Here is a 69,891-nt window from a genome sequence, read left to right as displayed (position 1 = left end):
CTAAGAAAACAATATTTAGGTTAATTTTTCCTGCTGCCCTGTCTGTCTTTGTAGTATTTGTCTTCCGTGACAGTGCTTTCAGTGTATTTGGTGTGTTTAGGGGGTGTTGGAATGTGTCTGGAGGTGTTTAGGGGGTGTGCGCACACACACACTCTCTCTCTCTCTCTCTCTCTCTCTCTCTCTCTCTCTCTCTCTCTCTCTCTCTCTCTCTCTCTCTCTCTCTCTCTCTCTCTCTCTCTATATATATATATATATATATATATATATATATATATATATATATATATATATATATATATATATATATATATATATATATATAACCTAAATTCTTTATTTGGAAAGTGGCAGTTTTGCATAATATTTGGAATAATTACATATGTACGACAATTTTACCAGAAGTACAATAATTTCAACCTGTGTAGTACGATAATATGGCTAAAACAATCTGGCAACGCTGCTCATGACGTCACGGAAAGGAACGGAGCAATGACACTTCACCCAACAAGACTCAGCCTTCTGAAATGGTAAGATACCGTCCTTACCCATTCTTACCCAACCCCATAACACACACCCATTAGCCCATTAACCTCTCCCGGGTGTAAAGTAGTGGTGAATGTCAACCCGTGGCGTCGGAGAAGTGATGAAATAGCGGAAGGTGTGAAAGGAAGGAGCCCCGGAGGTTTGTAATGGTTTTATCTGTGTGTGTTGTTTTGTACCTCGCTCGTCTCTCGTGAACCGGTGACCTTTTCTAGTCCTCAGTGGTGTGCTACCCTTAGTAGTGTGTGGATGTGTGAGTGTCGAGTGTGTGTTTCTCTTGTGTTGATACGGTTGAACGGGTATTATGCAAATATTGTGCTTTTTTTAGGGTAAGATTCTCTCTCTCTCTCTCTCTCTCTCTCTCTCTCTCTCTCTCTCTCTCTCTCTCTCTCTCTCTCTCTCTCAGTGGTGCTGTATTTTGGGATTGTGGAAATAACCTTAACTTAACAATTCTGAGACACTGTTTTATCTCTGGACAAGATGTGATGCTTTTTTCAAATTGTGGTCTAGTTGATGAAAAGATCACTGGTGAAATTAATGTGCTGAATTAATCAAAACCTAAATGAACCTAACCTGATCTAATCTAACCTAACTTAATCTAGTCCTCGGATGAAAACGCTATTTTTTTTCATTATTACCCCAGTGCTGTGCTTTCCAAAACTGATTTATTGGTTATCGAGACCTGAAATGCACTGTACTTCTCCTCAGGATTTGATGATGGGTGTTGGAGAGAGGAGTACCACCACCACCACCACCGCCACCACCACAACCATCATCACCACCACCGCCACCACTGCCTGTCCATCCTGCCCTCTGCCTTAGTGGGAATGCCTTCATGGACCTCTCACCAGACATCAGGCAAGTCCCGAGTGATTTCACTTAAGTAAGAGTGACTCGCCTCCTTCTTCTTCCTGGTATGTAGATAGATAGATATTATCATTTCATTTTCTTCTTTCTTCTTGTCCTTGTTCTTGTTGTTCTTATTGTTATTACTTGTTGCAGCCCAGGCAGTCAGCATGTCACCAGAAGTGGGAGTCATGCTCGCAGCAGGTCTGTGTCAGACCTGTCCCGGGTCTCCCCGATGCCTGAGACGGTGAATGAGGCAATTGTCAATGGCACCTACGACAAGAACCTCAACAAGGAGACTGCCATCAACAGGAACAATGCCAGGTGAAACTCTCCCTGGGGTCTTGAATTGTGGGATGATAACAGACTGTTAATTTGATGATTGATGTAGCTTTGATGTGCACTTCATTGTTATTTTGATGATTGATGTCGCTTTGATGGGCGCTTCATTGTTCAGATGTGCAGAATAAGGCAGTGAGGCAGTCCTTGTATTTTGTGACAGTCTGTATGATGTACACAGATTTGTATTGAAGTGAGGATGAGTTGATGGCAGTGTTGTTCACCCCACAGTGCACCGGTCTGCTGGAGTGAGCAGCCCCGCAAGTCTTACAGTCTGCCGCATCGCTACAAGGCTCAGATCATTGGGGCGTGCCGGGCGCTGCCGCAGGACTACTCGGCACTCACCACCCCCATTGTGAAGCCCTCGGAGTTCAAGCAGCAGTTCATGTCAATGAGGCAGTGGTTCAACAGGTTCAGCGATGAGCAGAAGAACATGGTGCTGGCAGAGCTCCTGGTTAGTAAAGGATTTGTCTTTTTATTATGGAATTTTCTTTTGTTTCAGATGTAGTACAGTCATAAGAGCATTGAAGCTTTGTGCTAAGATTAGTTACTGGAAAGGTGTCATTGGTTATAGAGGACTACAGAGTAATGTATGCATGACTAGTGTAGGAAGCATAGTTCTTCATGTTGTTATACTGATGGCTCCTCAGTATTGTCCTGACTGGATGCTGTGCAGTCTGGTGAACCACCTCTAGGCAGACACAATCAAGCATGTACAGTTTGTAGCATTTAAGAAAGATAAGTTATTTATGTGGGCACAGAAACCTAACTTCATGTCTTGGTACTAAATTGTTCTGTGTTGCTCACTTTGTATCACTGCATCTTCAGGAGCACATTGGTCCCATCCAGCTGCACCTGCTGTCTGTGGCCATCGGTGGCCGGCTGCATCATGGCTGCCCTCCAAACTGTGAGGACACCATTGGCTGGTTTCCCCCTGCCCTGGGGCTCACCATATTTTCCTACCTCGACCCTGTCTCCCTGGCCCGGGCCTCTCAGGTGTGCAGGTAAGCCTGGATGCAGCCATGACTGTAAGAGGTTGACAGGAGTCATCCAAGGGACAGAAACAACTAGTGGAGACTCAGACTTGGCACCATTCCCTCACTCTAGAGAAATGGCAGAAGGAGATCCAGTTTTGACAATACAAGCAGATGGTTTCCTCTTGCAGAATCTGATGATAAGAAATAGACTGGTTATGTTGAGAGAATGATATGAGATTTTACTCATCAGTCTTACCATGTTGAGAGAATGATGTAAAAACAAAGCTGAGGTAGGTGTGATGTTTACTGTACACACTACTCATACCCTTGACTAAAATCCTGCTTCTCCCCAGGAAGTGGCACAGTCTGGCATCCCACAACTGCTTGTGGCGGCACTTGTCCCAGCAGAGGAAGTGGCAGCTCTCCCCCTCGTCCAACCAGAAGCAGCTGAGCCAGTGCACGCGTCAGGACGGCTCTGTGGACTGGAAGCAGGTGAGTGGTACCGGAATGCATGGCTGTTTTATATTCCCACTGTACATGTTAGTTATTAAGACAACAGAGTGTGGACTGGTTATGCCGCACATCACCCCAGGGGCCGAGGGAGGCTGAAGGTGGATATGCTGGGATATATTTAAATTATGATGTAAAGGGTAGATTAGCCACCAGTGAATAGTAATCCAGAACAAAATAACATTGGAGGCAAGAGAGTGTGGACTGTTATCCTGAGGGAGACTAAAGGTGGATGTGCTGGAATATATTTGATTTGAATTTTGACATAGAAGATAAAATTGCTACCAATGTGCAGTATCCAAAACAAAACATGAGCCTGGAGTGATGACTGGTTAAGGTAGGTTAGGTGCCTCACATCATTAGAGACCAAGAGAAGCTAAAGGTGTACATGCTGGAACATATCTCATGATGTAAAGGATGAAATAGCCACAAACGTTCACTAATCCAGAGCAAAACACTAGTGCCAGGAGTGTTAACTGGTTAGGTTAGGTGCATCACATCACTAGAGACCAAGGGAAGCTAAAGGTGATATTCTTGCAGGTGTTTGTGGAGCGCTACCGTCTGCACCGCAACTGGCTGGGCGCCCACTGCCATGTGAGGACCTTTGAGGGGCACACAGAGGGCGTCTCCTGCGTACAGTTTGATGACCACCGCATTGTGTCTGGCTCCCATGACAACACTATCAAGGTGGGACTTGCTTGCTGGAGTGTTTGTTGTGTGTTGTCTTATTCTTGCTGTTGTTAGCATAGATAGTTTTTTTTTGCCATTGTTAGTATATATGTAGTGTCCTGTCTTATTCTTGCCTTTATTAGCATATGTAGAGGATATATTTGGCATTATTAACATATAAATGACACACTTTTGACATCTGTGGAGGACATCTAAACCTGTGGAGGACATCTAAACTTTCCTAATCATTTTCTGAGTTACAACACTATATATTACCACTCCACTTTCTCCTGCAGGTGTGGAACATGAGGACCAACTCGAAGTGGTCGGTGCAAACGCTTGTGGGCCACTCCAACATGGTACGCTGCCTCCACCTCTCTGGGAACAGGCTGGTCAGTGGCTCAGCGGACGCTACTATTAAGGTGCGTTGGGGGTCTTCGTGCTGGCTGTGGTGGTGTTGGTGGTGGTCTTTTTTAAGTGCTGGTGTAATTGAGGGTTAGAGTAATATGTTCTTGGTTGCTTTTGGTTCTTGATTTTTATTGACATGGATTGCGAAGTTTAGATCATGCTTAATGCGGTTTTAAATGACAGTAATCGATTTTCCAGGTCAAAGGTGGCTGTTTTATGACCATCTATTTGAATGTTTGTGTTTCTCTCCTCTTCTCTCCTCTTCTAAATGCAGTTGATGTCCTTTTTATAAGCCAAAATGTGTGGTGTCTTTTCTTATGTTTCTCTCTCTCTCTCTCTCTCTCTCTCTCTCTCTCTCTCTCTCTCTCTCTCTCTCTCTCTCTCTCTCTCTCTCTCTCTCTCTCTCTCTCTCTCTCTCTCTCTCTCTCTCTCTCTCTCTCAATTGTCAAGCTTTATCAGATCATCAGCAGATCAGACTTTAAACACAAAACCTATTATAGGAGTGGATACAATAAGGTACTTCACTTCCTGACAGTATGATGTAAAGAAGCAATCCTGAGTGGACCAGGAGTGGTGGATGAGTGGATGACTGACTCTTGCCCTTATTGCAGGTGTGGGATGTGGAGGAGACGAGCCAGTGGTCATCCATCAACTGTAAGGTCACTATGATTGGTCATTCATCCACTGTACGGTGCCTCCAGGTGAGTCGTTTGTTCAATTCTTTCCTTCCCTTTTGTCTTGCCTGTCTTATAAATACTGGGTCGTGTATCTGAAGGTTGTGTCTTTAATAAATGCTGGGTTGTGTATCTGAAGGTTGTGGATTCCAGGAGGTCTTCAGAGGTTTATCTTAAGGTTTCTCTTGTCATGTCTGTGTTTGAAGCATCAAGGAAATGCTCTTGCATGTGAAGAAAAGATAAGACAAGTTTATGAGCATAGATGATAAGTTTAAATAGGTACTTTTCATATGAGAAATGCCACTTGTAGACCTGATGACTTTTTGCAGCTTCTCTTATTTTCCCGTTTCTATGTTCTGCAGGTGGTAGGGGAGCGAGTGGTAAGCGGCAGCTATGACCACCTGGTGAAAGTCTGGGCGCTGTCCTCAGGGGAGTGTCTGCGCACGCTGGCCGGCCACCAGGAGCCTGTGTTGACAGTGGCCTTTGACAATGACAAGATTATCTCTGGGGCGGCTGATAAGACCATCAAGGTGAGGAGGTTGTGGGCTTCAGAATGCATGGATGTGGTGGTAGTGGAAAGGTAAGGAAAGTTTGGGGCGCTGATACACTTACCGTATGAGGTGTACTGAGGTTACACACCTTGACTTTCTTCCTTTGCTTGTATTTTCATTATTTACCTTCACTTTCTTTCTTGTGCACATGCAGCATCTCACTTTCCTCTCCTTTACTCTTGTTTTCATTATTTTTCGTTTCTTGTATAATGCAACACCTCTCTTTCCTCTTCATTCCTCATTTTTTCATCATTTACCTTGTTTCTCATGCATTCACTACACATACATCCAACAGTACTTACTGAGAGCTGTAATTCCCCAGGTGTGGCAACTAGAGTCAGGTCGATGCCAGAAGACGCTGGTGGGACACGAGGACGGGGTGACCACCCTCACCTTTGACCAGACCACCATAATCTCGGGCTCTCTCGACTGCACCATACGACTGTGGAGCCTTGTGACGGGCCAGTGTGTGGGTGTGCTGGATTGGATGTCCAGTGAGGGCCACACAGGTGAGGCACTGACACCAGGAAGAAGACTTTAGGCATTAACACTATGAAGATCACTTTTATTAATGAGATCAATAATAATAATAATAATAATGATAATAATAATGAGAATTTTTCTTGTGCTAGTCTAATAAGAGAAAATATCAGCTTAAAAGATTAAAGCATTATCAGTCCTGCATATCTGTAAAACTTAACATAAAAGAGAAGATTTATTCATATCCAACTTTACACACACGTAATCACATGCTACCTACATCATATATTGCTGATTACTTGTGTATTGCCTTACCATTTAATATATGTACATCCTTCTGTGTCATATGCCGGTCCACAAGACTCTCTCATTCTACTGGTGGCTGACAGGGCTGAATGGTGTGTGTGTGTGTGTGTGGTGCCTTGTTTTGGTTATCATGGTGATTGCCAGCCTGGTGTACAGATAGACATTGCTTTGTTTTACCTTTACCATGGAAATCTTTGTTAATTGCTTAGCTGAATGTGGTAAGTCATTTTTGCTGTTTTATGAGATGACGAGCTTGCTTTTATTACTACGTGTCACCTTCGCTTCAGGTGTGATACGGTGCCTGGCTGCGGACTCCAGGCGCATTGTGAGTGCTTCTGATGACAAGACCATAAAGGTGAGAAGTGTGTGAGTGTTGGTTCACAGTGATGATGTCCTCGAAATGAAACAGATTTCTTACCTTACATAATATGCATAGTCTAATACCTTTACATTTATATCTATCTTCTCAATTCACTCAGCATAACAGAAGCCAGTAACCAACAAGTTTATAATCTTTCAAAGCTCCTTATCATCCCAGCACTAACAATCTGATTACTGTGTCTATTAAGAGCATGAGAAAACAAGGGAAGCCTACACATGGCAGTTCCTCTGTAAAATATGCGTACCCATCTATTGTCCCTATTCATAAATTTTTCTTATCTAAAAGCTTCCTATCAACTTGGCAACAGTTTCATCACTGAGTCTAATAAGAACACTAAGAAAGTAAAGGAAGCTGCAAGAAGTCTTCAGACCTACAGGTGACTGTCACTCTTCTGATCACCTACCACTGTTTGACACGTGACCCAATGTTGCAGGTATGGGACAGAGACACCTGCCGCCGCCTAGTGACCCTGAGGAACCACACCGATGGGGTCACCTGCCTCGCCTTCAACGACCATGTCATAGTGAGTGGCTCCTATGACAAGACTGTTAAGCTGTGGGACTTCAGTGTCTGCTAACCCTCCATCCTCCCTTCCGTTACCTTCTAAGGGTGTTCCCCCCTCCCTGGCCTGCCTGAGGGAAGGTTATCAGGGCCTGCAAAGAAATAGGTACACTCAGCCTTTTCCAGGTGTTAGTGTGGAAGGTTTCCAGAGTTCAGTGTTCCTCCTGTGGTAGGGGAGAAATGCATATCCAGTTCCCAGATGCACTTGCTCTCTTTTGTTTCTGCAGCAAAGGGCATTTTTGTTCCCAGAGACATGTTTTGTTTGAATATTGTCTTGTTTAAAGTTGTGAGTGTGTTCGGTGTTCATTGTAACCTGAGGATGTCTCCCTGGGTGCATCCGGTGGACTGTTTGCTGAAGGAGCACCTTGACCAACACCCACAGTGCATCTTTGTGTTCCCTCGGTGGCTCAAAGTAGCGTGAAAGTACTGATTTTATACTTACAGTGTGCTTGAAAATATTTGTTAAAAGTAAGGGGAATCAATATAGTGAGAAAGTGTTTATAGTGTTCATTGTATTCTCCAAAATTTTTTCATATATAGGATCTCACTGTCTTCCTCTGAGAATATTGACATTTCCAGTTATAGGAATAGAAGTGAAGAGGGTGTTTTGTACCAAGAGTTTCCGGGTTTCCTGAATCTTTTGACAATAATTACTTGGTTTCTTGCTGTAGAGGTAATAGAAGTGTAGCATTTCTCCATTAGTGCAAAAGACAGAAGTTCAGTATATTAAGCACTCCCATTGTAGAGGTGTAGTGAATTCATAGTACTGTAAATAGCACCACTGGAACTATTACTATTTTATGTTGACTTAATCACAGTGGTACAAAGACTTATTTTCATTCACAATGAAATACTTATGGGCATTGATCAGTGAGATCTCTGAGACATAGACTAGTGTTAATGACACGGCAGACCTTTATAAGTCTGTTTACCCTCCACTGAGTACTGACTGTGTTATGGGAACCTGGATATGCACCACAGATTACTCCAATTTATACTGAATCCACAACCTTATAGGCTCGGCAAGACTTACAAACCTTATACTCTTTATCACAATATTTTCACAAGCACAGGACCTGGTTGTACATAACATAAACAGTGGACAATAAGGAGTAGAAATTATGTTTATTTTGTGCAGAATAAGTTGGGGTAATGACTCACTTTTGTGATATCGCCGTCGGCACACCCTGCAGCCTGATTCGTTAATTCTGAGGATGTTTATTGGTGTTTCGGCAAGTGTACTTTGCATGGTTGCTGTCACCTGAGTATTGTCTTTTATGTGGGGAGTACGTCCGTGTGTCTGTTGCACCTTGTTTTGATCACTTGTCATGGCTCTCGGAAATGTATCCCAGGTATTTGTTTGGTGTTAGAGATGCTGCTTGATCCTGCTGTGATTCTGCAGCTGTTGGGGGGAGTATGTGGCACCAGCAACTTTGATGTGGAAGCTGTGCGTGTGTGCTTGTAGAAGAGAGAGAGAGAGAGAGAGAGAGAGAGAGAGAGAGAGAGAGAGAGAGAGAGAGAGAGAGAGAGAGAGAGAGAGAGAGAGAATTTCTTTGATGAGTATTATATTTGATGCCATTCAAAGTAGATGCTAAGACATAAATATTTACTTCCTTTTTGTCATCTGAATATGTGAGTTATTAGTGAAGTTGGGTTTGAAATTGGGCATTCATCTCCATTATTTTGATGCATATTGCTGGTGTGGAGCATTGGAGGTGATGAGAGAAAGTCACCATGACTAGTGTTTCATCCCACAACTTGGTGAATGAGTGTGCTGTTTGCCATGAAAAAGTGTCTGCAGTGAATTGGAAAACAAAATTGGAGAGAAACATGAGAATTTTCGATGTTTTTTTTTTTTATATATGAAGGTGTTGTGCAGCTGATGTAAATACTGGATGGTGTTATGTGTCTAAACACTACTGGTGGAGGGTGAGGTGGAGCCACTGCAAGGCGACACAAGCTCGGACATAAGTGATAAGCAGTTTGGTACACACATTCTTGATTGGCGAATGTGGTAATGTTGACATGGACTAAATCAGGCTCAGTATTGCAGGAGTTTTGCCGTTACTGGTTCATGTCGTATCATATGTACTTGAGAGTTGCTTTGTGTTTGTAGCAACTAAGGATGTTTAGGAAGTGTTACATATATATATTTTTTTAATCTGTTAAAGGGGTGGTGCAGGATTACATTAAACTTTTATTGCAATTGGGGAAGTCGTTCAAAGATGCTTACCTTGTGTGTCAGCACTCATGTTACAACAATGAGTAAAGCACAGTTGTTCTTCAGTCTCATTCTGGCTGAGGGGAACAGATCAGTCCATCATGCAATTCAAATGTTCATGTTAAGTTTCAGTATTTTGAGGAAGAGTAAAGACAACCAACTGTGTTACTCAGAGACAGTGTTCTGTGAAGTCTCTGTCAAGTATCCTGTCTAGATAATTTGTACAACTTCTTTCTCCATCTCTGTTGTTTAGGATTCCTTTGTATGTTCCTTTCTATCCCTCAGCCTTCACTTTGAGACCAGTTTTACAACCCCTATCTCCATCCCATTACCTTTGCTTTATTTCATCACAGGTTGTTATGACAGATTCATTTTGCACAACTGTGGGAAGGCCTGGAGCATTCCACATAAATCAGATGCACAAGGTGACTAATTCAAGGGGAATAGTGGCCAAATCTAAATCAGGTCTGGTTTTTCAAGGTGCAGTTCAGAAACGTTAGTTTGCACCTTGAGTAACATTGACGTATTGAAGTAAAACCAGGACCTGAGATTGAAGTTAGGGGTCTAGGAATAGATAGAGGTACCTGTGGTGAGAGTAGAATGGATGATGAGAGTAATGAAAGCATGAATAGTAAGATTTTGATGTCCAGCTAAGGTGAAGGAATAGTTTAAGAGTGAGTGATGATGGTGATAGGTTTTGGGGATAGGGAGAAAATAAGGTGACTGTGTGGATGTACAAGTGAGGTGAGTGAATATGAGAGACCAGCAGTGATGGAGGAAGGAAAGGATAATGAAGCTTCTGTTGTCACTAGTAAGCATTCTAGGAAATAAATGTGGGAAGGGGTCATTTCAGTGTGGGCTTGTGGCTTTGTGTGCTACAAAGTTCTCTATACACAGTAAAACCTCATTTCAACAGACGTGTGAGCTGGGACTGTGAAGGCTTGAGATGAGCATGACAGAGTGGTCGGGTGAATGTCGGTGTGTTTTGTGAGTGCACACACCTCATTGACTGAAGTGCCTGAGTAGGTGTCTTTGTGTGTGTGTGTGTTTATTCTTGGTGATGTACAGTTGCTGAGAGAAGTGGTGTTGCTCTTTTGGTGTACATCAAGGAAAATATTCATGGTGATGTATGTCTCAGAAATGGTGTTTCTGTGTATAGCTGGGAAAACATTCTTAGTGATGGTGCAGTTGCTCAGAGAAGGGGTGTTGCTCTCTTCCAATGGTGTGCCTTTCTGCTTGATTGGTCTGTTCAGAGGAGGTTTTACTGTGTGTGTGTGTGTGTGTGTGTGTGGGTGGATGGTGGTACGTGAGTGTGTGTTTGTGTCTCATGATCTCTTGCCAGGTTGTGTGTGCATAAATGAGCTGTATAGGGCACTGAAGGCCCAGCGTCCCACACCAGCAAGTCAAGGCATATCACTGCATTGTTTGTTGCACTCACATAGACTTTCCCTACAAAAAGTATCCATACCTTTCTATACAGTTTTTTCAGGCACTTTTGTACTACAGTCTTTTAGTCCTGTAGCTTAGAAAAGACAAAAAAATATGCTCTGATGATAGATAGTGAAGAGAACATAGGCTAAGGAAAGTTCCCTTCAGCACTATCTCCAACTTGTCACAATATCTTCACTCTCATTCTCTCTATTTCTCTGTGTGGCCAAGCAAGCTAGTTTACAGTGACATGAATATTAGAAGCAGTGAGGGAATTAAGACTTGGTTCAGAGTCCAGGCATGAAATGAGTGATACTGTATATAGGTGAGGTTCTGAAGGGCATGGCAAAGAGGTGTACTGTAGGTGTTTGCCTAGTGGAGTGTTTGGTATGTAGGGGAGGTCTTGAAGGATAAAGAGGAAGTATATTGACAGCCTTGAGTTGCCTGCCTGGTGTGTTTTTTTTTTGGCTGCAGGAGAAGTAAAGGGTCACACATCTTGTATTACCCAGCCATTCGCTAGTGACCTCATTGCCAGATCTCACAGATTCATTGATTACATTTCGCTGTTGTTTCCTCAGTGCAAGAAATATGAGGTTCTGAATTTTGTGCTGGAATGTAGCGGAATGTGAACTTAGCACTATTTGTTTTTAGCACCAAGTGAATGAATTGATGAGTGTCCCAGGTTCTGACTCGCTGGGTGTCCTGTGTGAGGTGACAGGCTGTGCACCATTAGTTTTCCGCAGTCAGCAATGTTGAGTTACTCGTACAAATATCTCTGTAGTTGAGTTTCCCGTGTTTTATATTTTTTTATTGCCCTGGTAAAGTTACAATTAATGGAAGGGTAACTAATGTGTATTCCAGTGTGTTTAGTGCTTTCCTGTATTCTTAAGTCCTCTGATGTGGTGAAAATATATCAGTTTTTATGTTTTATAAGGAGAATGTAAGAGATTAGAGGGCTTGAGACTCGGAAAATTCTAAGAAGGGGAAGTGAGAGGAGAAAATTTATTATTAATTTTTACTTTTAATTAATGTTTACTAAAATGTGGTCGCCAGTGTTAAGGTAGTACAAGTTTTAGCCGTAACATTGTATTTCGCCTACGCGCTAATGAGCTTCTAATACGTTTTAGTTCACTGCGTCGTTACCGTTGGTTTCCGCCTTTTGACACGACTAACTCTGTCCTGAAGACTCGTAGATATGTTAGCGGTGTTCATGTTACATAGAGTACAGTATATCCAACCAGTCCCTCCTGATGTACATGTCGCTTCAGTGCTGAGGAATTTGCCGACAGTTACGTTTCTTCACGTGATATTTAACTCATTGATATTATAGATTAAGACTTATTACTGCAGTTATGGTCGTTGGTTAAGTAATGTTCTCTCTTTTGACTTTAGCATTTTTACTCAGTCTTAATTCCTCTGATTTGCTAAAGATAGATAATTTGATTGTTTTCCTTCATCCTATACTTTGCTAAGAATTAATAAGTTCTTTTTGAGATTGTAAGCAGATTAAGGGATGTAAGACTGGGGAAATACAGTGAAAATGAGTGAGTTACTTGCCAAACAATCATAACTGTACCTTTTTAATATCGTCATCTTTGTAAACAAACTACCTGTAATTTTTTTCATACTTTTGGGAAATTTAAGTAAAAAGTAGAAAAGTAGGAAAGCTGAAGTAAATTTTTGGCCACTTGTACCCTGGAAAAACTGAAAAGTTTAGACTGATTTTATACCACTAGAAAAACTGATAGGTTGAGGCAAATTTCAGACCACTCACAACTTGAACAGGATGAAAACAAACATACCAACTTGTCTGCCCAGTGATGAAGAGGAGGTCTACGTAAAAATCCAGAAACTACCAAAAGTGAAGAGTTTGCCAGTTCGTTTATGAGAGTGACGATACTTTAACTTCTCAAGACTTCTCTCCAAAAGCCACCAACAAGAAGGAAGGAAGATCAAAACGCGACTATGCAACCAACTTTTGTATCGACTTGGGACGTCGTTAATGCAAGAATCCGGATATGAATGCCTGCTGTGTACGTGAGGTACTTGTTCGATGTCTTGTTTCATTAAGGAGTGACTGTATTTATATGTGTGTGGAGTATTAACGCTTCTATTTATCAGGGTGGAAAGGTTTTTTATCTGTGTGTCTGTATGTGTGAGCGTTTGCATCAGTGGAAAAATATAACTTGCTTGCTCAAATATATGGAATTGTTTTCTTGTGACAGGCTGAGATTATGATATTAAATAAGTGTTGCTTAGTCCAGTGAATTTATCTACATTCCAAGTTAAATCTGTGGTCTGTGATGCCACTTTTAATAAATTTTGTCCAATCCGCTTGCTAATGTTGAAATGATATGGAATTTTAGACGTTACAAATAGAGTATTTAACTTCCGTGGTGCAAGTTGATGTGGGGATTTCTATCATGGGGAATATAATATAGTAAGTGTGGTGGTCGGAATGTAAGTGTGGGTATTAAGTGTTTATCCGTGTGGGGGAGGCGATATGTTTGCAATGGTCTATAATGCTTTGAAGTTTGCTTAGCCAGGCCTTGTGACTTGGAGGGGTCTAGAAGGTGACAGCCCACAGACAGTACTGAAATGAAATGAAAGAACAATTAAGCATCATTCCACTCTTGAGTATTGACGCAGAGCCAAAAGCAGAGGTACGCTTCTCGGAATTGGCTTGTATGTTGTTGTGAGGAAGTGTAATCAAGTTTCTTAGTATGCTACGTTTGTTTCCGGATACTGCTCTGGGTCGTCAGCCGCTGTGCTTGAATACCGCAAGCCTTACTGAATGTATCTATGCAATTTGAATTTACAAGTGATAAATGAATGTGAGAAACCTTCATCTTTGTGCAAGTATGTGTATGTTTCAAGTGTGTGTGTGTGTGTGTGTGTGTAGGGAGTCTTGTGGGCATGAGGTGGCACTGGTGTCATCTGATACTTGCCTGGCATTCACTGGTTGTCACTCCTGCTGCGAGGAAGGTGCCTTTAGGGGCTAGCTTAAACTCATCACCAGTATGTTTGTCAAGGAAGTGGCCCCGTTTGTGTTCTAGGGCCTTCAGTTGCCCTTTTGTTGCTGTTGTGTGTGTGAATAAATCAAGGCAATATCCCTTTGTGTTCAAGGTTCTTTAGTTTAGTTGCTGTTTTTTACAAGTGAATGAAATGAGAAATAAGTCTTTGTGTTCTTGGCTCTTGAGTTCCACCATTTGTGAGTGAATGAGTCAAGGAAATAGATTTTTTAGTGTTCAAGGTTCCTTAGTCTTGTTTTTTATGAGCGAATGAGTCAAGATTCCATTTTTCTTTGGTCTGTTGGTAACTTTCAGGAGTGAGTGAGTCGAAGAAATAGCCTATTAGTGTTCAAGATTTCTTTAGTGTTGTTTTCTAGGAGAAAATAAGTCAGGATCCCATTTTTCCTTAGTCCATGGTGTGTTTTCTGAGTGAATTGAGGAAACAGTCCTTATTGTGTCAAAGGTTCTTTTAGTTTTGTTTTCTAAGAGTGAATGAGTCAAGATCCCATTTCCTTTCATCCGTTGGTAACCTCCAGGGTGGCACCAGAACCCATCAGCTGGCCGTGCTGACGACAGTGTTTGAGTGTTGGCGCTTGTTGCCGCCACTCCAGTGTTAGACTATTAATTTGTAGCTGGTGCTAGAAGAGGAGAAGGTTAGCTGTCCAGTAGATGTAGTACCTTTTTTTTTCCTTTTTTGTTTCATTAAAACAATAAATACTCGTAGTGTACATGTCTGTGTTTCATATCCTTTGGTATTTTGTAGTTTTCTTTGTGTACAAGAGGCAATGGCAAAGAACACAATTTATATAAGAAAATGCCTTCAGAGATGTCAGTTCCCAGCGAAGAGTCAAAAGGGGTTAACCAAATGTGTTCTGTTGGACTGGGAAAGTTGTATAATCGTCAGTACATTGTGTTGTCATCTAACATTATATACAGTACATACAGAGGAATATAACTTATGGCAGGCACGTCTTATTTGTGTATAAAGAACATTCACACTCATACTTTATAATAGTTACTGAAAATGTTAAAATTCCAAAGAAAAAAAAATATAGGATTGGATTGTACTCAGGGTTTGTTTAATTAGAAAAGAAAATCATTATTGATACCCTTGAAATTACCTGAATATTTTTTTAGTGATGAATAATGAAAGTCTGATATTTTGACACTTTGACGTAACAAGAAAACAGTTTGATTTGAGTTTGATTTGTACAATTCCAAGTAAGAATGCTTAAATATACAACTAGCTAGGTTCAAGTTATAATACACATTTTTCCTTATTGTCTTTGGATTCAAGGGCAAGTTTAACTTATTTTGTTTCTCAAGTCTTCTTAATTTACTTCAATTCACGGCCCTCTCATCTCTCGGTAATAAAACAACATAGTGCAATATATTTTTTCCCTTATTTTCTTTGGATTCAAGGGAAAGTTTAGCGCATTTAATTTCTTATGTGTTCTTTGTCACTAAATCTTCACTTGGATCCATCTTCCGCTCATCTCTTTGTAATAAAACTCCATTTCTCTCTTGTCCCTCTGAACACTCCATTCCTCCCTCCTCCTCCTCCTCTTCCTCGTCTTCCTCATCCTCCATCTGGCTGTCCGTCTGCTGGTCTTCCTGTGCTGGTTCCTTCTGCTGTGTCTGCTGCTGCTGCTGTTGCTGGGTCTGCTGTAACTGCTGCTGCTGCTGTTGCTCTCGTTTCTTGAGTTCAGAGTGGCGCCATTTCATCCTTCTGTTCTGGAACCAAACTTTGACCTGCAAGCGAAGAGTTCTCATTACAAAGTAGACTAGGAAATACATAATATCTATATCTATTGATTTATCTATCTATCTGTCTATCTATTACTATTAATACTTCAAAGCTCATCTTTCTTTTTTTTTTTTTTTTTCTAGGGACTGTATTTTGAAGCGTCTTGCACAGTTCAGTTTCTAGAGGTTTCAGATTATGTTGATCACGTTCTCACGGCTACGTTCCTCATACAGATCAGTGCGCATACTCAAAATTTCTCTACATTTTTTTTTACAATCGTCTTTAATCAATCATGTGTTCATTGCACTCCATTCCTGCTACAGAGAGAAAGAGGGATTGAAGCCGTGATTCACAGTTATTTCAACTTCCAAATCAATATTTCCGCCCTTGTTTCAACCAAAGCGTTACTTCACCTTCAGGGTTCACAAGGGAGTCATTCTGCACTATACGAACCAGCTCGAACCAAGTGAAACCTTACAGCCACCAATCACCTCTCAGCATTCCGTTACGTGACCCAGAGAGTCAATGGGAGCAATTATCACATTCTGCTCGTCCTCCTCACGTGCACTCTGGAACGTGGTGAATTGAAGGAGTGGCGGGACGAACAGCGGGGATTCGAATTGAAGAACGAAGGTAAATGTTGTCTCGTTTTTCTTGATTTTGTTTGATTTTTGTAGAGGGTTAAGGAAGAAAGTTCTGGGATGTGGAAGTTATGACTCTCTCTCTCTCTCTCTCTCTCTCTCTCTCTCTCTCTCTCTCTCTCTCTCTCTCTCTCCTGCGCCGCATCTCCCCTTCTCTCAAAAGGTTCTAGATAAAGTTACACAGGTTTTGAAATGTATTTTTTTATGGTTCTAGAGCCAAATTAACAAGATTTTTACATTATCAACTGAGAAATACTTGTAAGAATCCTGGCCAATCATCTCTGGTGCATTTTAACATACTTATAAGAGAGCAAAGCGTTTCATAATACAAGGCTTAGTAGTCAGTGCATGATGGCTTCAGTGGAGACGAGAAAGTTTAATATTAGACAGACTTATGAATATACAGACGACAGGTGGTCTATGTATTTCAGTATGTGCAATAGTTTGGCACGCGTGGCTGTCCCGGGTTTGTTGTTAGAGCAGTTGTTAGTGTCGTTAATGTTTCATGGCTCGAGACACTTAACGGGGACACAAGACTTGGTGGGGGAGGCGAATGTTGGCTTGCGCTGTGCTGGGCGGGAGGAGTAAGTGGTAAATATTTGTGTTCTTAAACGTGCGTCTTTATCGCGATCTCTTTTAACAGCTTTAGTGGAAATTATTGGGGTTGTCAAGGGAGGTTTCGTATTCTTCATAATTGCTGCGTTTCTGTCACCACTGGGCATAGCAGCACTAGTAGAAGTTGTTGGTGTTCTCAAGGGAGGTTTCGTATTCTTCATCATTGGTGCGTTTCTATCTTCACTGGTTATAACATCACTACTGGCAGTTATTGGGGTTCTCAAGGGTGCTTTCATGATTCCAGTGATGGCTTTATGATATTGTGGTAGTCGGGAGAAAAGCAAAATGACAAATATCTCTGGCATTCTCAGTCATTTCTGCTTCTTCGTCTCGACTTATAATAACCGCTGTAGTGGAAGTTACTGGGGTTCTCAAGGGTGTTTTGATTATGGCATAGTTTAAAAAAAAGATTCTGCACCTTTAACAGGCTTTGATAGAAATTTCATGATTCCAGTGATAGATTAACGCGAATTGGACAACATTAATAGGAATCAACACGTAGTGGAAATTACTGCGAGTCCTCGAGGGTGCTTTCATGATTCTAGTAATAATTTAACACGAGCTGCGCATCGCTAATGGAAATAAACATCACGGGAACCTAACTACTAATTTCTCTGGCGTTCCTGATGAGACTCCGCTTCAGAACACTGATAAAGAACACCATTTCAACATAGCGATGAAAGAAGTGTCAGAATACAAGCCCAGGATAAGGAAGGAGGGCGCAGTTTCAGATAGCAAGTTTATTTACACAAGGCTAAGGTCGGAGTGGTTCCTTAGTCTTTCCCATACTGGTTACGAAACACTTGGGAATCCGAACAGTATCCGAACACTGTCTTATTGTTGTTGCATCCGTCCTAATGTCACTGCCTACCACGCTGCACGCCCGCTGTGTGTTGATGCATCGTCCAGCTGTATATAGCGCTAAGATGATACAGATTGCGTTGTATATGAGTTGTTTGCGTGTGTTGGTTTCGTGGGACATTTCTAAGAGCGAAACTTTATACTTGACTTAACCTGATGTTGAAATTCCTGTTATCTTCGTAATATAAACTAAGTATAATCTGTAATATGAACTAACTGTAATTTCTTGCCAATTTGAAAAGGCGAACAGTTTCAGGTAATTTTTATTTATTTATTTTTTTAATGTTAGGAGAGTATTGATGATTATAAAAGCGAAGCAATGCCTAAGATGAATAAGATAGACCTGAGATGCAATTGTTATCATCTTTTGCAACCGTGAACTGACTAGAAATCAAACTCCACATATTTTGCAAAGTTTCAGATACCCGTCTTTTCAAATTATAGGAACATACTGATAATTATAAAAAAAGCGAAACATCATCTTTGCAACGGAGAACTGACCCAAAAAATTAAACTCCACTATTTTGCAAAGTTTCAGATACCCGTCTTTTCAAATTATAGGAACATACTGATAATCATAAAAGCGAAACATTACATTGCCTAAGATAAGATAGAACTGGACAGCAAGGATGATCATGTAGCAGTTCAAAATCTGCCTGTAGTTTAACTTCCACTAAGCTAAATGGTTGAGTCACCCAGAGAAGCACGTACTGTACCATCAACAGGTGAATGCGATAGAAAACGAGTAATATGACTTGTGGCAATGCAAGCTCATGGAACCATGCGTGTTGTGCCCGTAGAGTTTGCGCACCCAAGAATAATACGTGGCTGAGTTAATATTACCAATTGCTACACGCTCTAGATAGACGAGAATAAAAACGTATGAATAAGGAGTAATATGTGTATGTGTGCCTCATTCATGCCTCGTCTCACCTCACCACACTTAAGTATGTCAATGTTACACGGTATGTTTCATGCGCTAAAAGAGAGAGGGAGAGAAAAAGAAAAAAAAAAGAGCATGTGTTTCATTTGTACGTCTTTCACCCTCTTCAGTACATCAATTGCTACACGCTACAGACATTCCATGCGCTAAAACAAAGAGATATTAGTAAAAAAATTCGTGTTTTATTCGTGGTTGTCCTCCCCTCACCCGATACATGAAGCAGGGGTATAAGTAACGGTATTTGAGCCTCACCGTACGTCTCCTCGCTTCCCCTCACACATACATAAGCAATGGCACCCACCTGCGCGTCGGTGAGTCCCAGGGTGGCCGCCAGCTGTCGTCTGTCCGGCTTGGTGATGTACTTCTGCATCTGGAACCGCTTCTCGAGGCCCTTCCGCTGCAGGTTACTGAACACCGCCCGCGTCCAGGTCCTCTTGCGCCGCCCGTGGGAGCCCGCTGCTGCCCCCGCGCCCACCACCTCTCCACGGTGCCCGCCTCCGCCGCCTCCGTACACTGGGAAGAAGAGCAGTGAAATAGTGAGACTGTGAAGCGAGTTTAGTTGAATGAGCGTGTTCTCAAAACTTTCGGTGTCTTGTAAGAATGATTAAAGTTATGTGTTTGAGTAATAAAGTAAATGAAATCATAGATAAAGTATAATGTTACGTAATCTTTCAATTTCTTCCTCAATTCCGACGCAAGGAAAAACTGAGATTATTGAAGTTTAGGCAAAAGAAGTAAACAATGGAACCAAATATATAAGTGGCACAGATCATGTAGATATGTCAAGTTAATCGACCTTACGTGGAATTATAGAAAAAAAAAAAAAAGACAAGCAAAAAGTAAAGGTAGCGAAGTAGGTTATGAAAAGAGTGAAGTTTAGAAACCTTCCATGAAATTATATATATAAAAAAAGACTTGCAAACATACGAACAATGACTTCCACACTATAAATATTCATACTAACCCAGTCTTTAATCTGTCTAGACCCTTAGTGCCTTGTTTAGCGGGAGACAACCTTGCCCCACTGTTCCCTCGCACCGAACAACCCATAACACATTCTTGTCATGTTTAGAATCCTGTGTGGGTTCCTGATGCACTCGTCGCCCCAAAAAGGCAAGTAAGTAGGTGAGGAGGTGTGTGTGTATGCGTGGAGGCAAGAGAGGGAGGCAAAGAGAGACAGAGAGAGTGTGAGAGAGAGACCCCATATTCAGAAACGCTTCGCTCTCTCACTACTACAATTTTCAAAGGCCACAGAGATGATTAGCCAGGTTCTCACGCGTTTTTCTCCTGTTAATAATGTAGAAATCTTGTTAATCTATCACTAGAATCATAAAAACACCCTTAAAAACCCACGTCACTTTAACTAGAGAGTCTTGAAAGTATGGAGTTGCAGGCAGGAGAGAGAGGAAGGGAGCGGGGTGCCCTTGTATAACCAGCCAGCCACCAGCGCCCCGCCAGCCCCACCAGCAGGCATGGAGGTGGCAGCTGGTGAGCGCCTGTCAACAGTTTTAGCGATAATTCTGCCCCTGGTGGTGTTGGCGCCGCGTGTTTGCTGCCTCGGATCATGTGCCTATAATCACGTTGAATGATGAAACGCTATAGCCTAATAAAAGTGAATGAATGCCGCCCTGGCCTGGAGAGCCGCGCCAAACATTGTTTCAACTCAAGTCGCCACTTCCCTTCACACGCTCCTCTCCTTTTAGTCCGCCCTGCCTTCCCGCTTTGCCTCAGGCGTGAACGAAAGGCAGAGAAAAGACCAAATTAACGAAAGCCAGCGGGGATGAGCTTATAAACAAACGAGAATGAGTCAAAATGCCGACAGAAGCGCGTAAACTGTTTGTTCTTCCCCAATCACAGTGCTCCGCGTGCAGACCCACCAGCCCGTCACCGTAAACACGCTGCCAGGCTACCCCCACGCAACCCGCTGCCAGGGACACGACATTCGCCCCTGTGGCCCCGCGCTGCACAGGGGAGGGACGGGAGGGCGGGTGGTGGTGTGTGAGAGAGGTGGTGGGTGAGATGTAGCGGGGAAGAGATGGTGGAGGAGAGGTGGATGAGAGATAGTGGGTGTTCTTTCTTCTTCTTCTTCTTCTTCCTCCTCCTCCTGCTTCGTGTTAACTTGTCTATAGTGATGTGGGCGGGAAATGTATACATGGTGGTATAGTGAAGATTTTACCGAAGGGAAGACACGTGCGGAGTGATCTGTGCTCTCTCTCTCTCTCTCTCTCTCTCTCTCTCTCTCTCTCTCTCTCTGTCAGTCTTCGTAACGTTACATTTTGACCACCCACCCATGAGAGAGAGAGAGAGAGAGAGAGAGAGAGAGAGAGAGAGAGAGAGAGAGAGAGAGAGAGAGAGAGAGACTCGGCGTACCCATCCCATTCAACATTCAAGTTTGTTTTCTTTGTTGCATGAGACTCGATTTATTTCCTTCCTAACTGTTGACGTTCAAACTACTTAGAGAGAAAGGAAGGCGTTAAGAGGGAACTTAAGTCATCACCCATCTGGTCACACACACACACACACACACTCTTTCTCTCTCTTTCTCTCTCTCTCTCTCTCTCTCTCTCTCTCTCTCTCTCTCTCTCTCTCTCTCTCTCTCTGGGACCTCGGTAAAGCTATAAACGATGACGAGAAAGAAAGAGAAAGAAAGACAATGAAAGAGGAAGCATAAAAGAAACAGGAAAGAAGGAGAAGGAGGAAGAGAAGGAGGAGGAACAGAGATAAACAACAGGAAGGACAAAAGAACGAAAGGGAGACAATGAAGAAGGCAACAGAAGAAAAACACACGAGGAGGAGGAGGAGGAGGAGGAGGAGGAAGAGAAGAAGAAAGAGAAAGCGAAGAAGGAACAAAAACTAACAAATGGAAAGAAAAACAGATGACAATAGTGAAGAAGGGAAATGAAACAGTAGCAATAAAAGAAGGAGAAAGAGAAGAAGAAGAAAAAGGAGAAACAAAAAGAAAAGAAAACGGGTAAGAAAGATAACGGAAGGTATATGAAACAGTAGCAGTAAAGGGAAGAAGAGGAAGAGGAGGAGGAGGAGGAACAGCTAAGGGAGGAAGGGCGTCCACACTCTACTGGTAATGGTTTCTATAGCTTATTTGTCCAAAGGCGACCTTCTCCAGCAGGCGAGTGTTTGACGTGAGGAAAACAACATTAAACATTACGAGAAGAGCTTCCTTTCTCTCTCTCTCTCTCTCTCTCTCTGTCTCTCTATCTCTCTCTCTCTCTCTCTCTCTCTCTTCTGCTTTCGTTTCTGTTATGTTTCTTCTCGTTTCTCCTTGTGTTTGTTCTGTTTCTCGTCATATTTGTCTTCTTTCCTCTTTCGTTCTTTTCTCTCTCTCTTTTTCTCTCTCTCTCTCTTCTTTGCTAATCGTCTTATCTTTCTAACACTTCATTATTTCTTTCTCCCTTTCCTCTTTGCTTTATTTGTTCAGAGAGAGAGAGAGAGAGAGAGAGAGAGAGAGAGAGAGAGAGAGAGAGAGAGAGAGAGAGAGAGAGAGAGAGAGAGAGGAGAGAGGAGACTGCTTCACACATCCTTACTAAGTACAATAGTTCAACATTTTTATCTCCTCCTCCTCCTTCTCCTCCTCTTTCTCCTCCTCCTTCTCCTCCTCCTCCTCCTCCTCCTCCTCCTTCATCTCCTCTTCCTCTTCCTCTTCCTCGTAAATAGCAGGAGGGCGCCCTTCTGAGGGACCCCCCAAATTTTATGGCACGGGTGGTGGCCGGACCCAGCTGGTGAAGGAGGAAGAGGAGGAGGAGGAGGAGGAGGAGGTGAAGGAGGGAGATGGAGGAGGAGGAGGTTGGATGATAAATATAGACTGGGTGAGTAAGTGGTGAATGAGGATAGATAAATAGATAGATAAATGGATGGATAGATAGATAGATAGATAGTTGGATAGATACAGGCAAATATAGCTTTAATATGTAACTTAAAAAGATAACAAATAGAATGCAAGAAAGAAAAATGTAAAAAAATATTCCGATAATTATAAATTTCTATTATTTTTAGCTTAACATTAAACTACAACAACAACAACAACAACAACAACAACAACAACAACAACAACAACAACTACTACTACTACTACTACTACTACTACTACTACTACTACTACTACTACTACTACTACTATAACCTTCAATACTCACGGGCGGGGTAAGGAAGTAGGTGGGCGGGGTGGGTAGCATAGAGAGGGGCGTAATAGAATGCAGGTTCCGAAGGGCATTTTCCCCCGGGGGCGTCACACACACAGGAGGCGAGGCACGGGAGGGAGGCGCTGCTGCAGGGAGGCGGGGAGGTGGGGGTGGTAGGGGAGGGCTGCAGGCGGCTGGAGGGGGACGGGGGTGGCTGGAGGTGGTGCTGGTGGTGGTGGTGGGGTGGTGATGGCTGTGTGTCTGTGGGAGAGAAAATGATGATGATAGTGATGCTAATAATAGCGGTGATGATGATGATAATAATAATAATAATAATGATAAGGGATAGTTTTGGTTATGATCTAGTTTAATCTCTCTCTCTCTCTCTCTCTCTCTCTCTCTCTCTCTCTCTCTCTCTCTCTCTCTCTCTCTCTCTCTCTCTCTCTCTCTATATCACTAATAAGAAGAGAAAATTACTGTTTTAGCTATTATTCAACCCCCCCCCTCTCTCTCTCTCTCTCTCTCTCTCTCTCTCTCTCTCTCTCTCTCTCTCTCTTGTCAGTCGTCAGTCCCCGCCAGCTTCTGTGTTACGCTTCTCCTCATCACAAGATTCAAATTAATTGATTAGTGATGAGAGAAGATTGCCCCTCGCTTATTGCTAAATGATTAGGACGTGCAACAAAAACTCTCTCTCTCTCTCTCTCTCTCTCTCTCTCTCTCTCTCTCTCTCTCTCTCTCTCTCTCTCTCCACACACACGCTCCTTTGCTCCCACGTCTCCTCCATTCCTTTCCCCTTTCCCTCCCTCCCTCTCCCTCTCTCTCTCTCTCTCTCTCTCTCTCTCTCTCTCTCTCTCTCTCTCTCTTTCTCCCCCTCTCTCCAGCCTCCCTTCCTTCTTCACTCATCACCCTCCCCTCATGAGTTAGACCAGAACCAAGAGAAAGGTGATGATGGGTGGTGTTTGGCTGCCTTCCCCCCTCCCCCACCACCACCACCACCACCACCACCACCACTAACAACAACACTTCTCCCAGCTCCATCATTATCATCATCATTATCATTATATACAATCGATGACAGAAGTGAGATAAGAGAGAGAGAGAGAGAGAGAGAGAGAGAGAGAGAGAGAGAGAGAGAGAGAGAGAGAGAGAGAGAGAGAGAGAGAGAGGGGAATTTTTAATCTCTCTCTCTCTCTCTCTCTAGGCCTGCCCGTTTAAAGAGCCTACACGAATATTTACCTAAGCCTAAATTGTTACTGTTTGTGGCTTCGAAACCCGCTAATGAACCAGGAACAACAATGGCGGTTCCGGAGCTTCAGAGAGAGAGAGAGAGAGAGAGAGAGAGAGAGAGAGAGAGAGAGAACACATAACGAAAGACGAATCGAAGTAGAAAGAGAAGCGAAGAAAGAAAAAAAAAAGAAGAAAAGTGGAAGGAAAGAGGGAAAGAGGGGAAAGAGGGGAGGGTCAGGGGTCATGTCACGTCAGGGGGGAGCAGGGGAGGGGGAGGTCAAGCCGCTGACAGGAGCAGGGTGTCAGGGAGCCTCGAAAACAAACGAGCATCACGCTTTTCAATCTCACCGAAGTCAAACAAACAAGACATTTTAGGCTTCCAGCGGGACCAGGCGGGAGGGGCTTTCTCTCTCTCTCTCTCTCTCTCTCTCTCTCTCTCTCTGTTCAGTTTTTCGATTTCCTTTTCATTTTATCTTTTTTTCCTCTTCTGTTTTTTTTCATATCTTCTTTTTTTCTTCTCCTCTCTCACCTTTCCTCTTTTCCTTCTTCTCTTCTCTTACCTTGTTCCATTCCTTTTCTTCCCTCTCTCTCTCTCTCTTTCCTTCTACCAGTTTCTCTCTCTCTCTTTTCTTCTTTTCTCCCTCCTTCCCTTTCTCCTTCTCTTGTTTTGTTCTTATTCTTCATTTCTCCTTTTCTTTCTCTTCTTTCCTCCCTCCTCTCTTTTCGTTTGCTTTACCCTTCTTTATCTACCTCTCTTTTCTTCCCTGTCCTCCCGTCTCTTCCTTCTTATACTTACTTTCTCTTCCTTTTTCTTCCCTCTCCATTTCTTTCTTTCCGTCTGTCCCTCTGTCCTCTCCTTCCTATTCTTCTTCATTTCTCTCTTTTCTTCCATAATTTTCTTGTTTTTGCATAACCTTACACTCTTTCTTTCCTCTCTTTTCTTCCCTCTAACCTTCCATCCCTTTCTTTCTCTCTCTCTCTCTCTCTCTCTCTCTTCTTTTCCCTCTCTGGCCTCCTCTCTTCTCTAACGACGGAGGTGATGAAAAAGTCAATTCTCGTCACTAATAATCAGAATCTTCCCCAAAAGGAGATGTGAAATTTTGCAAGGCTTAGTCACATCCTGTTTATTCCCACGTTTCATTATGTTGTACCTCCATTAGCGCCTTTTTTCCCTCCTCCTCCTTCCCTCTTCGTAAACTCTTCCCTCATCGGCGGGCGCGGCATCTCTCTCTCTCTCTCTCTCTCTCTCTCTCTCTCTCTCTCTCGACTTCGTGAATGAGGAAAAAGTATCTTTTTTTTGGACAGAGAGAGAGAGAGAGAGAGAGAGAGAGAGAGAGAGAGAGAGAGAGAGAGAGAGAGAGAGAGAGAGAGAGAGAAGAGAGAAAGTTGAAACACACACACACACACACACACACACACACACACACACACACAAGAGGAAAGACGAAACAATAATGAACCAGAAAGAAAAGATCAAGATTACGAAAGGAAAAAAAAATTATAAGATGATCGAGTTGAGGACTGAAGAATGGCTTGGAGGGAACCTGGGAGTGCCTAGGAGCGCTTGGGAGTGTCTGGGAGTGCCTGGGAGTGCCTGGGAGCGCTTGGGAGTGTCTGGGGGTGCCTGGGAATGTCTGGGAGTATCTGAGAGTGCCTGGAAGTGCCTGGAAGTGCCTGGTAGTGTCTGTGGGTTGGCACTGTATTGGTTCTCTCCCGTGGCACGCCGGTTTGTCTGGCGAGTGTCTGTTGAGGTGCTAATTAGTAAATAATCCAGAGAGAGAGAGAGAGAGAGAGAGAGAGAGAGAGAGAGAGAGAGAGAGAGAGAGAGGGGGATGAGAGAAATTACAATTAACTTTCCCTCCTTCCATCTTTTTCTATCTTAACTTTTTTTTTCTCTATCCTCCTCCTCTTCTTCTTCCTCCTTTTTCCATTTTTTTCTTTTATTTTTTTTATTTTTTTCTTTTTTCTCTGTCCTCCTCCTCTTCTTCCTCCTTCTCCATTTTTCTTTCCTTTCAATTTTTTCCTTTCTTGTTGTTCCTTTGACTTTTTTTATGTTCTAGTTCTTGAGAGAGAGAGAGAGAGAGAGAGAGAGAGAGAGAGAGAGAGAGAGAGAGAGAGAGAGAGAGAGAGAGAGAGAGAGATAAATCGACATTACCCTGTCATTTTCCCCCGGAGCGCCCACGCCTCACACAACAGTGGCACAGAGAAGCGAGCGATAACCAAGATTAATAATATATACACCAGAACGATTAAAATATTCGCTGCTTCACTCTGTATTGACTTTGTATATTGCACTGGACACCATATTTTGCAGTATTTTGTGTGTTTTTTCTTGTATTTCTTGTGTATTATTCATTTTGGAGTATGTAAGGTTTAGTATTATTTATTTATCTATTTATCTATTTATTTTATTTTTTTTGGTGTATATTACTTGGGGTTTCCTATGTTTATCTTGTATTGGACACGATATTATGCAGCATTTTGTATTTTTCATCAGTATTTTATCAAGTAATCCACCTTGTAGTATGTATCATTGCTATTATGTCTTTTCCTGTCTTTGGCGTCGATAAACTAACTATCGGGGCGGCGAGGGGAGCTAGAGGCTTGTTGTGGAGGCGTCTGATGGCTGCCCTGATAACCCCTTCATCTACACTCATTACATTTCGACCCCCTCTCTCCACCCGCCCATTAGAGACAGCTGTTGTTGTTGTAGCCTTGATGTACACTCCTTTATCACCACGAGTCTTTGGTGTTATAAGGACAGTACTGTTTGCATGAGTGTCTGGCGGGTTTGTTCCGATTACTACCCATGTCCGTCACTGATTACTCGAGATACGTTTAATTGTCAGTGGTCGTGGCCTATGTTAGATAAATGAAGGGCTGCGTATTGTCATTGGGATAAGCTTAACCTATCTGGGGTCGTTTACATAGTTTGCATCGTGGTACTTGTTATATTATGAAACACGTGGTACTTTTGCGTAATGGTATGATTGTAGTGCTTGTTATATTACGTGTGTACTTTTACTTAGGTTCCATTGTACTTACTAACCTAACCTAACCTAACCTAACCTAACCTAACCTAACCTAACCTAAACTAACCTAAGCTAACCTATCCTAACCTAACCTAACCTAACCTAATCTAATCTAAACTAAACTAACCTAACCTAACCTAACCTAAACTAACCTAAGCTAACCTAACCTAACCTAACCTAACCTAAACTAACCTAACCTAACCTATCCTAACCTAACCTAACCTAACCTAACCTAAACTAAACTAACCTAACCTAACCTAACCTAACCTAAACTAACCTAAGCTAACCTAACCTAACCTAACCTAACCTAACCTAAACTAACCTAACCTAACCTAACCTAAACTAACCTAACCTGACCTATCCTAACCTAACCTAACCTAACCTAACCTAAACTAACCTAACCTAACCTAAGCCTAACCTAACCTAACCTAACCTAACCTAACCTAACCTAACCTAAACTAAACTAACCTAACCTAACCTAACCTAAACTAACCTAACCTAACCTAACCTAACCTAACCTAACCTAAACTAACCTAACCTATCCTAACCTAACCTAACCTAACCTAACCTAACCTAACCTAACCTAACCTAACCTAACCTAAACTAAACTAACCTAACCTAACCTAACCTAACCTAACCTAAGCCTAACCTAACCTAACCTAAACTAACCTAACCTAACCTAACCTAAACTAACCTAACCTAACCTAACCTATCCTAACCTAACCTAACCTAACCTAACCTATCCTAACCTAACCTAACCTAACCTAACCTAACCTAACCTAAACTAAACTAAACTAAACTAACCTAACCTAAACTAAACTAACCTAACCTAACCTAACCTAACCTAACCTAAACTAACCTAACCTAACCTAACCTAACCTAGAAGAGTCTCTGGGCAAGGGCAGCAGAAGAAAGGGAGATAAGTTCCATTAGAATTGTAGAAAAGGACTGCTTGAATTGCCAGTCCTTTAAAATGAAGGAATCTGGCCAAGAATAACACATTTAAGAAAAAAAAAAGACCATTAGAACTGCCAGACCATTTAGAGGAGGTGATCTGACAAAGGGCAACTAAATTAAGGGGAAAAGAAAGGCTCATTAGAATTAAACCCTTGAAGTGGATGGAATCTAGCTAAGGGGTAACAAAATTAAAGGAAAAAAAAGCCCATTAAAAGTGGCAGGGCCTTACGGAACCCCGAAATCTAGTTCAGATATTATAAAGTGTCTTAAAATGAATGAGTTTAAGTCACAAACATGAGGGAATGCAGAATCGGGTAGAGAGTTTCGTGTTCTTGAATATTTTAGTCTTACTTTAAGTTTATTGGAAGTTATTGGGGATTTCAAGGGTGTTTTTATGATTCCGGTGACAGTTTAACAAGTTTTGTACCACTTGTGGGATAAAACACCACTGAGAAAAGAAAAAAAGAAGAGAAAAACAAAGAAGAGAAAGAGAGAGAAAGAAAACATTGACAGATTAAAAAGAAAGAAAAAAACAGGTAATTTTTTTCAAGTCACAAAGTAAAGAAATGTAAAATAACAAGGTGTGAATTGCAACATTACTCTGATTAGTGAAGTCCGTCAGGTGTGTGGACAGGTGTGTGTTTACCCTGAGATACCTGGGTGAGTGACGGTCGGACAGGGAAAGAGGGAGATGGAGAGAAAGAGAGAGAGGAAAGGGAAGAGAAGGAGATGGGAAGGGAAAAGGAGGGAGATGAAATGATGTAGAGGTGATAATGTGAAGTGTGAAATATAAGAGAGAGAGAGAGAGAGAGAGAGAGAGAGAGAGAGAGAGAGAGAGAGAGAGAGAGAGAGAGAGAGAGAGAGAGAGAGAGAGAGAGAGAGAGAGAGAGGTGAGGTGAGGTGGATGGAACAAAAAAGAAAAAAATCACGACAAATAGACAGACAGACAGACAGACAGACAGACAGATAAAACAGACACGAATAAAAATAGACAAATTTACAGACAGACAAAAAAAAAAAAGACGAAACACAGAAGCATCAAAAAAAAAAAAAAAAACCAAACTAACGAACAAACTAACAAATCCCACACCCAGAGAGAGAGAGAGAGAGAGAGAGAGAGAGAGAGAGAGAGAGAGAGAGAGAGAGAGAGAGAGAGAGAGGCACTTTCTTCCCTACCCTTTACACCGCTCGGATAAACACAGACACATCGGCTCCCGCTCCACCACCTCGGCGCCCCTTCCTTGAGTTATGGACTTCGAGGTGGCGTGAGGCCCAAACTTTACCTTTCTGGGCCAGGTGTGCAAGTGTTACCTGTGTGGCGCCCTGGCTCAACACCTGCACTCTTATCTCTCTCTCTCTCTCTCTCTCTCTCTCTCTCTCTCTCTCTCTCTCTCTCTCTCTCTCTCTCTCTCTGATTCTCGTTTTTTTCTTTATTCTTTTGTTTCGTTTTTTGTTGTATTTTTTCTTTTTTTTTATTTTGTTGTGTTGTTTATTTCTTTGTTGTTTTGCGTAAATTATTCAGAAATTGCTACCTTGACTGTTTTTGTTAATGATTGTAATAGTGGTAGTAATAATTATTATGATGGTAATGATAAAAAAGATAGTAGTAGTAGTAGTAGTAGTAGTAGTTAATGTCTTCTCCTTATTCTTGTTATTCTTCTCTTCCTTCTTCCTTGTAACTATTATAAAAACTACTACTATTATCACTATTACTACTATCAATACTACCACCACCACTACTATTATTATCACTGTATCAATACTACCACCACCACTACTACTACTACTACTACTACCTCTGCTACTACTACTACTATTACTACTACTACTACCACTTCTGTTCCAGGCTCAGGGAGGGACGCCTGCACACACCTCACCGGACGCGCCAGAGAAGACAAGGTAATGTGCTTTTCATTTTTCAGTGTCCCGTGTTTTACAAAAGGCGATGCTGAAGAAAACGAAGGCAGAGTAGCTGGGAATGTTTTTTTTTTTTTTTTTTGACCTGCTGGTGTTTAAATTGCTTGGAAAATGTGAAAGGTGGTGTTTTTTTTCTTTTTCTTTTTCTTTTTTTTGCGATTTGGTTTTATTCCGTTTTTTTTTTCGTGTTAAATTTTCTTGTTCATATTTTGTTTCGCGTGTTTTTTTTAATGTTTTTTTGTTTTGTTTATATTATTTATATTTATTTATTTATTTTATTTATTTATTTATTTATTTTTTGCGTGTTTGTTTATTTCAAGATTTCGACTGATTTTATGCTGGACTTTTGTATTAATCTATTCTTATTTACCTGTATTTTTTTTCTCAATGTCACATATACAAAAAATCAAACCTACAGAACCTGATTTTATGGCACGAAATTGGGCCAGATACCAAATACCTTTTTTTCTTACGTAAACACTGGCAAAGGGCAACACAAAATTGAAGCAAAAAGGAACACGATTGCCAATTTCCAAAGAGACACCAAATAGAAAAATGAAATAGAGAATAATTGTCTTAAAACCTCGAAAGAGTTCAAGTCATAGGAAGGAGGAAATACAGAAGCAGGTGGGGAGTTCCAGAGTTTACCAGAGAAAGGGGTGGATGATTGAGAATACTGGTTAACTCTTGCATTAGAGAGATGGACAGAACAGGGGTGAGAGAAAGAAGAAAGTTTTGTGCACCGAGGCCGCGGGAGGAGGGGAGACATGCAGTTAGCAAGATCAGAAGAGCAGTTAGCGTGAAAATAGCGGTAGAATATAGCAAGAGATGCAACATAGCGGTGATGAGCGATAGGCTGAAGACAGTCGGGTAGAGAAGACGAGTTAAGATGAAAATAATGGTCAATTTATTTATTTTTTTTTCATATTTTGTATATTTTCTTCATCCACTCATTAATATTTTAGCGATTATTGTTTTAGTTCAGACTTATCCTTAAACTAAAACACACACACACACACACTCTCTCTCTCTCTCTCTCTCTCTCTCTCTCTCTCTCTCTCTCCCTTTCTCTCTCTCTCTCTCTTACCTTTCCTTGGTTCCGCTGCTAGCAACCTTTCCACGCCAAATTTAAGGGGCGGGGTAGCAACTGGGGGGAGGAAGAAGCCTTAGCATTGTGGGCGTGGCGTGGGCTGCGGACGTGGGCGGGCGTGGGGCTGGGGGGCGGGGCAGGACAACACAGGCAGCGGTTCGGGGCACTGCGGGCGGGGCGGGGAGAAGAAAGGGCGGTTTCATCCCCTCTTTAGCCTCCAGCATCGTTAGCAGGCCGCCCAGGGGAGGGAGTGTGGGCGGGGCAATCTCCCAGGGTAGCGCCCGTGGGAGGAACATGGTGTGGGCGTGAAGAACCGGCGTGATTTTTAATGTTTTTCTGTTGCCTTTTATTTTTTCATTTGCGTGTGTGTGTGTGTGTGTGTGTGTGTGTGTTTATGGAGTTGGTTCAGTGTTTGTGGATGTGGGCGTGCATGTGTTTGTGGTTTTCCAGTTGTTTGCGGTGATTGTTCTTACGTGTGCGTGCGTGCGTGCGTGCGTGTGCGTGATTTTGCAGTTAATTCCAGTGTTTTCTTGCGCGAGTGCGTGAGTGTGTTAACGTGACGCACGAATCTTGTCTTGAAACTTAAAAAAAATCACAGTTTCCTCTTCTCCTCTTCACTAACCCGTCCCTGTATGGTGGAAGCGTCACCTTAGCAGCGTCACAGCATCAACAGACACGTCACAACATCATCAGACACGTCACAGCACCACAACACAGTAACACAGGCTTGGGACGGCGCCACCACTCCCGTCACGCTACACTTGTGAGGCACTGACTGACCGGAGCAATACCCAAGCGCCCGCGATGCCCCGAGGGTCTTGTCTTATCTTGTGCCCCGCCTTAGCTCCGCCCTTCACCCTTTACTCTTCCCCATCAGCCCTCTAACGTTGGTAACCTGAGCCATACCCTTCACTTTAGGTTAGTTTGAGTAAATTTATGTAGATTCTCGTCTTTATATCACTCGTGTCTAAATTTGCCTCGTTTATTAAGTTAGTTTACTTCACTGGCTTATTTAGTGGCGATTAACCAATAGCAAACAAGGAAGGGACTTCTAATCTACGACTGGCTATATATACAAGCCGTTTAAGTCTTTTCCCGCCCTCCTATTGGTCCAGCGTGCCAGAGCGAGGCGGTGATTGGTGCAGAAGTTGTGGGCTGTGCCAAGGGGCGTGTCTTGTTGCTCCCAGTAGTGCCACCTTACTAGGCACTGTGAGGGTTGCTGTGGCACTCTTGGGCACCTGTTTCTCTCTCTCTCTCTCTCTCTCTCTCTCTCTCTCTCTCTCTCTCTCTCTCTCTCTCTCTCTCTCTCTCTCTCTCTCTCTCTCTCTCTCTCTCTCTCTAAGAATGTAAAACAGTAGACAAAACTTAAAGGAAGAAATAAAGAAAAGGAAGGGAGAGAAAAGGAAGAGAAGAGAAAGGGAGAGAGAGAAAAGGAGGAAGGGAGGGAAGGAGTTGACAGGCCAGCAGTAGTATCAGTGTTCCCTCGTGTGTTTGGTGACCTCGCTTGACCTTTGTTGACATCAGGATTATCGCCTCTCGTCTTTCCCTTTGATCCTTCCTCCTTCCTCCATCCCTCCCTCCCTTCCTCCATCCCTCCGTCCCTCTCCCTCGTTAGTGTGTTTTTCGCCTCTATTCTGAATCACTTTGTCCTCTTACCAATATTTTCAAAGGCAATGGAGATGATAATCCTCGTTCTTATGTTCTTTCTCCTGCTAGTAATGTAGAAATGTTGTTAATCTGCCACTAGAACCTTAGAAACACCTTTGAAAATTCGTGTAACTTCAACTAGCGGGCAGAAGCGTTTCAAAATATGGTGCTCTCTCTCTCTCTCTCTCTCTCTCTCTCTCTCTCTCTCTCTCTCTCTCTCTCTCTCTCTCTCTCTCTCTCTCTCTCTCTTTTTTGCTAAATCGTCCGCAAACATCACAAGTTCATTATAGGCCTGCTTATCCCTCCTCCTCCTCCTCTTCCTCCTCCTCCTCCTCCTCCTCCTCCTCCTCCTCCTCCTCCTCCTCCTCCTCCTCCTTTTTTCTTCCTCCGTGAGTATATTTTTGTTTAATTTCTTTGTTTATCAATGTTCGTATACGAGTTCTTTGCTCTCTCTCTCTCTCTCTCTCTCTCTCTCTCTCTCTCTCTCTCTCTCTCTCTCTCTCTCTCTCTCTCTCTCTCTCTCTCTCTCTGAATAAAATATAGGTAAATTCTGAATGAGAGAGAGAGAGAGAGAGAGAGAGAGAGAGAGAGAGAGAGAGAGAGAGAGAGAGAGAGAGAGAGAGAGAGAGCGATAAAAAGGCAGGCAATTTAAACGTTGTTGTGAATATACTCTTTCACTCTCTCTCTCTCTCTCTCTCTCTCTCTCTCTCTCTCTCTCTCTCTCTCTCTCTCTCTCTCTCTCTCTCTCTCTCTCTCTCACACCTTCTCTCTACCCTCACCATTAGAGCTTCATTATCATCTCTTTATCGCTTTCGTCGCTTCCTTTCTTTATCATATTCTCGCTATTACCTTCATGATCTTTTCCTTTCCTTCTTCCTTCCTTCTGTTTTTCGTTTCATCGTATCTTTTTTTCTCTCTCTTATTCTTACTTTCTTTTATCTTTCTCTTTATCTCTTTTTTTTTTGGTAGTATTATCACTTGTTGTCTTCCTCTTTTCTTTTTATCTTCCTTCCTCTTTCTCTGTCTTCCCTTCTTCCCTCTCTCCTCCTTGTTTGTCATTTCTCCTCCTCTTCCTCCTCTTCAGAGAGAGAGAGAGAGAGAGAGAGAGAGAGAGAGAGAGAGAGAGAGAGAGAGAGAGAGAGAGAGAGAGAGAGAGACATGATACCACGAGTCACACCTTCTCTCTAAGTGGCTGGCGCGGGTCACATGTCCTCAGGTCACACCCAGTTGACCTGACCTGACCTCGACCTGTGATTCTGGACGGGCTCATAGTGATTATTTCTCTGTTGGGGGAGGAAAGAGGCGGGGGTGGGAGGTTAACAAGGGGGCCTGGTTGCGAAGGGGTTATTGGGCTGGGTATGTGGGTGGTGGTGGTGGTAGTAGTAGTAGTAGTAGTAGTAGTAGTAGTAGTAGTAGTAGGTGTTGTTGTTGTTCTCATCATTCTAATTGTGTTACTTTAGTTACAATAATAATATGTTAAGTAGGACACGAGGAAAAATAAAATAAAAAAAAGAGGCATAGCTTTCCGGCGTTTACCATTGAAAGGGACGAAGGAATGAAAACACTGGTTGACTCTTGTTTTTGTACAGTAATATCATATTGTATTATAACAAGGTAGCCAAGATAGAAGAGAAAATAGGAAGGCGTCGTAAGATCACATTAATATATAGCATGTATAGTACTCATTGGTTCATCAAAATAGCAGTGGAAATAATGATAGATGAGAACGATAGAATGAAGAGAAGACGTCACTTGAAAACTTGAACACTTTATTGTGCTTTCATACTACTACACAGAAGAACATAAGAGCATAAGAAATAAGGGAAGCTGCAAGAGGCGACCAGGCTTACACGTGGCAGTCCCTGTATGAAATATACCTACCTATTTCCACCTATCATCCCCATCCATAAACCCGTCTAATCTTCTCTTAAAGCTCCCTAGTATCCAAATTTTCACCACACTGCTAAGATATCCATAATAGAGTTTGAGGCAATAAATGAAGAATTGGAGCATTTCATCGAAGCGTAAGTTAAGTGAAGCAGTAGCCATGAGAGTGATGGTAGAAGACAGCAAGCGATACTGCACTGTGGCGACGAGAGAAAGAGACAGAGAGAGAGGAAGTGAAGACAAATAAAGGAGAGGAGTCGATGAAAGGAATCAAACTAAACACCCTGGCAAATAAAGACAGTAAATACGATCATAGATAAGAGGTGAACTACTTAGAAGGGTTAAAAAGGCTCCTGCTTAAATTTACCACCTCTCTCTCCTCCTCCTCCTCCTGCTACTCCGTCTGCCTCTCTGTATCTTTCCCACGGTGCTGAGGCCGGACAGGTGTGGAGGGAGTGTGCCTACCTGTCCTCCCCTGGAATTGGTGCTGGGGGAGAGGAATTCACTGGGGAAGAGGAGGAGGAAGAGGAGGAGGAGGAGGAGGAGGAGGAGGAGGAGGGAGAAGAGGATTGATATTGCTGGTGTTGTTACTTTTGATGTTTCTGCTTACTACTACTACTACTACTACTACTACTACTACTACTACTACTACTACTACTACTACTACTACTACTACTACTACCATCACCACCTCCACCACCACCACCATCATCATCATCACTAAAATCGTATGAAACACAATCAAAACACATTCAAGACTTCAATAACCGCCATTAAAACAGGGAGGAGGAGGAGGAGGAGGAGGAGGAGGAGGAGGAGGAGGAGGAGGAGGAGGAGGAGGAGGAGGAGGAGGAATATATCACCTGGGTTCACCTGGCTCACCTGTGCTCCTCCTACCAGCTTCTCACCTCACCTTGCTAAGAAATACTGATAAACCTGACTTGTTTTTTCTCTCTCTCTCTCTCTCTCTCTCTCTCTCTCTCTCTCTCTCTCTCTCTCTCTCTCTCTCTCTCTCTCTCTCTCTCTCTCGTTCTTTACTTTCATATTACGTTTTTTTCTTTTTTTTTTCGTTTTTTCCCTTTTCATCATTACTTTCTCTCCTTTCTTCCTTCTTTTCTTCCTTTCCCTCTCTCTCTCTCTCTCTCTCTCTCTCTCTCTCTCTCTCTCTCTCTCTCTCTCTCTCTCTCTCTCTCTGCTACAACCGTGTAATTTGACCTCACTCTCCTCCTCCTCCCCCCTTCCTCCTCCTCCTCCTCCTCCTCCTCCTCCTCCTCCTCCTCCTCCTCCTCCTCCTCCTCCTCTTGGTTCTTCGTGGGACCAAAACTTGCGTGTTATTGTTGCATTGTTAGGTTCAGTTGGGTTCAATATGTGCGGTTTTATGAGCCTCCTCCTCCTCCTCCTCCTCCTCCTCCTCCTCCTCCTCCTCCTCCTCCTCCTTCTATTCGTCTTTCTCTTGTTACTCCTTCTGTTGCTTTTTCCTCTTCGTTTTCTTGTTTCGTCTTGTTTTTCTCTCTTTTTTTTCACGTTCTTGTTCTTGTTCTTCTTTGTTCACACTTCCTTACACACACACACACACACACACACACACACACACACACACACACACACACACACACACACACACACACACACACACACACGAGGCAAGGCTGTAAAGGATGGACTTGAAAGGAACATCAAAATCAGTCTTGCCTTCCCTGCCCTCTGGTGGCCGCTGCGAGGAGCCCTTAGTCACGCCGCCCCCCGCCTCGCACAGGTCTTCCATCCCTTGCTTGTTACTGCCTTGAAAAATGTGGGTGAAGGAGAGAGAGAGAGGGAGGAGGTGGTGGTGGTGGTGGTGGTGGTGGTGGTGAAGGTGTAGGAGTGGAAGATATAATTGTTGTTGTTGTTGTTGTTGTTGTTATTTTGGTTATGCGCTCTCCGATTGCATAAACATCAATAACAACAACAACAACAATCACCACCACCACCACTACTACGACCATCACTATCAAAACACCATCATTCAGACAGGTAACAATATACTCACCTTTTGGCCCTACACACACACACACACACACACACACACACACACACACACACACACACACACACACACACACACACACATTTGCATTCAATAGTCACATTCTAATCCCTTCAAGTGACTCATCTTACAATGCCCATGCCTCTCTCTCTCTCTCTCTCTCTCTCTCTCTCTCTCTCTCTCTCTCTCTCTCTCTCTCTCTCTCTCTCTCTCTCTCTCTCTCATCTATATTTTCTTTGTAAGGGACGGAAAATTAAAGGAAAATAACACAAATTTGATGTTACAATTTTTATTTCGTTTTTTTCTTTTGTGTTCCTCGCGAGGGGAGACTTTACACCGAGAGAGTTGAAGGGGAGACTGAGAGAAACTGTTGATTGGGGTGGTGATAATAAAACTCTTGACAGACTTTTGGTGATATGTTTGTGAATCGTCTTTTTTTTTGGGGGGGAGGTGGGGGCGAAAAAATGTTCACCTGTTTACTTGTGTGTTTGTTAATCTGTCAGTTATTCTCGCCCTTATTTTCTCCATCTGTCTGTTATGTCTTCTTCTGTCTTATTTTGTCAGTCAGTCATTCACTTTGTCTCTTTGTCTATCTGTCTTTCTCTTTCTCCGTTTGTCTATCTGTCTTTCATTAATTTTCTTTTATCTTTGTGTTTGTCCTTCTATGTCCGTCCGTCTGTCTGTCTGTCTGTCTGTCTGTCTGTCTGTCTATCTTTCACTGCGTCTGTCTGTCCATGTTCTGTCTGTATGTCTGGTTGTCTCATTGTCTGTTTGGCTATCTGTCTGTGTATATTTTTGCTTGTCAGCCAGTCAGCAAACCATTCAATTATGAACATTTTTTTATTCATTCATTCAGTCAGTCAGCAGGTCAGTTAATTAATTAATTCAGTCATTTGCTTATTCAGTCATTTAGTCAGTCGGTCAGCCAGTCAACAGGTCGTTCAGTCAGTCAGTTAGTCAGTCATTCAATTGCACATATACTCGTTCATTCATTCAGTCAATCAGTCGGTCAGTCAGTTAGTCAATCATTCAATCAGTCAATCGATCAATCAGTCAGTCATTAAATCGTCCATTCATTCATTTATTCATTCTGTCAGTCAGTCAATTAGCCAGTCTGCCTCTGTGTCAGTCAGTCAGTCTGTCTGTCTGTCACCTTTCCTGTTTGGTTTTGTTTACATATGTTTGTGGTAGTCTGTCTATCTGTTTTTATCTATCTTCTCGTTTACGTCTTTCCAGTCAGTCAGTCAGTCAGTCAGTCAGTCATTAAGTCAGTAATTATCTGTGTTTCTGTTTGCTGATCTGTCTGTCTGTCTGTCTAATTTTCTGTCTACCTGCCTATCTGTTTTTATGCCATTCTGTCTTTTCTTTCAATTACTCATTCAGCAAGTCAGCCAATGTTTGTCTTGTTTGCTTGTTTGACTGTCTTTGCTTCACTCTTTCCGTCAATCTGTCATTCTGTCTAAATTGTTCTATCTGTTTGTCTGTCTGTCTGTATGTGTGTGTTTTCATTTTACTGTCTTAATCTGTCTTTAATAAATCTTTCTGTCTACTTTTGTCTACTTCTCAGTCAGCTAGTATGTCTGTCTGTCTTTCTGTCTGCCTGTCTGTCTGTCTGTCTGTCTGTCTATCTTTCTGTCTCAGTCTATCTGTTTGTCTGCCCTTGTCTTTTTTTGGCACCTATTTTCTTTGTCTTTTTTCTCTTTTCTTTTTTTTTTCCTTTTTCTTTTTTCCTGTCTTTAATATTAGTCTTGATTTTCTTTGTTTGTCTGTCTGTTTGCCTGCCTGTCTATTTCCCCGTCCTTTGTCTTAATTGTTTGTCTAATTGCCTTTATTTTGGTATACAGTCTGCCTTTCTTCTATCTGTCTCTCCGTCTATTTGTCTGCCTGTCAGTTTGTCTGTTATTTCGTTATATCTCTATATTTTCTTTCCACTTCTGTCTCTCAATGACTCTCTTCACGTTTTCTGTTAGTTTAAGTCTGTCCATCTGTCTGTCTGTCTGTCTGTCTGTCTGTTAATTTGTTTCTCTATCATCTTTCGTTTCTCAAGCTTCTGTCTTTCTGTGTGTCTATCTGTGTGTCTGTCTGTCTATCTGTTGTCTTTCTTTTCTCTTCTGTATGTCTGTTTGTTCATCTGTCTGTCTGTCTGTCTATCTGTCTTTATATGTCTGTTTGTTCATCTGTCTGTCTGTCTATCTTTCTGTTTATCTGTCTATCTGTCTGTCTGTCATTTTGGTATATCTTTCTCTTTGCTTTGTCTCTTAATGCCTGTCTTAAAATGTTCTCGCTTTGAGTCTGTCTGTACATCTGTCTGTTTGTCTGTCTCTCTCGTCTCTCGCGCTTCTGTCCATCTCACGTCTAACTAAAATAACGAAAAAAAAAAAAAAAAGATCAACAACATTAATAAGTGCAAACAACAACAGCAATAATGAATCACTGTCTTATTTTACATTCGTCAGATTGAATTTTTATTTTACTTTTCATCCTTTTTCATATTTTTTTTTTTCATTATACATTTTTTTTTCTTCACTATCACAGAAAGCTTTCGTATCATTCACCCATTCATCGTAAGTAAAGTGCAGGTGGGATTGTTGTCCAGAAACGCTCGCACACACACACACACACACACACACACTCTCTCTCTCTCTCTCTCTCTCTCTCTCTCTCTCTCTCTCTCTCTCTCTCTCATAAAAACAGTCAAATTAGTCGTTCTGTAGATCACTAAGGTCGTTAAAGGATCAAATCAAGGTGAACATCAATGTGGTCGTTATGTGTACGTGTTATAAGACCGATAAGTGCTCCTGAAAGTCGTAGCGCTCCTTGTCATGTTCTGCAGGTCGTTAAGTCGTCACTCAATTCCTTTTGTGGTCATTCTGGGCTGCCATGGATTTGCAAGTCGTGTTTGAGTGTCACTGAGTCTGCCGTATTGAAGTTGTCATTACCTAGAAGTCGTGTGAGTCGTTATTCAGTTAGGTAGTTAATAAGTTGTATCGCGGTGGTTTTTCAGCTTGCTAAGTTTACTAAGTCAAAAAGGTATCGTTTGTTAAGTGGTTGGTTAGTTAAGTGGTTAGTCAGTTCGTAAGGAGGTATCAAGATGGTGGTTGTCGTTTTGCGGTTTTCTAAGTTACGTGTTGGTCAAAAGTGGCACCTTAGAAGTTACGAATTAAGAAGTTAAATTCATTACTATTTCCTAACTGAGTTTTGGGTCAGTCGAGATGAATCACATAAAAAGTCTTGAGTTTGAGTGATATAACTTTTTTTTTCAGGTTCAGTTCAGTTTATCTTAGTTACGTGTGTCAGTGTTAGTCAAAGTAATCTAGAAAACTGTGGAGGTGTGCTGCAAGGTGGTGGGAGGTCATGGAGGATCATTACAGTGTCAGTAACGTAATGGTGTAATGCGAGGTATGAGGAAGGTCACTGTAGTCGTCATTGTAATCGTAGGAAGCGTTACCTGTTCGTCCATACCTGTAATTCTTCTGGCAGTAGAGTCTTGTGGAGTCGTCCAACCTTAAGTCTTTATTCTAAGTTAATATAGTCAGTTTACGTCTTGATATTATAAGAATTGTATATTTTTCATCCCCAGTCTCCGTTAAGTCATCACATACATAACAGAGAAGGTAATGTGGGGTTCCTCTAGGTTACATTCAGGTTCCGTCACGTCAGGTTAGGTCAGATTAGGTCAATTAATGCTTTAGGTTAGGTTGTATTTCAGGTCAGGTCAGCTTATGATGTGTGTTAGGTTAGGTTAGGGTAAATTTCAGGTCAGTTTAGGTCAAATTGCGATAGGTATTAGGTTAGGATTGGTTTAAGTTTTAGATAACGTTGGGAAAGAATATTTTAAGCCTATATTAGATTACTTTCAGAATAGATAATATTAAGAAGGAAATTGATAGTGAGTATGTTTAATTAAAAGAACATGTTTCCTTGCTAATTATCTACCTGTCCTCAAACTGTTACGTTCTCAATTAAGTTTTCCTACCTGTTGTCCTTCGTCTCTCAAGCTCTAAGTTCCCAGTTTCCCTAAGTTAGCTATTTTTTTCCACTGCGTTCAATTTAACTCTTTTCAGTCAAGTTTAAGTGAAGTTTCAATAGCGTCAGTCAAAATTCAGTCAAGTATTAGTTAATTTTCGAATATGTTTAAGTAGTCTTTAAGTTTCAGCCAAGTTTCAGTTAAGCTTCAGTTTTCATTTACGTTCGGTTGTTTCAGTCAAGTTACAAAGATTCAGTCAAAGTTTCCGTAAATTTTCGGTCAAGTGTCAGTATAGCCTTTGTCAAGTCTCAGTTTAGTTTCAGTCACGTGTCAGTCAAGTTTCAGTAAAGTTCAAGTACAGTTTTTCTCAAGTTTCACCCAAATTTCAGTCAAGTTTCAGTTAAGCTTCAATCAAATTCAGTCAGGCTTCGGTCAAGTGTCAATCCAGTTTCACCTTTTAGTCAAGATTTAAAGATTTAGTCAACTTTTTTTTTTTTTTTTTATCAGGTTAAGTTATGACGTGATCTGTACTCCACAAGAAAAAGAATGAGTTAGAACCACCATCTTTCAAAAAAAAAAAAAAACTTAGATTCGAGAACTTATTCAAGTCATTTTAGTATACAGTAGTAGTACTAGTAGTAGTAGTAGTAACAATAGTATAAGTCTTAGTAAATGAACTCCTGTTAATTATTTTGGCACAAGTTAACTGTTTGCTTTCCTTTCCTAGCGTGAATAACTCATAAGACGCATAGTTAGTTCTGAATTCAACCTTCAGTATTTATCCCTTCTCTTTCAACTCTCAGTAGTAGTAGTAGTAGTAGTAGTAGTAGTAGTAGTCTTTAATAGTCGATATATGTGAGCTTAAAGTTGATATTATCGTCTACTGCATGTCAAATTCAGTCAGGTAGCAGTAGTACTAGTAGTAGTAGTAGTAGTAGTAGTAGTAGTAGTTATAGTCATAGTTTATTTGTTCGTAGGTCAGTTAAGTGTCAGTTTAATTCTCCTTTCAGCAGTTAGTTGGGAGCTGTTCAGTTTGTTTGTCAGTCAGTAATCAGTTTAGCTTGTCGTCAGTTTAGTTTACTCGTCGGCAGTTCACGTGGATTTTGATGTCAGTAGTTCAGTTAATTTGTCAGTGGCTCACTTTATTTGTCAGCTATTCAGTTCAGTTGTCAGTCATTCAGTAAAGTTCTCAGCATTTGGTCCAGTTTAATCAGGAGTTTGACTATCAGTTCTCCTTGTCAGAAATTCAGTTTAGTTCAGTTTAATTAAGTTAATTAGTTACCCCTTTACTAGTCAGCAGTTTAGCCTTACTCAGTTATAGTCAGCAATTTGTTTTTTTAGCAGTTCAGTCAGGTAGTAATCAGTAGTTTAGCTCAGTCATCAGTTAAGTTGTTCACAGTTCAGTTGGGCGTTCATTAAAGTTGTCATTAGTTTAGCACTTTAAGTCATCAGCAGCTCAGTCTAGTTGTGTATAGTTTAATCAAGTTGTCATGAGTTCAATTGAGTTGTTAAAAGTGATCAGTTCAGTTTAGCTATCTAGAATTAATGTCAGTTCACTCTAGTTGTCAGGAACTCAGTAAAGTTGTCATTAGTTTAGTAAAAAAATGTCATTAGCTCAGTTAAAATGTCAGTAATTCATTCACATATCAGTATTTCACAGTCCACTTGCTATTTTTTCAGTCGAATTCTCCATGATTCAGTAAACCCGTCATTAATTCGATTTTTTGCAGTTATTTCAATTATCAGTATTCAGTTCAGGTGTCAGTAAGTCCATTCAGATGTCAGCTAATTAAATTTTCAGCAGTTCAGTTCATTTGTCAGCTGTTCAGTTTAGTTCTCGGTAATTGAAGTAAGGTTGTCAGTTTGTCAGTTTATCAGTTGCTATGCTTGCCAGAAATTCAGTGATGTCAGGGTCAGGTCACTTGTCAGCAGTAGTTAATTTGTTTAGAAAATTTAGTCATTGTCAAAGGCTCAGTAAAGTTGTCAGGAATTCAGTTTAGTTATCAGCAGTTTAGTAAAGTTAATTTAGTAAAGTTAATGTCAGCAAGTCAGTTTATTTAATGTAGATTCAGTTCCCATCTAGTCATCAGCAGCTCTTTTTTTTGGTAGGTTAGTTTTGCCAGTAATATTCAGTTCACTAGCTCTCAGAAGTTCAGTTTTTTCTTAGTTCAATAAGTGTCAGCCATTCAGTTAGTCAATTCAGTTAAGTTCTGTTAATTTTTCAGTAATTCAGTTAAATTTTCAGTTCACTTTGGTTGCCAGCAGGTCATTAATTGTTTGTCAGCAGTCAGTTAAGCTCTCATCTGTTCTCTTGTCAGCTGTCCAATTAAGTTATCAGTAATACAATTTAGTTATCAGCTGTTCAGTTCAGTAGAGTCGTCAGAAACTTAGTTATTGCCAGCAGTCGAAAATCAGTTGTCAGTATTTTAGTTATCAGCAAATTCAGTTGTTGACAAGAGTTCATTTCAAAGTCAGTGGCTCAGTATCATTTGCATCTATGAAAGGTTTGAAATTTGTCAGTCAGTAAATGCCAAGGGTCAATTCAGTAGTTAGCAGTAGTTTATCAGCAGTTAGTCAGGTCATCAGTAAAGTTACCATTAGTTAAGATCATCCAGTCAACAGGTAACAAGTCAATAAAGTAAGTTTCAGTGGTTCAGTTAGATTGTCAATAGTTCAGTCAGCAGGAAGCAGTCAACACAGTGATATACTCAAGTTTCACTGGTTCAGTAGGTTAACAGTACAGTCAGTCAGCAGGAAGGAGTCAGTGCAGTGATATACTAAGTAGGTTTCAGTGGTTGAGTTAAGTAGTTAGTCAATCATCTCGTCAGGTTAATCAATTACTCATTATCTTCTTACCATTTTGAGTCAGAAGTGGAAAACCGGTGTAATTTCTCAGTAGAATTTATCAGCAGAGTCAGAAGAACGTCGTAAGTCAGTAGTTATCAGCAGCTTAGTCAGTAAAATGAGATCTGTAAGTCAGAGTCACCAGTTTGATTTTTTTTTTATCAGTTGTCAAGTCAGCAGTAAGGAGTATAAGTAGCGTATCCGTCAGCAGTGGTGTGCAGTAGGCGGCAGTGTTTGGCAGTGTGGTGTCAGCTGGTGTTAGCAGTGGAGGGAATGAAGCACTGTCTCACAAGTGGCTGATTATACCGAGCTATTAACCCTTTTTCTGCTACGGTCGTCCTTCTTTAATCTTCCTAGCACTGTAAAGACTGTTTGCAGGGAGACACATGAGAGAAAAGAGGCAAAGCAGAAGGTAATATTGTCTTTTAAGCTACAAAAAAAAAAAAAAAATTTCCGAGTGGCACAAAAATACAGTCTAAAAAGTTGTAGGCATTGAAGAAAATTTGTGTAGCAGTGAAAGAGTTAATATATGTATAAATTTCATTAGTCTTGTCAGTTTTAGTATGTATCACCTTATATTCGACCTTGGAACGGGAAGATTCAATGATATATGTACTGTCTCATGAACTGATGTCATATTGTACTAAGCTTTTAATATAGATCAAGTTATTAGTCTTTTCGGTTTCTGTTCGACCTAAGAACGTCAAAATTCACTGAAATATGTACAGTCTCTCAAAGCATTGGTGTCACATTGTGCTCACCTCACTATAAATCAGTTCATTAGTCTTGTCAAGGTCAGTAGTCTTGTCATTTTCTGTCAGCGTCAATTTCTGTTCGATTTAGGAACATGACAGTTGACTGAACGTTTTAATTTAACTGTTTGGGAAAATACTGGAGTTTATGAGCGTCTTAACCTGATTGATTGGGAAAAACTTAACTTTCTAAACGTTTTCATCTTGATTGCTGTGAAAATACTTCAAAATTCACTAAAATATGTTCAGTCTTTCAAAGCATTGGTGTCACATTGTTCTCACCTCACTCGAAATCAGTTCGTTATTGTTGTCAATTCCTGTCAAGCTCAGTAGTCTTGTTATCTTCATTCAGTGTCATTTTCTATCGATTTAAGAACATGACATTTCAGTGAACGTCTTAACTTGACTGTTTGGGAAAATACTGGAGTTTCTGAACGTCTTAACCTGATTGATTGGGAAAAAACTTAACTTTCTGAACGTTTTCATCTTGATTGCTGTGAAAATTCTTGACTTCTTGAACGTCTTAAGATGATTGCTTGGGGAAAACGTAACTTTTAACGTTTTAACTTGACTGCTTGGAAAAAAAAAAACTTTCTGAACGTTTAACTTGTCTTAGAAAAAAAAAAAATGTCTTGAAGTTATGCTAAATAAGTCTTAAGATCTTCCTCTTGTGCTATTGATAGCTAGAATAACTACATCTTAAGGTAAATGTGCAGCAATAATAGCGGGTTTCATATTACAAACCAGTACTATTTTTATTAGTATTTCTCGTGTTAAAAGTTTCAATAAATGCCAGAACTTCAATAACTAAACTTAACCAAGAATTCGTAACTCGCTAACCATAAATGCACACACTTTTTAACCTAATTTCCCTAAGTGGTCATAATTTATCTACTGTGGTGTTTTTTTTTTTTTTTTTTGTATTGTGTCGTCGTCCATTGAGTCGTTGTGGTCGTCGCCGCGCCCCTCGCTGCGTCGTCAGGTCGTGGGAGGGAGGGAGGCAAGGTCAGGAGGAAGGAGGGACGGTCGTGGGTTAGGAAGAAGTCAGTCAGTTGACACATGAGTTTATTGCCACGAGGGAAGGGGTACAGTCCGTCGCTGCTTGGTAGGGGAAGGGGGAGGAGGGGGGAGTCCAGGCCTGCTGACTCCCCCCTCCCTCACCCCATCACCCCATCACCACGCATCACCGTCACCACCACCAGTGTTACATCACAAGGCACCTGAAGCCAGCAGGGCATGTGAGGCAGGTGTTGCAGGTGTAATTAGCACCTAGGGGGTCATGGTGGTGGTGGCGATGGTGGGGGTAGTCAAGGGTCGTTAGCAGCTGGTCCAGTTGTCGTCTGCCTTTGAGTCGTGGCTTTGTAGATATACATGCCTTTAAACATCATATATATTTATCTTTTTTTTTTTTTTTTTTTTTGTTCCTGTTTTGACCCGCCAGCGGGAATGATTATGCTCAAACTTAACAAATAACAAATAAATAAATAATGAAAACGTGTGTCTGTCTATCTGTTTGTGTGTGTGTGTGTGTGTGTGTGTGTGTGTGTGTGTGTGTGTGTGTGTGTGTTGCTACAGGTGTGTGGGAGTCCAGGGGAGTGAGTCAGGTACTGGGGTGGGGTAGGGGGTGTGTGTGTGGGGGGGGCAGCAACATTGTAAGGTGAGGGGGGGGAAGGAGGGACAAGGGTGCCACTATTCACCCAGAGACTGAATCTTTCACTCGCCTCAAACTAACATTAATGAAAACACGTCTGGTAATAATTTGAAAACTGAGCGTTCGAAAAAAAACAAAATCCAGAGAGAAATATGAAAACAAAACTCACAAATTCAGAACTGAAGCAACTTATGATCCGGTATTTCAATAAACAATTCTTTTTATTACGTCTGAATATGCAAAAAGTCTCGCTTCTTTACGGAGTTTTCAGGTGTTGGCAAAGAACGTGAAAAATTTTAAGATGCCACGAACGTAAATTACACTTTTCCTTTCATAATCTTTAAACATTCACAAAACTTTCTAATTCCAAGGTATTTCAAGTCAGAGGAACGTGAAAAAAACTCAATTTAAAACATGAAAGGACTTTTTTCTTTTCATTCCGTTTGAACGAACCAAGTAATTTCCCTTTCACTACTTTGCAACATTAAAATTTCTTAGTTTCACGACGAGACGAGTGAAAGAAAACCAACCTCGGGAAAAGACAAAAAAAAAAAAAAAAAAGGAAACAGCAGCACATTTTTTGGTATCACAACACAAGGTGACACTGGATAGACGATCTTAAATCTCAAGTTTCCAGCCTACCAACCCCGCCGTGGCCATCAGCTGACCCTCGACCCCCTAAAGTCAGCACAAGTCACGCCAGGTCAGCCTCAGGTCATCTTGCAGGGTCGAGAGTCAGTGGAAAGGGACACGGGCAAGGCTCTAGATGGCATGGAGGTAGGGACTGGTGGGAGATGGTATAGGAGTGGTCAGGTCAGGCTGGGGAGGGGCAGGGGGGGATTAGAAGTAGTTTATAAATACTAACCTATGTATTTCTTTACGTCTACGGGATTATATCGTTGGAAGGAGGCTATACGTGTCTACTTAAATACATCCTTGATATACAGATACCACTAGTGTAAATATGATTGATTAATACTCGTAAACAGAACTGCCCTGTAAGTACTTTGCATGTAAGTCAAATTTTTTTTTTTTTTAATCTCACTCTTATCTCTCATACACAACCATTCACTTCATTCTCTCTCTTGCTCACTCCTATTGACGTCCTCCATCACCTCAATGCCTCTAATCTTAACATAAACAGTCCCTAGAGACGCCCAGGCAAAGCGTCAAAGCGAATGAAGGAGAATAAATAACATAATGCTACGTAACATGAAGAACGTCCGTGCGTCAGTCTGTTCCGTCAGCAGTGTTAGGGTTCTGAGGGTGCGTGGGGCGGCGAGAGCACCCCGGCTGTGTCTCCTTCAGTCCCTGGGTCCTTTGAGTCAGTCAGTGCGGAGGACACAGCCGGGGAGACACGCCGCCGCAGCATATTGGCGAGGGCTCCGATAAATCACTAGAGCGCTCACAACTGTCCGGAAAATTTTCTATGGTACACTAAAATGGCGGTGAGGCGTTGCGATGCTCTTAAAAGACGCTTATAACGCCTTTGAACGCCTTTGGATACACTTGTATAGAGTTAGAACGCCTTCTGACCACGCCCAAATGCTCTCATGAAGTCTAGAAGCAGTTAGACCACCTAAAAAGAATTACATACTACGTTTAAATATCACTATCTGCCGGGGACGCCCAAAGAATACCTGTCAGAGCAAATCGGGTGCCCTCACAACACTGGGAGAACCTGGGAGGCGCCTTAGACCTGGTTACACTCGCTGAAAACCATCTTGCAGTTCTCCCCCACGCGGCCCCTCCTGCCGGCGTCGTTGAAGATCTCGAAGGGAGTGTAGGTGCCGCGCTCCAGCAGGTAGCTCATGCCGTACCTGCAGGTGTGGAAACGTGTCAGATGTGGACTGGGAGTTGTTGACAGGTGAGGTGTGAAATAGATGTGATTGCGACAGGTATGTCATTTGGACAGGTGTGTCATTTGGGCAGGTGATATATGGACAGGTGTGGGATATTGACAAGTGGGTTAAACAGGTGTGTTCATTAACTGGGTTCTCAAGAGTATGGCTTCTGCAAATAATGTGATCTTAGAAATTTTGTTAATCTCCCTTAAAAAAAAAAAACACACTTGAAAACTCATGAAACTTTTGGGGCCTTTTGAAAGTAGTGAAGGTGGGATGCAGGAGTAGTTGAGAGTAAAGGGCCCCTCTCTGTCTCTGTCTCTACTGTCTTATCACCTTCAAATACTCGGTCCATTAAGCCACTCACGTTGCAACCTGGCAGAACAGGTAGCCGGTGTCTCCAGTGCCGTGGACGCAGTCAGAGTTGGCCTCACAAAGGTATTTCTGTATGCAAATGTCGTCCTCAGTCTCGTATGTTTTGATGTAAGTCTGCACGAAGAGAAAAAAAAATAGAACATAGAAAAAATAGGAGAAAAATAGAAATGAGTATTAATAATGACCGTGAACTTAATCCTTCGAGGCTAACCGATAAAATTGTTAACTTTTTTTCGTTTTTTATTACTTTTCTCGTGATCTTTAACAGGGCGTTATGAGAGAGAACAGACGAACAACTGACCTTCGTAAAGAAACAGAAAACGAAGTTAAACAGTGACCATAAACTCAACCTTTTGAAAATGACCAATAAATTTGATCAATTCTGTGATTTTCATTATAATACCTCGTCACCTTATGTAATTAAACAGAAAATGCACCTTTTTTATTCTTTATCTCGTGACCTTGACTTTAATCTTAAGAGACTAGACAGACAAGACTGGCCTTCCTTTGAGACTAAACAGACCAAAACTGACCTTTTCAGACTAATCATACCAAAAATGACCTTCATTTGAATCTAAACAGAAAAAAATTACCTTCCTTTGACTTTAAACGGACCAGAACTGACCTTCCCTTGAATCTTCCTCTATTCATGACCTTGACTGACCTTGAGCATGGTGGTGGCAGCGACTCCAGCATCTGCAAGTGGGTCAGAGGTACCAATGCTGCGAGCGTCGAAGGACCTCTGGGAGAAGCTGGTGCGGAGGGCGTCTAGGAGGGTGACCACGAGACCGAACAGCTGGAGAAAGGAAGATGCCAGTTTTAGCAGTGATAGGAGTGGGCAGGGATGGAGAGAGAGTGTTCTGAGAGGAGACCAGTGTTAGAAGTTGGCAGTGATGGTGAAGAGAATGTTTTTCAAAGGATGAGACTCGTGTTAGCAGTGTTAGAAGTGGGCAGGGGTGGAGAAAACTGTGTTACGAGTGTTAGAAGTGGCCAGGGATGGGGAAGAGAGATTGTTTTCAAAGGAGACTCGTGTTAGCAGTGTAAGAAGTGGACAGGGATGAGGAATAGAGTTTTGGGAGAGCAGTGTTTTGGATATCAGTAAATGTTTGGAACTTGAAAGACCTTTTCAGTTATTCTAGTGATACATTGACGCGGTTTCCTAACATCAATTAGAAAACACACACACGAGAAACCGTCTAAATCTTAAGTGGTCTTTGAAAACAGTTTAGAAAGACAGCGTGCCATAATCAATTTTGCGATCGTTTAACAATGATTTTATAACGTCAATTTGAAAAAAAAAGAAAACGATAAACTAATCATAAATGGGCTTAGAAAAGTCTTGTGCGTTGCAGAATAGAGGTCTGGAACTGAAAGAAAATGGAGATGATGGAGGACTAAGGTAGACAGTAGCGCCCTTTCCTCTCACCTCAGATGCCTGCTTAGCCATCACGCCAACCTCGTCGGGGTTGTTAGAGCCGGTCAGGTAGGAGATCAGGGCCGTCAGGATGCCCTGTGAAGGATATTTATTCATTCATTCATCCATCCATACACCGTTGTAAATAGAAATACAAAGAAATGAAAGCGAAAACAATATGTTCAAAATTCGTTATACTTTTAAGCTACGTAATCTCTCTCTCTCTCTCTCTCTCTCTCTCTCTCTCTCTCTCTCTCTCTCTCTCTCTCTCTCTCTCTCTCTCTCTCTCACCTCGACGGGAGAGCCGGAGTCCATCTTGTCGATAGCTGCGTTGTCTCCCCCGCCGAGCACGTTGAGGAGCAGCTGAACTCCGAGGGACACCAGCTTGGACCATGAGAATTCTCCGGTCTGTCAGGAGGAGGAGGAGGAAAAGGTGCTTACATTACGTATTTGTATTCGATTTCGTTGTTGTTGTTATTGTTGTTGTGTGAAATCAGATCAGTCAGTCAGTTAATTTGTTATGAAGTTTGTCCTTTTTTTTTTTTAATGGTCACGTGTGATTGGGTTGCGGAACAGTTAATAAGTCAGTTAATCAGTCAGTCAGTCAGCCAGTTAGTCAACCAGTCAACCAGTCAGTCAGTCAGTCAACCAGTCATTTAGTCAGCCAAGTAGTAAGTCTGTCAGTCAACTAGTCAACGAGTCAGCCAACCAGTCAGTCAATCAGTCAGTCAGTGAGGGCGGACACTCACGGTGAGCTGGGTGATGTAGTCCATCTTGTCCGAGGCGCCGTTGGGTCCTGAGATGGGGCCGCCGAACAGCACCTTCATTACCATGTTGAAAACGTTGCCCCATTGGAAGCCTCCGTCAGCAGCAACGCCCTGAGGTGACGAGACGGTGGCGTGCTCAGTGATGGTACACCTAACTTAACCCTCTGACTGCCAACCTAACCTAACCTAACCTAACCAACCTAACCTAACCTAACCTAACCTAACCTAACCTAACATAATCTAAACTAACCTAACCTAACATAACCCTACCTAACCTAACTAAACCTAACCTGTACATCTTTCCTCAGTTGCTATTCACTCTGAGACATCTTCACTTGTTCTGCAGTCACCTCTAATCATTAAACTGGGTAGAAATTAGTAAATCTATTCTTTTTAATCCACTTCTGCTTTTTAATCCACTTCTGCTTGTAAAGATTTCATGCATTGCTCCTCCTGCTTTTGTTTCGTATCACAGTGAAAGGGTTAACTTAATCTAACCTAACCCATACTAACCTAACCTAATTCAGCCTAACAATGTAAACTTAACCAAACCTAACATTAGCTAACCTTACCTTGCCTAACATAATCTATACTAACCTAACCTAACTGAATCTATCCCAAAATAACGTAACCTAATCTAATCCAGGTTAAAATTAGCTTATATTAACTTTCTTCACCTTAACTAATCTGATCTTATCTAACCCAACCTCAAGCTAAATTTAACCTGTATAACACTTTCGCCTAAATAACTCTCTCTCTCTCTCTCTCTCTCTCTCTCTCTCTCTCTCTCTCTCTCTCTCTCTCTCTCTCTCTCTCTCTCTCTCTCTCTCTCTCTCTCTCTCTCTCTCTCTCTCTCTCTCTCTCACCTGTATACTTTCTCACACCTGTTCTCACCACCTGGTCAATAATTTCTCAGCATCCTCATTACTACCTGTTCCACTTCTTCATCTGCCACTCTTCCCCATCTGCCAATCTTTCACCTGCCATACTTCCTTACCTGCCCATCCACCTATTTCTTACCTGTCCACCTGTCACACTCCCTCACCTGCCCATACGCCCAATTCTCACCTGTTTGGCTGGGGAAGGAGCTGCCTGCTGGGGTCGAGGCTGTGGTTGTGTGTCCCTTCTTAAGTCCTCATTCTTTTTTATATTGTTGGACTTTGTGACGAATTTCCTTCCCACCGGAGCCTCCTGTGCGTCCATGGAAGCTGCTAAGGTGGAGGTCACGAGGGAGGTGCAAAGGAGAGCCACAAGGGCCGCTCCCAGAGTCTGTCGGGACACCATCTGACGGAGAGAGAGAGAAAGGAGGTGTTAGTGATTGTGGTGGTTAAGAAGAGAAGTAAAGGGGTGGTGGAATGAAAGGAAAAGAGGGTTCAGAAGGAAGGGAGGAAAAAGATGGTAAATAAAGGATATGAGGAGGTTAAGAGATGAAGTTATACAGAAAAAGGATAAATGTAAATGAAAAAAAGAAGGATACAACTTGTTAATAAAGAACCAAAAGATGAATGAAACTACTACTACTACTACTACTACTACTACTACTACTACTACTACTACTACTACTACTACTACTAAAGGAAATTACAAATGATTTAAAGACATAAAAACCTTTAAACTTTACGAGACTGGTTTAATTTCAACCGTTCGAAACTTGTTAAAAGAAAACGAGGGCTGGAGAGAGAGAGAGAAAGAGAGAAAGAGAAAGGAAATAGACTTAAGAAACAAAGGAGGAATGACAAGAGGAAGAAAACAAGCAAAAGTGAAAGGAATGGAGGGCAGACTTAGTCATAATTATATTGGCAGGAACAAGGAACAGGAAATGACGAAGAGTGAAGAGGAAGCAGCGAGGGATTAAATGATGACACGGGAAAACCTCTTACTGCTTTATAATGTGTTTACTTAGTGGCGCGGTGTTAATTCACTGAAGTTTGTATTGTTGTTATTAGTTGTGGTGGTGGTAGTAGTGGTGGTGCTGGTGATAGTAAGAGTTGTGCTACTACTACTACTACTACTACTACTACTACTAGAACAGCAAGAATAAGCAACAACAACAACCACCACCACCACCACCATTTTTGCGTATCACCAAACCTGCGCCCCGTGACAGCTCTCATCACCACACCTGTTCGTTACCTGCCATTACCTCCCGCTCACGATGCAGCTTTCTCTCATTACACCTGATTATCACGTGGCAGGTATTGTATGGCACGGTGCTCTCTCTCTCTCTCTCTCTCTCTCTCTCTCTCTCTCTCTCTCTCTCTCTGCTTGTTACTGAAGGCGATGCTTTGGTGAAAGTAAGGTAGGAAGAGGAGGAGGTGGAGGAAGAGCAGGAGGAGGAGGAGGAGGAGGAGGAGGAGGAGGAGGAGGAGGAGGAGGAGGAAGAGGAGGGAAATTTCAGAGGTCTCATCTTTCGGTACATGGTGACGATGATGACTATAATGAGGAGGAGGAGGAGGAGGAGGAGGAGGAGGAGGAGGAAAGATGGTCCAAATGAAAGGTAGTTATGTATTCTGTACTTTCAAATGCATTAAACTTTAAGAAATATGAACGTAACATTAAACTTGAGTTACCTACATTACTGAGAGAGAGAGAGAGAGAGAGAGAGAGAGAGAGAGAGAGAGAGAGAGAGAGAGAGAGAGAGAGAGAGAGAGAGAGAGAGAGAGAGAGAGAGAGAGAGAGAGAGACACAATTTACTAGGCATCACATTACTACTTGCAACAAACTTAATCTCACAACTGATAAAGAAAATTGCCTCTAGCTTTAAATTGACAGAGTAAGCGAGTCTAAAATAAATAAATAAAATGAAATGTGACAAAGGTAACAGGTAACTGGTCTCGCGTTACCTGTGATTACACCTGCCCTGATCACTCCGCGGAACACCTGACACGTGCCACCACCCAAGCGATTCTCTCTCTCTCTCTCTCTCTCTCTCTCTCTCTCTCTCTCTCTCTCTCTCTCTCTCTTGTTTCTCTTTAATATTTTTCTTTGATTTTGTTTCTCCTCCTATAATTGTTTCTTTTCTTGTTTCCTCTTCCTCCTCCTCCTCCTCCTTTATCTTCCCTGTTTGTCTCTTCCTTTTCCTTCTCCTTTATCTCCCTGTCTCTTCTTCCTCCTCTTCCTTCCTCTTCATATCCCTTTTCTCTTCCATATTTGTATCTTCCGGTTTATCTTTCTCTTCCCTCCTCCTCCTCGTCCTCTTCTTCCTCCTCCTCCTCCTCCTCCTCCTCCTCCTCCTCCTCCTCCTCCTCCTCCTCCTCCTCCTCCTCCTCCTTCTCCTTCTTGAACCTTCCAAGTAACTCTCATTGAAACTTTCACTCGTTGACGTGTGTGTGTGTGTGTGTGTGTGTGTGTGTGTGTGTGTGTGTGTGTGTGTGTGTGTGTGTGTGTGTGTGTGTGTGTGTGTGTGTTGATACGCCATTGTTATTTAGTGTCCAAGGATTGTATTTTTGTTACGGTGCCAGTAGTAGTAGTAGTAGTAGTAGCAGTAGTAGTAGTAGTAGTAGTAGTAGTAGTAGTAGTAGTAGTAGTAGTAGTAGTAGTAGTAGTAGTAATGTTTTTTGTTGGTTTTGTTCATCCAATTCATAATTTTCGTATGTGACTTGCAAACTCTTTCTCCCCTCTTCCTCCTCCTCCTCCTCCTCCTCCTCCTCCCATCAGGTGCTCTTGTTACCTGTAATTCTCCCTCATTTCTCTTCATTACCTCAGTCATTCAGCCTTTAATAACTGCCGTGTTAAGGAGAAAGCAACCGCCCAACCATTCACCGCTCTCTCTCTCTCTCTCTCTCTCTCTCTCTCTCTCTCTCTCTCTCTCTCTCTCTCTCTGTTATTTTCGTTTAGTTTTTTGTTCACTTTTCCTCTTTGTTTCTTTTTCTCTATTTGTCCTTGTAGTCTCTCTGTCTCTCGTCTTTCTTGTAAATTCTCTCCTTTTTTTCCTGGTTCTGTAGCTTTTAATTTCCTTTTCCCTTACGTTTTCCTGCATCCATTTAGTCTTCCTCCTCCCTTCCCCTCTCCCTCTCTTTCTAGTGGGAAAAAACAAGTGACAATCGGAGTCTCGCACCAAGAGTTCAACGCGGCAAAATGATGATGCAATATGTGACTTTTTGTTTACCCGAGAAGGAATCAAGTTCGAAAGTTGTTATGTTACCTGCATCTAAGTATGATGATTCCCGCCCATTTGGAGAAAGTTGTCTGGGAAATATCGAGATGAAATAAGAGTCTCAGTACGGCACATTAGTAGTAGTAGTGGTAGAAGTAGTGGTAGTAGTAGTAGTAGTAATAGTAGTAGTAGTAGTAGTAGTAGTAGTAGTAGAAGTAGTAGTAGTAGTAGTAGTAGTAGTGGTAGTAATGATTTGTTTTTTCTTTAATTCTTCTTTTTCAGTCTCTCTTAAAACTAGTTCCTTCATTTTTTCTTCATTTACCTTACTGCTTTTTTTTCAGCCGATCTCTAATTCTTCTCCTTTGTATTCATCATCCATTTTCTCCTTTATTTTCTCGTTTACTTGCTTCTTTCTTATTCTTCCCTCATCCTCTCCCTTCCTATCTCCTCGTAATCCTTTTCTTCCTCCTTATCCTTCTTCCATTCACCTGTCCCTCCCTACCTTCCCCTATTCTTGTCTCTATCTCTATTCTTTCTACATTCTTTCCTTATATACCTATTCAACTTTCTAACAAATACTGCTGAGTCAGTCATCTGTTGCTCGATAGCTTCTAAGCCCACGTGTTGACTCTGGGAGGAAGAGAAGGGAGGAGTAATGAGGAGAAGAAACAACGAGGGAAGGAGGAAAGGGAAGATGTAAGGTCATTCCTCCCGTTTTCTCTCCAGCTCGTTTTCTCTTCGGCCGGTAAACAGTCGAGGAATGGCGGTTGTTGACTGAGCGTGTTAGAGAACCATTTCCGCGTCCACTTAAGTCCGGTTCTTTGCGATGACTGACGTGAGGGAAGTTACTCACGTGTTAGTTACGCTAGGACCTTTCACTCGTGCTAGATATCAGGGACCGAGTACTTAGAAATGTGTGTTTTGGTTTAGGATGCTGTACATTGGTGGCAGCGAACGGATACTGTGTGTGGATGCCAGGCTAGGTTGGTTTTATAAAGGTTTGCTAATGATATGGATGATTTCTGGTGGTATAAGAGTTAGGATGGCGTTACAATGGTGGCAGCGCGTGGATAGCCTGTGGATGCTAGGCTATGTTGATTTATAGACGTTCCATTAAGTTTCTCTGGATCATTGTCGTGTGGAGGTTTGCTAATGGTAAGGAGGTTTTCTGGTGTCATGTGTGAATGGGTACACACACACACACACACACACACACACACACACACACACACACACACACACACACACACACACACACACACACACACACACACATACATTCACCAGCACATCCTTCTACTTATTCTACATGACAAACAGTTTTCTCTCCTTCTCTTCCTCCATCCTTCATTTTCTCTCACAATCCTTTCCTGCTTTCCCTCCAGTCATTCCTCTCTCCCTGGCCATCCTGCTTAACTTTCTTCCTGCCCCTATGAGTTACTTTGGGAGTCAGGGGCGCAGTCCACGGAAGAAAGCAGTGGAGGAAAAGTCAATTGGAAGGGAGGTCAGATGCACGCTTTCTCCTCAGCATTCTTGGCACTGCTTCTGTTCCTCGACCACTGAGACTTGGGTACTTCTCAGACTTCTTCTCCTTCTCCTTCTTCTTCTTCTTCTTCTTCTTCTTCTTCTTCTTCTTCTTCTTCTTCTTCTTTCTTTCTTTCTTTCTTTTTCTTTTGTTTCTATTTATTTTTCTTCTTTTTCTTTCCTTTCTCTTCGTTTTTTCTTCTTCCTCCTCCTCCTCCTCCTCCTCCTCCTCCTCCTCCTCCTCCTCCTCCTCCTCCTCCTCCTCCTCCTCTTCGGATTGATTCTTATTGTTAGTTCTTTTGTTGTGGATGATTGCAAGTTTGTTGTCATGAGAGAGAGAGAGAGAGAGAGAGAGAGAGAGAGAGAGAGAGAGAGAGAGAGAGAGAGAGAGAGAGAGAGAGAGAGAGAGAGAGAGAGTTAGGGGTCAGTAAACCTTAAAACACCAACTTTCTCTTCCAGGTAGAGGGGTGTGTGTGTGTGTGTGTGTGTGTGTGTGTGTTAGCATGGAAACTGTAGGAAAAGTATTAGCGGTAGTAGTAGTACTAGTAGTAGTAGTAGTAGTAGTAGTAATAGTAGTAGTAGTAGTAGTAGTAGTAGTAGTAGTAGTAGTAGTTGTTGTTGTTGTTGTTGTTGTTGTTGTTGTTGCTGTAGCAGTAGTACCACCACTACCATCACCACCACCACCACCACCACCACCACCACCACCAACAACAACAACAACAACAACAACAACAACGAAAGCAACACGTATTGACATAACCACACAGCAAACACGAACTACCAATGGAAAAAAAAACTTTCCCCAACACACACACACACACACACACACACACACACACTCACACACACACCATATCAGTGACTCGTAGCGAAAGTTAACACACACACAAAAAAAAAAAAGGCGAGAGAGAAAGAGAGAGAGAGAAAAAAAAAAAACAATCACAGCATTACATTACGTTACAGTGATTTCTGCGTTTCACCTGTACAACATTATATCACCTTGCTCTCACCTGTAACGCCTCGCTAAGGGAAAGTACTGGCAGGCGGGAGAGAAAGTGGCAGAGATGCGCAATAGGGGACTTTTCAACTTAGGCCAGGGAAGACAAGGGTCATTCCTGGATAGAAAGTACTAGTTAAAAAAAAAAAAAAGAAAAAGAAAAAAATGTTCGTTGGTATGCTGTGGGGTCTGGAAGGTTAAAGGTTCAAGAGCCTTGTTGGAAGAGAGTTTGGAATGCTTATGTTTGTAATCAGGGAAGTAAATATGAAGTGAAGGGCAAAATAAATAAGGAAATAGATACATAAATAATAAAAATGAGAATTCTGTGAGGTCTGGAAGATTTAAAGGATACAAAAGCCATTTAATATAGAGATGGAATGCATGTATTCGTAACCAGGGAAGTAAATTTGAAGCGAAGGGCAAAATAAATTATAAAAAAGGGGAAAATTTGGAAGCTCTGGAAAGTTTGAAGGAGTTCAAAGAGTGTTTCTGCATGGTGAAGAGTTGGAATGTCAGAAAGACGAGCTGAGTTGAAAAATGAACTGATTCACTTCCTCCTTGATTCTGATGCGTCGAAAAGTGATTAGATGCAAATGATCGAGTAAAAAACAACGAAATTACAGATGAAACTATGTATTAAGTGAAGTGTTCATTTCTTCCTCAATTCCGATGTGACAAACTACAGCGATTACAAAAGTTTACATAAAAGAGAGGTAAATAATGAAGATAAACACGATAATTACAAGAAGAAGGGAAGGGTCTTTTAACTCAGACACTAGTTGAAAAATCCGTATCACTGTTTACACAAGATTACAACATCGTAAGAAAATAAGGGAAGCTGCAAGAAGCCATCAGGCCTACACGTGGCAGTCCCTGTAATAAACTTTCCCATCTGCTTTCAACCATCATCCCCATCCACTAACTTATCTAATCTTTTAAAGCTCTCTAATGACTCAGTGCTAACAACCTGATTACTGAGTCTCTTCCTTTCATCTCCCACTATTTCAGAACCGGTCTCCTTCGTATCCCTCTGTAACCTAACTACATCAAGCTTCAACTCATTGTATCATGTCCCGTTGATCATCTTGTCTCTTCCCAAGTTCATACCTTCGTTAAGTCAAGTCATAAAGTCCGCTAAATACCCAAGTTCTTATTTTAGAGACACGATAACACCATCCACACAAAGTAGTAGCGCTGAGTCGTTAAGCCAGTCATAAAGTAGCCAAGATAATCAGTGTAACTAGTAATTTGGAAGTAATTTTATAAGTAAATCTGAAGAAAGCAAGTTAGACGTGTGGATGAAGTAACTCATGTTCCAAGCTGAGGGGAATGACCGAGAGAGAGAGAGAGAGAGAGAGAGAGAGAGAGAGAGAGAGAGAGAGAGAGAGAGAGAGAGAGAGAGAGAGAGAGAGAGACGCCTCCACAATCTGACTTGGAAATAACAAGGAGATGAGTCAGAGGAGGAACGACGCTGGAAAAACAGGGTCACGCTAGAGAGAGAGAGAGAGAGAGAGAGAGAGAGAGAGAGAGAGAGAGAGAGAGAGAGAGAGAGAGAGAGAGAGAGAGAGAGAGAGAGAGAGAGAGAGAGAGAGAGAGAGAGAGAGAGAGAGAGACGAACCCAAAGACACCACTATGCGACCCGGATGTAAAAGGCGACCCCAAGACACTTAGATACACCCACACCTCTAAATAAGGCTTATGTTCGAGAGAGAGAGAGAGAGAGAGAGAGAGAGAGAGAGAGAGAGAGAGAGAGAGAGAGAGAGAGAGAGAGAGAGAGAGAGGTAACGAATAGAAGGGAAGGTAGGAAGCCAAACGAGTTAAGATGATAGGAAAGAAATGATTAGGGAAATTTGGAGAGCTTAAAAGAGAACAGAACACAAGGAATAGAAAGAAAGATAGGAAGAAACAGGACGACCATAGAAAAGAGAGACCTGATTAAGAAGGAAGGGTCAGAAAAGCAACAAGATAGTGAAAGAACAGACGTGGAATAGAAGGAAAGACAGAAAGAAACCAGGCAGGAAAGAAAAGCGCAGTGATGAAGGTCAGGAAGGCCAGGCAAGGTAGGCGAGGCGGCAGGTGCAGTGTGACCGCTTCCTCTGCTGACACACTGACCTCAGGCGGCGCCCCTCCCTGGTGTCCTCGAAGGCCGGGCTCCTTATAAAGACCTGTGGCTACGGTGCTTGTGGATGCAGTGTTTGTGTGTAGTAATTTCGTCCACGTACTTCATGTGGAGGTGTGGATTTAGTGGATACGGTTCTCTGCCTTCGCTAGGTTGTTGGTCATGCGTCTGGCAGCTGCGGTGTTAGTGTCAGTAGCCTTTGTTGGACAGTTATTCGCCTTCCTTCTGGCTTCCTCTTACGTTCAGGTGCTTAGGTGACACGTGTGTGTGTGTGTGTGTGTGTGTATGTGTGTGTGTGTGTGTGTGTTGAGCCGTTCAATCGCTAGGTAATGAACTTAGTGTTATGAACGATAGGTAATTGACTTTCTTTAATGGATTTTATTTATTTTTTTATGTAGGTCTTGAAACAGGTAATTGTTTTTTTTTGTTTTGTTTAGTTCACAAGCCAAAAAGGTAAGTTAAGGAAGAAGCGCCCGTTAATTCTCGACCAAAAAACAGAAGAATTTCAAAGAAGGGCCAATTCAGGTTTGCAGGCGCCTTGAAACTTCTGCATTCTGAGTGTCCCTAGACGACAGAGCGAATGAAACTTGAAGTGTTTGTACTAATACCAAGATTCTTTATTGATTTTATGCTTCAAATTTGCACTGTATCATTCAGACTTAGGGAGACTAGTTCAGGGCTCTAAATGTGAATAATTCCAAACCTTACAGAGAAATATCGGTTACTCATTACAAAACTTATAGACAAAAAAATAAATAAGAATCATGCCTATATATAAAAATAAATTATTGTTACTTTCCTGTTAGCCTTTTTTTTTTTTATCAATCATTGTTATATATTGTACAGATTTGCACATGTGAGTGGGACTGTGGTGGTGTGACACAGAATATAGCGAGAAAACTTTATTTCTTTTACGTCTCGCTAACTGTCTTCTTCAGTGTTATGTATGAAAGTAGTTATATATTAAAAAACTTGTTATTTTGCTGTAAAACCCAAACTTTCCCGCGCATGTAAAACCAACCTCGTTTTCTTAATAGTTTAGTGTTTTGTTCACCTGCAAACACCACAAACTTTCAGAATCATCGTTTTCTATCCATTTACAAGCACGAATATCACGTTCACCACACAGAACATGAGCAATACCACCAAACCACCACCTTCATTACCACCACCACCACCACCACCACCACCACCGTAAGATGATACCAGTGCTAGAGATCCACAAGCAATAAAAAAAACATGGCATATAATCTTGAAAACACCACGTAATAGGCTCTTGAGGGCGAGAGACATCTGTTCCCTCTCCAAGCTATTACTGTACTTCCTTGTTCCTCTCTTGTTAGGGAAAAGCAAGGCAGATGGAAGGCGTGACGTAAGATTATACAAGAGAGATGAGACGAGTGGTGTAAAAGAACAGTAAAAAAAATGTTGACAGATGCAAGGATGATAGGAAGATGATAGAAATGATAGAAAAAAAGAAAGACAACTGTTAAAGAATAAGGAAGTGGAAGACAAAGAGAAGGAAGATGTTATAATGAGGATAACAAGAAATAAAGATGAACAGGTGGAAGATGATAGAAAAATGAAGAAAAAGAGAGGTGATAAAGGATGAAAACGAATTAGAAACCTGAGGAAATGAAAAAAAACGTGACAAACATACAAAAAGATAACGAAAACAAAAATCAAAGAAAATACACTTGACACCAAAGAAGAATGAATCAAAATAATAACAAAAATAAAAATACAAATAATATATAATGAAAACCTTACTAGAGATTCCGTTTCAGACTGACAGATGGCAGAATACACACACATACACGCACACACATACACACACACCTGTATATTACCTCCGTGACACCTGTATACTTTATAATGTACATGAACGTGTGCAAATATGTATACGAAACAGTTCCTGTGTGTGTGCGTGTGTGTGTGCGTGAGGGCGTGCTTCAGGGGGCGAATCAGATGTGTGCTTTCAAAGTTGTACTAACGGAGCTCTCTCATTGGTCCACAGTGTCGTGTTTACTTGTGACGTCAATGGCTCTCTTTCTCGCCATTGGTCCGTTATGTCAGCCAATGGACAGAAGGGAGATGTGACCAAAGAAGAGGAGGAGGAGGAGGAAGAGGAGGAAGAGGAAGTAAAGGAAGAGGTGATAAGGAGGAATAAAAGGAGGAAGGAGGAAGAGGAAAAAAGTAAAGAGGAGGAAGAGAAGGAGGAGGAGAAAGAGGAAGTAAAGTGGGAGGTGTTGAATAAAAAAGAAATGGAAAAGAAGGAAGAAGATTACGAAGAGGAAGAAGTAAAAGGGAGGTGGACGAAATGGTGGAGGAGGAGGAGGAGGAGGAGGAGGAAGAGGAGGAGGTAAAAAATAATAACGGACCAGTAGAAATAAAATGCATTGAGAACAACATTAATATGGAGAGAGAGAGAGAGAGAGAGAGAGAGAGAGAGAGAGAGAGAGAGAGAGAGAGAGAGAGAGAGAGAGAGAGAGAGAGAGAGAGAATGCCACCCAGTAACAAAAGGTGCAAGACATAACGGAAGTCTCTCTCTCTCTCTCTCTCTCTCTCTCTCTCTCTCTCTCTCTCTCTCTCTCTCTCTCTCTCTCTCTGACCTCTACCGGTGACCTTCAGAACTAAGGTGTCCATGGGAAGGTCAAACGTGAAATTCATGACCGTTTTCTGTTGACATAATGCATTTTAAAGGTATGACTTCTTTTTTTTTTTTTTTTCATTTATTTATATTTTCTACTTCTGTTATTCTTTTGTCGCACTTCCTTTGTCTTACTGATCTTTCTTTTATTTATTTTTTTACTCAATTTTCTCAGTTTTCTGTTTTGTACCCTTTATTTATTTAATTTCTTTCTTTTATCTGTATTTTGCTACATTTTTTGGGGTATCCTGTTTTTTTCTTTTATTTTTTGTCATCGCATCTTTTCGGAACACTTAATTTTTCTCTTTTTTTATAATTTTCTTTAAAGTTTTCATCATTGCTTCTACTTCCTTTTCGTTTACAATAGTTACAGTTTAAGACACAGACAGACAGACAGACAGACAGACAGACAGACAGACAGACAGACAGACACAGAGATAGACAGACAATCAAACAGGCAAACAAGACAGACAGACAGACAGATAAACAAACAAACGTAGGAAGGTATGGAGGTAAAGTAAAGAGACGGTCAGAGAGAGAGAGAGAGAGAGAGAGAGAGAGAGAGAGAGAGAGAGAGAGAGAGAGAGAGAGAGAGCATAACTCACCCAACCACCAAGCTCCGTTATCAAGATCTTTACTGTGTGTGTGTGTGTGTGTGTGTGTGTGTGCGTTCCCCTTGACGCTTGGAAAGGCGGAAAGGCTTGGAACTTATTTAGGACGTGACTCTCTCTCTCTCTCTCTCTCTCTCTCTCTCTCTCTCTCTCTCTCTCTCTCTCTCTCTCTCTCTCTAGGTCTTTTCATGGATATAACTAAAGAAGAGGAAGACTGGTGGTGGAGGAGGAGGAGGAGGAGGAGGAGGAGGAGGAGGAGGAGGAGGATCATCATCGTTATACATCACCATTACCGCCAGAAAACCAAGTCACCACACACACACACACACACACACACACACACACACACACACACACACACACACACACACACACACACACCATATGCTTTCCCTACGTAACTGAACATTGTCTCTTTGACCTCTCCACCATCACCACCACCACCACCATCACCACCACCACCTCCACCGCCACCACTACCACCTGTTATCTCGTCAGCATAATAATAATGAAAAAAGAGGAAGAATATCTAACTCATATTTTCCTTCAGTGACTTATAAGGACCATTGATATAACACCAGGTGAAGTTTCTATCAGTCAAATAAAGGTAGGCACTTAATTGGCCATTTATCTGTAGTTGCCTCAAGTAATTTTCCCGCCACGAGTGTTTTCTCTGCAAGATTTCCCCCTACTTGTAGTTAGGCTGGGCTAGGTGAGGTTGGGTTTGGTTAGGTTAGGTTTTGTTTGGGTTTAATTAGGTTAGGTTAGGTAAACTGAGGCTAGTTTTGCTTGTTAGTTTGAAAAATGATCATAGGAGTAGTAGTAGTAGTAGTAGTAGTAGTAGTAGTAGTGGTAGTAGTAGTAGAGAGAGAGAGAGAGAGAGAGAGAGAGAGAGAGAGAGAGAGAGAGAGAGAGAGAGAGAGAGAGAGAGAGACAGAACAAAACATAAGAAGAAGAAAAAAACAAAAGAGAAAGAGATCAAGAAGAATGAGGATGATAGGAAAAGAAGGAGACAGAAGAAGACCCGCTGACCTACATTCCGGTTATCTGTTAAGGAGAAGGAGTGGTCTGTTGAGGAGGAGGAGGAGGAGGAGGAGGGGAGAAGCTGACGTAAGGAGAGGGAGGGGAGGGAGTGGAGAGGCCCCAGGCGACCCCGACGGCTTCATGCACCGGTCCCAAGCCACGACCTCTCCTTCGCCCTCCCTTCCTCTCTCTCTCCCTCTCTCTTCTTCCTCCTTCTCCTCCTGCTTTCCTTCACCTCCTTTTCCGTCTCATTCTTCTGTTTTCCTGCTTTTCTTTCACTTTTCCTCTTTCCTCTCTTTCTTGTTTTCGTCATGTTTTCATTTCTCTCCTCCTCCTCCTTCACGATCTTTTTTTCCTCATGTTTTCTTTCCTTTTCTCCTTTTCCTCCTCCTATACAGATCTAACAAGTCTGCTGCTATTTATTCTTCCTTTGTGTTCCTTTGTGCTGCCCATAAAAACTACAGAAATACGGCTAAACACGCAATGGTAAACTCTGGTCATTGAAATCCTAAGCAATCGATCTTCATCCTTACAAGAGAAGGGAATTTGTAGCATAGCCTCGTGCCCACGCCATCCCACTGCTGCCACCAATGTTACACCAATGCTATAATGCGGCGCACTTTCTGTACCGTCTCCACCCGCGTCCCAAGTTCAGGGTTAGCGGCGAGGCTGTCCCGTTACCTTGTTTACGGGATCGCCTCGCTGCCGGCCACGCGCACCGCCCTGCCAGCCGCGCGAATCACCTTCGGGGAAACACTCTCCTACACCTGACACAGTTCTGGGGTTCATTACACTGCTACACGCGGGTAAATGGGGTGATTTTTCATGTTCCTCCTCCGGGTTTTGGGTGGATGGGGACACAGCGAGGCGAGACTGAGGAGCGTGAAGTTTGGTCATTTGAAGATGAGCGTTGAGTGAGGAGGATGTTGGAGAGAAAGGAGAAAGAGAGGACGGTGACTTTTTTGTACGCTTTCCTCCAGGTTTTGGGTGGATGGAGACAAAGGGGAGACTGAGAATTAAGTTTGGTCAGTAGAAGATGTTAGTTAAAAGGGAAAAAAATGTTATTCAAATGTCATTCCCTAAAAGGAAACAGGATTTTTATTTACCTTCCACAAGAAAAAAATAATACAATCAATGAAACAGGAAAGTATTGAACAAAGAACAAGAATGTTATGATGGTGATTGAAAGAGGAAAGGGACTCTTTAGTGGTGGTAGTGGTGGTGATGGTGGTGGCGGTGGTGGTGGAGGCGGGAATGCAAATACAAGTGTCTGGGTTCAAGGTAATTTCGTGACTTCTTCTAAATCCGGTGGGCAACAAAGAGGCGACTGGACTGACACGCGAAGGACGAAGTGTGGAGATCGGGTCAGTCATTCGGCGTCTGTCTTTAGTTGGTAATACTTTTTTTTCTTCTCTGGACAAAAATGCTGTGTTTATTTTCTTAATTTGGTCTAAATACAACTTTTCTTTCTTAGTGTAACTGTTTTTTCTTTGACCAAAAATATGCAACGTTTGTTTTCTTAAATAAATCAAAATACAAGATAGTTTTTTTTTTCATATTTCGGTTACTAATGCATTGTTCGATAAATAAAATACATATCTGTTAAATCAAGCCAAAATACAACGTTCCTTTCTGAATTCGATCAGTAATTCAACCTTTTTTTCTTTTCTTTTCTCAATTCAATCACTAACACAACATTTACAACATTTCCATTTCTTTGACGAGTAGCACAGCGTTTCTTTAAATTCCATCATTACACAATTGCATTTCTCTCTCTTAGTATCTTGTTTCATTAAATTCCCCAAGCATGGAAACGACACTCGATGAAGAAACAAAACAAAAAAAAAAAAAAAGTGAGGAGAATTGACACCACCGATTCTTTCCCATACCAAGAGAAGAAGAATGTTGAGGAGAACGAGGTAAGTGTGAGAATCCTTGTCTTGTTCATTCACTTCATGGCATTGATGATGACTAGATATTTCCAGCTCCATTCTTCCACTCCTCCTCCTCCTCCGTCACCGCTACCGCACTTTCCCCCTAAGCTTGGATCGCTTCCTTAGTCCTTATTCAGGTCACCAGTCTCTCCTTCGCTTCTTCCTCCTCCTACTCCTCCTCCTCTTTCCGCTCCTCCTCTCACTCCTCTTCATGCTCATCTTGCTGCTTCTCTTTCTCTTCTTCTTCTTCTTCCTCTTCTTCCTCCTTTCTTTTTTTTTTTGTCCTTTTCCTTTTATCCTTTCACGGTTTTGGTCTGTTCAGGATTATCATTTTTTGTCTTTCCCTGTTCTTTGCTTATCTACACCTCTCTCTCTCTCTCTCTCTCTCTCTCTCTCTCTCTCTCTCTCTCTCTCTCTCTCTCTCTCTCTCTCTCTCTCTCTCTCTCTCTCTCTCTCTCTCTCTCTCTCTCTCTCTCTCTGTTTCTGCTTCTGTTTCTGTCCCTGTCTCGAATTTTCCAGAGCACGATGGTATGTGAAGAGAAAATCATGTTCAGTCCTCTCCCTCTCTCCCTCTCCCTCTCCCTCTCCCTCTCCCTCTCTCCCAGCACCGTTGCCTGAGCTCCTCCAACACCTAACGGGTTCCCTCCTGGTCGCGGTTTGTGGGCCAGTACCTCCTTCTCTCCCTCCTCCTCCAACTCCTCTTCTCTCCCTCACTCCCCCTCCTCCTCCTCCTCCTCCTCTTCCTCTATTTCTTTCCCTCCAGTGTTGTGTTGTGTGGTTCTTCTTCTCTTGATTTTGTTCCTCTTTTGTGTTTGTTTTTGTTCGTTTTTTTTTCTGGTGTTTTGTTTGTTTTTTGTTGTGTTGCTTTTGTGTGTCTAGTTTTCACGCTCTTAGTTTACTTTTCTCTTTCTGTCTTATCATGTAGTTCTTTTATCTTGTTTTATTACCGTTTTCTTTCACTTATCATCTTTTTTTTACTGCTTTTGGATTATTACACGCACACACACGCACGCACACACGCACTCACCCCACCCACACGCATTTATCAACCTCTTTGTCACGTGAGCTGTGTCTTATTAACTCTTTTGTCCCATTAAGCCAAATTACGAATATAACAATGCATAATTCTCTCTCTCTCTCTCTCTCTCTCTCTCTCTCTCTCTCTCTCTCTCTCTCTCTCTCTCTCTCTCTCTCTCTCTCTCTCTCTCTCTCTCTCTCTCTCTCTCTCTCTACCTATCTATCTCTCGACAACATCATTTTTCCTTCCTTCTTTCGATGGTTACAATTTGAGACACAGACAGACAGACAGACAGACAGACAGACAGACAGACAGACAGACAGATAGACTGTTTCTCTCTGACCCATATTTGTTTTTCCTGCTTTTTCACTTAATATTCGAAGCAAGCGAGACACTGACTCTCAGAAGACGTGTGTGTGTGTGTGTGTGTGTGTGTGTGTGTGTGTGTGTGTGTGTGTGTGTGTGTGTGATGAATAGGATCGTTGAACTCTCTTCTTGTCACGAGGGCAGAGAGAGAGAGAGAGAGAGAGAGAGAGAGAGAGAGAGAGAGAGAGAGAGAGAGAGAGAGAGAGAGAGAGAGAGAGAGGAGTTCAGGAGGAGAAAGGAGAGGTGTAGAACAAAGAGTAGAAAGGAAAACAAAATTATGACGATATATAACCATGAAAAAAAAAATATAAAAAAAGTCATATTTCCCCACTGAATCATGACGGATTGAGCGAAAACCATTGCACTTTATTTAATTTCCATTGCGATTCATAATATTTCAACCTTTACCACTATCAAACGAAATTTCCACAGGCCCGGGAATTGTACCTTATATAACTGAATCACAGGCTAAGAATTCAAGTTAATCTCATATATTTTAATCAGACTTTCAAGATTTATTTGCATTTGTTATCAAGGAATTGTGATGTGTATTGTATTAGTGTTGTGTGTGTTTATCGTTGTATTTCTTTGTGTCTCTATGTATCTTGATGTATCGTTATTGTATTTGTAGTAGATGTGTTAGCTGTAGTAGTTGTATTTCCTTTAAGTTTTGTTTGTTTCGTTTAAGTTTGTTTATTTTTTTCTTTTTTATTGAAGTTCTTATTTCGAAACTTCATTTTTGTACACATTTGGAATTCGTTTTCGGTCCAAACCAGCGATCCGATACACATATTTGGATTCTACACACACCTGAAGGATTTACACACCTGGGACTCAACACCTGAAGACTCTACACACTTGAAAACTCTGCACATCTGAAAAACTTTACACACCTGAGACTATACACCTGAATGCTCTACACACCTCCACACCTGAATGCTCTACACACCTACACACCTGAAACTACACACCTGAATACTCTACACAACTGAGACTACACACCTGAAATTACACACCTGAGACTCTACACATCTGAATACTCTGCACACCTACACACCTGAAGACTACACACCTGCTACTACACACCTGAGACTACACACCTGAATACTCTGCACACCTACACACCTGAAGACTATACACCTGAGACTCTACACACCTGAATACCCTGCCCACCTACACACCTTAAGACTACACACCTGAAGACTACACACCTGAAGACTACACACTTGAAGACTACACACCTGAGACTACACACCTGAGACTCTACACACCTGAATACCCTGCACACCTACACACCTGAAGACTCTACACACCTGAAACTACACACCTGAGCACTCTAGACACACCTGAAGACACTACACACACCAGAAAACTCAATGAAGAACACATCCGAACACAAAACTGAAGACCACACACCTGCATACCACACACCTGCCTGCACGCCTCCCCAAAAAAATACTCACGGACTATCAGTATCTAACCAAAAACACACCTGCACAAACTGAACACACCTACAACACACCTCACATTCTCACACACTCACCTTGCCAATTGCTGCTGTAGTCGCGTGGGAGAGAGCAAGTGCGGGTTGACTACTGCACTGGATGGTTACGAGGAGCGAAGTGAACCTACCAACTCTCTCTCTCCACTACTTCACCTCCAGATTCTCCCTCCCTCCCTCCATCCGTTCCAGCCCCGCCACTCCGTCGCTCTCGTGTTCTCTCGTTCTCTCCCTGGCTTCGTTTTCTTTTCGCTTCATCAACTGTTGCGGGTGACTGTACTTTTGGGGTAAATTTTTCTATTTCATTATTTTTAACGATGCGCTCTTGATTTTTAGAAGATTTTGAGTTTTTTTTTTCAAGAATTTTTGGTGGTTTATTTTTCCAGTTTTTCGTTCTGATTTTAGTTTGTGAAGTTAATGGATTTTTTTTTTTTATTGGTTTGATGTTTGTCTGTCTGTGTGTGTGTGTGTGTGTGTGTGTGTGTGTGTCTGTTTGCAAACATGTACGTATGTATGCATGTATGTATGTATGTATGCAAGCCAACACCGCCATAAAACATAACCAGCAACAAGATGACCTGAACACACACACACACACACACACACACACACACGTACACGTAACATCAAGCATGACTACCAATAGAATAGTAGAGAGAGAGAGAGAGAGAGAGAGAGAGAGAGAGAGAGAGAGAGAGAGAGAGAGAGAGAGAGAGAGAGAGAGAGAGAAATAGATATATATTGACCTACTAATACATTTTTCGTCCTCGGTCTAGTTTTCTCATAAAGTTTTGATCACGTGACCGTATCGGAGCTGAAATTACCACCACGAGAAATATTATTGAGGTAAAAAAGCGTAAAAAAGCAAAAAAGAAGAGAAAAGATGGAAGTACAGAAGAAATTGCTCTTTTCTTCTTCCTGCTCTCTTTGTTGTTGTTATTGTTGTTGTTGTTGTTGTTGTTGTTGTTGTTTGTATGTTGTTTTGTTCTTGTTTGTGTTTTTCCTCTTTTTGCTCTGCTTCTTCTGTTTCATGGTTTTCTTCCTTCTATTTTTTTCCTTTTCTCCTTTTCCTTCTCCTTTTCTTCTCTTCTCATTTTCTTCCTTCTCCTCTCGTTCTTCTTCGTCCTTGTCTTTTTTCTCATCATTTTCCTCCTTTTCATGCCCTTCATCATCATCTCCTTTTCCTTCATCATTATCTTCTTTCTTCTTCTTCTTCTTCTTCTTCTTCTTCTTCTTCTTCTTCTTCTTCTTCTTCTTCTTCTTCTTCTTCTTCTTCTTCTCGAGTTTCAGATAATCATCGGAATTAATTGGTGCGTAGAAAAGAGAAGTCACCATATTCTCTCTCTCTCTCTCTCTCTCTCTCTCTCTCTCTCTCTCTCTCTCTCTCTCTCTCTCTCTCTCTCTCTCTCTCTCTCTCTCTCTCTCTGGTGCACAAAGGTAATACGTATATGGATAAGATTTACTGTGTGTGTGTGTGTGTGTGTGTGTGTGTGTGTGTGTTAGGAGGGAGGCGCTCTTGGATGATGACCGAAGTGTGTGTGTGTGTGTGTGTGTGTGTGTGTGTGTGTGTGTGTGTGTGTGTGTTTGTCGTGAGCGCCTGGGGACTGAGGGTTCCAATATGTGTCTGTTTGTCTGTTTGTATGTGTGTTCGTTGGTCGTAATGGCTGAAAACACATTTGACAGATCATGGTGACTCCTAAAAGTAGGTTTGTTGGTGCGTGGAGGAGAGAGAGAGAGAGAGAGAGAGAGAGAGAGAGAGAGAGAGAGAGAGAGAGAGAGAGAGAGAGAGAGAGAGAGAGAGAGAGAGAG

General features: G+C 41.9%; 3 protein-coding genes across 6 annotated transcripts; 1 reads left to right on the top strand and 2 right to left on the bottom strand.

Annotated features, from left to right (window-relative positions):
- Window positions 1-396: 396 nt before the first annotated feature.
- Window positions 397-29,961, top strand: LOC135091798 (F-box/WD repeat-containing protein 7-like). Of its 2 annotated transcripts, XR_010262649.1 has the most exons (15): window positions 397-527; window positions 1,249-1,398; window positions 1,543-1,710; window positions 1,957-2,179; window positions 2,554-2,729; window positions 3,056-3,194; window positions 3,753-3,899; window positions 4,178-4,303; window positions 4,901-4,990; window positions 5,326-5,493; window positions 5,837-6,023; window positions 6,588-6,655; window positions 7,116-7,205; window positions 16,070-16,283; window positions 29,909-29,961. XR_010262649.1 is itself a non-coding variant. In XM_063989769.1 (13 exons), exons 2-13 carry the CDS (start codon window positions 1,376-1,378, stop codon window positions 7,257-7,259), a joined length of 1,659 nt encoding a protein of 552 aa, XP_063845839.1. In that variant the 5' UTR covers window positions 397-527; window positions 1,249-1,375; the 3' UTR covers window positions 7,260-14,633. The 2 variants fall into 2 exon arrangements, 1 of the variants encoding a protein (XP_063845839.1); XM_063989769.1 differs by lacking the exons at window positions 16,070-16,283; window positions 29,909-29,961 and having other exon boundaries at window positions 7,116-14,633.
- LOC135091803 (H2.0-like homeobox protein) lies at window positions 14,779-31,864 on the bottom strand. Of its 3 annotated transcripts, XM_063989773.1 has the most exons (4): window positions 31,067-31,864; window positions 22,862-23,107; window positions 19,012-19,223; window positions 14,779-15,655 (listed from the first exon to the last, which is right to left on the bottom strand). In XM_063989773.1, exons 3-4 carry the CDS (start codon window positions 19,078-19,080, stop codon window positions 15,350-15,352), a joined length of 375 nt encoding a protein of 124 aa, XP_063845843.1. In that variant the 5' UTR covers window positions 19,081-19,223; window positions 22,862-23,107; window positions 31,067-31,864; the 3' UTR covers window positions 14,779-15,349. The 3 variants fall into 3 exon arrangements, with proteins under 3 accessions (XP_063845843.1, XP_063845846.1, XP_063845844.1); XM_063989776.1 differs by lacking the exons at window positions 22,862-23,107; window positions 31,067-31,864 and adding an exon at window positions 20,064-20,815; XM_063989774.1 differs by lacking the exons at window positions 22,862-23,107; window positions 31,067-31,864 and adding an exon at window positions 19,675-20,047.
- A 5,038-nt stretch (window positions 31,865-36,902) lies between these two features.
- LOC135091800 (uncharacterized) lies at window positions 36,903-68,241 on the bottom strand. Its single transcript, XM_063989771.1, has 8 exons — window positions 68,125-68,241; window positions 51,312-51,527; window positions 50,226-50,354; window positions 49,768-49,884; window positions 49,489-49,572; window positions 48,727-48,858; window positions 48,055-48,176; window positions 36,903-47,663 (listed from the first exon to the last, which is right to left on the bottom strand). The coding sequence occupies exons 2-8, from the start codon at window positions 51,525-51,527 to the stop codon at window positions 47,537-47,539; spliced, it is 927 nt and encodes a 308-aa protein (XP_063845841.1). The 5' UTR covers window positions 68,125-68,241; the 3' UTR covers window positions 36,903-47,536.
- Between the last annotated feature and the right edge of the window lie 1,650 nt (window positions 68,242-69,891).

This window comes from Scylla paramamosain, chromosome 38 (genome assembly GCF_035594125.1).
Source record: "Scylla paramamosain isolate STU-SP2022 chromosome 38, ASM3559412v1, whole genome shotgun sequence".
Lineage (NCBI taxonomy): Eukaryota > Metazoa > Arthropoda > Malacostraca > Decapoda > Portunidae > Scylla > Scylla paramamosain.
Note: the sequence above shows the minus strand (reverse complement) of the source record. Positions and strands in the feature narration are given on the sequence as shown.

Bases quoted from the DNA above. Each gene is read 5' to 3' on its own strand.
- LOC135091798 (XM_063989769.1), top strand. From the start codon at position 1,376: ATGGACCTCTCACCAGACATCAG. The intron at 2,730-3,055 runs GTAAGCCTGGAT...GCTTCTCCCCAG, and splicing joins CGGGCCTCTCAGGTGTGCAG to GAAGTGGCACAGTCTGGCAT. The intron at 4,991-5,325 runs GTGAGTCGTTTG...TATGTTCTGCAG, and splicing joins CCACTGTACGGTGCCTCCAG to GTGGTAGGGGAGCGAGTGGT.
- LOC135091803 (XM_063989773.1), bottom strand. From the start codon at position 19,080: ATGCAGAAGTACATCACCAAGCCGGACAGACGACAGCTGGCGGCCACC. The intron at 15,656-19,011 runs GTGGGTGCCATT...CTTCGCTTGCAG, and splicing joins TGGGACTCACCGACGCGCAG to GTCAAAGTTTGGTTCCAGAA.
- LOC135091800 (XM_063989771.1), bottom strand. From the start codon at position 51,527: ATGGTGTCCCGACAGACTCTGGGAGCGGCCCTTGTGGCTCTCCTTTGC. The intron at 49,885-50,225 runs GTGAGTGTCCGC...TCCTCCTGACAG, and splicing joins ACTACATCACCCAGCTCACC to ACCGGAGAATTCTCATGGTC. The intron at 47,664-48,054 runs GTGAGTGGCTTA...CCACACCTGCAG, and splicing joins CTGTTCTGCCAGGTTGCAAC to GTACGGCATGAGCTACCTGC.